Source organism: Lolium perenne, chromosome 6 (genome assembly GCF_019359855.2).
Source record: "Lolium perenne isolate Kyuss_39 chromosome 6, Kyuss_2.0, whole genome shotgun sequence".
Taxonomy (NCBI): domain Eukaryota; kingdom Viridiplantae; phylum Streptophyta; class Magnoliopsida; order Poales; family Poaceae; genus Lolium; species Lolium perenne.
Window position 1 is genome coordinate 116,523,996 of NC_067249.2, and position 72,089 is coordinate 116,596,084.

At 44.2% G+C, this 72,089-nt stretch overlaps 1 pseudogene; it reads left to right on the forward strand.

The window, feature by feature from the left end:
• The first annotated feature begins 3,334 nt into the window (after positions 1–3,334).
• Positions 3,335–20,169, forward strand: LOC139832480 (uncharacterized; annotated as a pseudogene).
• The last annotated feature ends 51,920 nt before the right edge of the window (positions 20,170–72,089 follow it).

The window sequence follows — 72,089 nt, forward strand, 5'->3', positions numbered from 1 at the left end:
TTCATTCCTTGTCTTTGCAATACATAGCTCATGGGAAAGTAGCCTAAAAACTATTGTGGTGATGAATATGTCGCTTATGTATATTAGTTCTTATAAGTTGCTTGTTGAGCGGTAACCATGTTTCTGGGGACGCCATCAACTGTTACACTTTTGTTGAATATCATGTGAGTTGCTATGCATGTTCGTCTTGTCTGAAGTAAGGGTGATTTTCCATGAGTTGTATGGTTTGAGTATGCATATTGTTAGAGAAGAACATTGGGCCGCCAACCAAAGCCATGTATCATGGTGGAAGTTTCAGCTTGGACATTAATCCTCAATCTCTTATGAGAATATTATGTGTTGTTGAATGCTTAAGCATTAAAGAGGAGTCCATTATCTGTTTTCTATGTTGTCCCGGTATGGATGTCCTCAAGTTGAGATCTATCAAAATCGAGAAATCAAATGTGATTTATCTCCTTGGACCTTTGTACAGGTGGCATAGAGGTACCCCTTTGTGACACTTGGTTGAAACATATGTAATGCAATGATAATCCATGGAAATCAGAGCTAATTAGGACAAGGTGCGAGCACTATTGGCATTCAATGCATGAGGCTTGCAACTTATAGGATGTTTTATGCATAACACATAGGAATTATTACTACCGTTGACAAAATTGTTTCCATGTTTTCAAAATAAAAGCTCTAGCACATGAGTAATCCTTGCTTCCCGCTGCGAAGGGCCTTTCTTTTACTTTATGTTGAGTCAGTTTACCTACTTCTATCTATCTTAGAAGCAAACACTTGTGTCAACTATGTGCATTGATTGTTACATACTTGCTTATTTGCATTCATCATATTACTTTGTGTTGACAATTATCCATGAGATATACATGTTGAAGCTGAAAGCAACTGCTAAAACTTATATCTTCCTTTGTGTTGCTTCAAAACCTTCTATTAAGAATTTATTGCTTTATGAGTTAACTCTTATGCAAGACTTATTGATGCTTGTCTTGAAAGTACTATTCATGAAAAGTCTTTGCTAGATGGTTCAGTTGTTTAGTCATTGTCTTTACCATTGCTTTGAATCACTTCATTCATCTCATATGCTTTACAATAGTATTGATCAAGATTATGATAGTAGCATGTCACTTCAGAAATTATCCTTGTTATCGTTTACCTACTCGAGGGCGAGTAGGAACTAAGCTTGGGGATGCTTGATACGTCTCAAATGTATCTATAATTTCTTATGTTCCATGCTAGTTTTATGACAATATCTACATGTTTTATCCATACTTTATATCATTTTGATGCATTTTCCGGCACTAACCTATTAACAAGATGCCGAAGCGCCAGTTCCTGTTTTCTGCTGTTTTTGTTTTCAGAAATCCTACACAGGAAATTTTCTCGGAATTGGACGAAACAAAAGCCCACGGTCTTATTTTCCACGGAGCCTTCCAGAACACCGAAGAGGAGATGAAGAGGAGCCACGAGGCAGCCACACCCTAGGGGGGCGCGTCCCCACCCCTGGCCGCGCCGCCCTATGGGGTGGGCCCCTCGGGACTCCTCCGACTCTGCCCTTTCGCCTATATATTTTGTCCGTCACGAAAACCCTACCACATTCGACGATATTCCACGAAGAGTTCCGTAGCCGCCGCCATCGCGAAGACAAGTTTCAAGGGACAGAATCTCTGTTCCAGCACGCCACCAGGACGGGGAATTGCCCTCGGAGTCATCTCCATCGACACCACCGCCATCTTCATCGCCGTTGATGTCTCCCATGATGAGGAGGGAGTAGTTCTCCCCCGAGGCTGAGGGCTCTACCGATAGCTATGTGGTTCATCTCTCTCTCCCATGGTGTGATCTTTATGTGATCATGAGCTTTGTATCACTATTAATCTATGTGATACTCTAGTGATGTTATTAAAGTAGTCTATTCCTCCTCCATGATGTAAAGTTGACAGTGTGTGCATCATGTAGTACTTGGCATAGGTTATGATTGTAATATCTTGTAGATTATGAAGTTAACTATTACTATGATAGTATTGATGTGATCTATTCCCCCTTTCATAGCTATTGGTGACAGTGTGTATGCTATCTTAGTACTCGGTCTAAATTGCAACGGTCTATTATGCACTCTAGAGGTTACTTTAATATGAACTCCCGAAGTTGTGGAGCTTGTTTACTCTGGCTTGAGGTGTGCTTTTGTAGCCCTACACAATGAATGGTGTTTGTTATCCAACAAGAGAGTGTTTGAGAGTACTATTTATTTATTCAGTTATGTGATCATTCTTGAGAGTGTCCACTAGTGAAAGTATGATCCCTAGGCCTTGTTTCTAAGCATTGAAACACTGTTTCCAACAAGTTCTGCTACATGTTCGCTTGCTGCCATTTTTTATTTCAGATTCCAATTACTACTTACAATCATCCATATTACTTGTATTTCACTATCTCTTCGCCGAACTAGTGCACCTATACATCTGACAATTGTATTAGGTGTGTTGGGGACACAAGAGACTTCTTGTATCTTAATTGCAGGGTTGCTTGAGTGGGATATCTTTGACCTCTACATCCCTGAGTTTGATAAACCTTGGGTGATCCACTTAAGGGAAACTTGCTGCTATTCTACAAACCTCTGCTCTTGGAGGCCCAACACTATCTACAGGAATAGAAGCGTGCGTAGACATCATAACCCAGAACCTTGTCGGCTTCCTCAGCCAGCGCGTACTTGTCTGCGATGGCCATCGGGACCGCCATGGTCTTGGGGTCGCTGCGGCGCAGCTTGTGCCACAACATCATGTTGGGCTGGCAGCCGGCCATGAAGAAGCTGATGGCCTGGATCTCGTGCACGCCCTCACAGGAGTTGCGCATTTCGCACCAGCGCGTCGGGTACGCGCGATCCGTCTCGTCCGGGCCCTGCTTGCACATCTCCAGCTTCTGGGGGCAACCCAGACGGCAATAGGTTGATGCTGCCATGAAGTCCAGCCAGCCGTTGATGCTGCCGGCTGGCAGGTTGTTGAGGCAGGTGCGGGCGAAGCCGACCAGCATCAGGGGGGAGTAGCGAACAGCCCAGCGCTTGTTGCCCTTGGCAATGCCGACTGCTGTGGAGTAGTCCAGCAGCCAGTCCTCCGGCTTGGCTGATGTAGCCCCGCTCACCGACGACGCTACACCAAGACCAACAAGTCCCCCAAGTGGACCAATGACGCGAGCCCAAGTCAAAGCGCTACATGATAAGGTGAACTCACTCCTCACTACCCTTGATCTCGATACCCCATTGGATGGGCTGCTACCTCAGGCCGATATGCTTTGTGTTATCAGATATGAACCTCGAGAGAAGGACATCGCAGCAGACCCGAAGATGGACAAGGAAGAAGGAGACGAAGAGTGCCCGCTGCAGGACACCCCTCAGGGCCGGCACTGCCGGCTTCAGTGCACATCGCTGCCACACACCAAGATCGCCGGCCTCCAGCCACCGGCACGCTGCCTGCTCACCCCAAGATGCCGCTCCCAGGTTCCCGCAGATCGCCGGGACCCACCAGCCGAAGACGTGAAGAAGGCCAAGACCGGCACCGCTGCGGCCAGGTCCGGCGGCATCGCTGCCACCCCGGCACTGCCGGCCAAACATCACCGGCACTGCCGGCCCCACCCCTGTTGACTTCATCTCAACCGTTGATTTCGCATCTATGGACCAGGATAAGTTATGTAATGCCGATTTTACCCCTGTACGAATCTGGACCTAAAAGTACCTCACCCCTTCCTCCAGATTAGGGTTAGACTTGTTTTGAACTCAAACCTACCTTTGAGCTTAGTCTCCCTTGGGTATCATCCCTCTGTAATCAAGGCACCTTGGTTGTTGATTTGGATCTTGTTGAGTGAGATTCTAGTACAAGTTACTCTCTCTCTCTCATCAAGCTCTTCTTCTCCAACCCCAATCTCTCTCCGGGAATTCTGCCGCGTGCCTCTTCCTCGGAGATTCTATTGGCGTGGTCCATCGAGCCACGGAGGTAAACATCGGGTGTATCGGGTTGGTGTGCGTGCGTGAGTCTCAGAGTTCCTCGTGTTCGTCGTGTTCTTCGTGTTCTTCGCGCTGTCCCACCTCTTTCCTTGGATTTCGGGGTCAAGCTGCGAGATCGGGCCACTCCCGGGGTCTTAGACCTCATCATATGGTATCAGCAGCTCTTGGTTACCGCGGATTTGACCCTCCACCCACCCGATTTCGTTTCTAGAAAAATTTCCAAAAAATAGCCCCAAATTGCCTCTTGACCGATCTGTGATTTGGTTGCGTTTTTAGTGGTTTTGATCCATGGATTTCGTGCCCCTCTGGTTGATCTACGTTTTCCCCACTTTCTAGACCTCAATTCCATCGATTTTTGACGCTTTGGTCGGATTTGGCCCGCTTTTCGCGAAGAACAGCTCGAGCTGTTCGTCAGGGACCGGCACTGCCGCCCCTATCGAGCCGACATCTTGCACAAAGGCCGGCAAGATCGCCGCCGAACCAGGCCGGCATCGCCGCTGTGGACAAGCCAAGCTCGCCCAGCCAGATTTCGACCACGTCTTCACCTTTGTGTTTGCTTGTTCTGGTTTGAGTGCCTTTTGTGTAAAACTAACCCGCAGCTACGACGCAAGCGACGACACTCTCGGCACCCCGACTTGCAAACGTACTCTTGATCCTTCCACCATATTGCAAGTTGCGTGATCATTACCGCCTACGACACATCTAGGTATAACTTGCAACTCCTCGTTCCTTTTGCGATCCAACCCTCCCGAGCATTGCTTGTTTAGTGTTGCGAGACATTGCACGTGGCCCCGCATTGTGAGGTGTGTGTATCGTGTTGAGTAAAGCATCCAAGCAAACACTCGTGTGGCAAGATAGCAAAAGCGAGGCTAACGCTAACATAGTGTGTGAAAAAGCCCCAAAAACACAAAAAGAGTGCAAGTCGCACCATACATCCATACATACAAAAGTGTGCAAGTGCCACCATATACAAAAGAGAAAAAGCTTTTAAGCAAAAGAGAGATACGAGAAGAGAGGCCGCGTGTAAATCTTGGTGTCTCCTCGTTGCAACCAAAGCTTTGGCTCTCCTTGTGTTAGTGTGACACCGGGCACCACCTTGTTGGTTGGTTTTTGTGCTTTTCCGCCCATTCCTTGGTTGCACTAACCCTGTTTATCTCGTGTGTGCGTTCCACCTCTTTCGTGTTTTCGTGATCACCATTTGGACACTTAATTTTTGGACCTCACCCACTTTTAACAACATACTCGATCTTGGATTTGTCTTTTGGCTTTCCACAACACTCGCCTAACACCATATTTGCTAGCTTTTGCGTGTGGTTTTGCGTGTGTCCCCGATACACTTGATCTTGCTTTTGGCTTGGTTGATTGCCTCAATACTATCTTACCTTGGTAAGAGTGCGAGGTAGTCTCCTTCCACTAACATACACAACATAGTTCTTGTCTTGCCATCATGGATAGGAACGGAGATACCACAAGGGATGAAGAAGTCCTCCGCAACACCGAGAGGTTGGTTACTCAACACAACCTATGGATGCATCGACAAGAGTTCAAGGAGCAACTCGCTCTCTTCGAGACGCGCATCGATGAGCAATACGATGAAGTGGCTCACAACTTCTCCGCCGTGAACCAAGACTTGGCTCTTCTTCGTGAAGCTACGGACAACTTGAATGGCCAAATGGCGGCCAATGATGCGAACATGGAGCGGCGCATGGATAGCCTCGAGCGCGCCATCACCAACTTGGGTCGTCATCGCCGACACCGCTCTACTTCATCATCATCAAGCTCGCCACAAGATTACTACTCTCATGGTGGCCTTTCGTCCTCAAGATCTTCCTCAAGGCATGAAGACCATCATCGACCTCATCGCCCACAAGCTCATCATGAACATTCTCGCTCCAACTCTAGGCACGGAGAAATCCATCGCCATGCTCGTCCTCATGAGAGTCCTCCACAAGACCAAGTCCTACAACAAGATCATCACCAAGCGGATCGCCATGCCCACCATGGGCGTGACGACCAACCTCAAGACCAAGGTCCTCAAGTCCCACCTCGGCGAGATCTCCGTCGCCACCCTCGCCATGACCAACGTGGCCGAGGAGAGCCACACCATGATCAAGATGAGAGACCCAACGTTGAGCATCATCAACACCCGCGACAAGATCTTCAACCACATCCTCACCGTGAACCAAGTGAAGCAAGTGTTCATCTTCAACGCCAACCCAATGCTTTGGTTGGTGATGGCGTGTATTTCACACGTTCGTTGGGCAACCCCAAGAGGAAGGTATGATGCGCACAGCAGCAAGTTTTCCCTCAGAAAGAAACCAAGGTTTATCGAACCAGGAGGAGCCAAGAAGCACGTTGAAGGTTGATGGCGGCGGGATGTAGTGCGGCGCAACACCAGGGATTCCGGCGCCAACGTGGAACCTGCACAACACAACCAAAGTACTTTGCCCCAACGAAACAGTGAGGTTGTCAATCTCACCGGCTTGCTGTAACAAAGAGTTAACCGTATTGTGTGGAAGATGATTGTTTGCAGAAAACAGTAGAACAAGTATTGCAGTAGATTGTATTTCAGTAAAGAGAATTGGACCGGGGTCCACAGTTCACTAGAGGTGTCTCTCCCATAAGACGAACAGCATGTTGGGTGAACAAATTATAGTTGGGCAATTGACAAATAAAGAGAGCATGACCATGCACATACATATCATGATGAGTATAGTGAGATTTAATTGGGCATTACGACAAAATACATAGACCGTCATCCAACTGCATCTATGCCTAAAAAGTCCACCTTCAGGTTATCATCCGAACCCCTTCCAGTATTAAGTTGCTAACAACAGACAATTGCATTAAGTATGGTGCGTAATGTAACTAGTGACTACATCCTTGAACATAGCACTAATGTTTTATCCCTAGTGGCAACAGCACAACACAACCTTAGAACTTTCTCACATCCTTGTCCCGGTGTCAATGCGTGCATGAACCCACTATCGAGCATAAGTACTCCCTCTTGGAGTTACAAGCATCTACTTGGCCAGAGCATCTACTAATAACGGAGAGCATGCAAGATCATAAACAACACATAGCATAACTTTGATAATCAACATAACAAGTATTCTCTATTCATCGGATCCCAACAAACGCAACATATAGAATTACAGATAGACGATCTTGATCATGTTAGGCAGCTCACAAGATCCGACAATGATAGCACAATGGGGAGAAGACAACCATCTAGCTACTGCTATGGACCCATAGTCCAGGGGTAGACTACTCACACATCACACCGGAGGCGACCATGGCGGCGTAGAGTCCTCCGGGAGATGATTCCCCTCTCCGGCAAGGTGCCGGAGGCGATCTCTGGATCCCCGAGATGGGATCAGCGGCGGCGGCGTCTCGGAAGGTTTTCCGTATCGTGGCTCTCGGTACCGGGGGTTTCGTCACGGAGACTTTTTATAGGCGGAAGGGCAGGTCAAGAGGCGGCACGGGGCCCCACACCACAGCCGGCGCGGCCAAGGGGGCCGCGCCGCCCTATGGTGTGGCCCCTCCGTGGCCCCTCTTCGTCTCTCCTTCGGACTTCTGGAAGCTTCGTGAGAAAATAGGCCCCTGGGCTTTGATTTCGTCCAATTCCGAGAATATTTCCTTACTAGGATTTCTGAAACCAAAAACAGCGTAAACAAAGAATCGGCACTTCGGCATCTTGTTAATAGGTTAGTTCCAGAAAATGCACGAATATGACATAAAGTGTGCATAAAACATGTAGATAACATCAATAATGTGGCATGGAACATAAGAAATTATCGATACGTCGGAGACGTATCAGCATCCCCAAGCTTAGTTCTGCTCGTCCCGAGCGGTAAAACGATAACACGTATAATTTCTGGAGTGACATGCCATCATAATCTTGATCATACTATTTGTAAAGCATATGTAGTGAATGCAGCGATCAAAACAATGTATATGACATGAGTAAACAAGTGAATCATAAAGCAAAGACTTTTCATGAATAGCACTTCAAGACAAGCATCAATAAGTCTTGCATAAGAGTTAACTCATAAAGCAATAATTCAAAGTAAAGGCATTGAAGCAACACAAAAGAAGATTAAGTTTCAGCGGTTGCTTTCAACTTGTAACATGTATATCTCATGGATATTGTCAACATAGAGTAATATAATAAGTGCAATAAGCAAGTATGTAGGAATCAATGCACAGTTCACACAAGTGTTTGCTTCTTGAGGTGGAGAGAAATAGGTGAACTGACTCAACATTGAAAGTAAAAGAATGGTCCTCCATAGAGGAAAAGCATCGATTGCTATATTTGTGCTAGAGCTTTGATTTTGAAAACATGAAACAATTTTGTCAACGGTAGTAATAAAGCATATGCATCATGTAAATTATATCTTATAAGTTGCAAGCCTCATGCATAGTGTACTAATAGTGCCCGCACCTTGTCCTAATTAGCTTGGACTACCGGATCATCACAATGCATTGTTTTTACCAAGTGTCACAAAGGGGTACCTCTATGCCGTCACTGTACAAAGGTCTAAGGAGAAAGCTCGCATTGGATTTCTCGCTATTGATTATTCTTCAACTTAGACATCCATACCGGGACAACATAGACAACAGATAATGGAATCCTCTTTTATGCATAAGCATATAACAACAATTAATAATTTTCTCATTTGAGATTTGAGGATTGTTGTCCAAAACTGAAACTTCCACCATGGAGCATGGCTTTAGTTAGCGGCCCAATGTTCTTCTCTAACATATGCATGCTTAACCCTATGGTGGTAGATCTCTCTTACTTCAGACAAGACGAACATGCATAGCAACTCACATGAAATTCAACAATGAAAAGTTGATGGCGTCCCCAGTGAACATGGTTATCACACAACAAGCAACTTAATAAGAGATAAAGTGCATAATTACATATTCAATACCACAATAGTTTTTAAGCTATTTGTCCCATGAGCTATATATTGCAAAGGTGAATGATGGAAATTTAAAGGTAGCACTCAAGCAATTTACTTTGGAATGGCGGGAAAATACCATGTAGTATAGGTAGGTATGGTGGACACAAATGGCATAGTGGTTGGCTCAAGTATTTTGGATGCATGAGAAGTATTCCCTCTCGATACAAGGTTTAGGCTAGCAAGGCTTATTTGAAACAAACACAAGGATGAACCGGTGCAGCAAAACTCACATAAAAGACATATTGAAAACATTATAAGACTCTACACCGTCTTCCTTGTTGTTCAAACTCAATACTAGAAATTATCTAGACCTTAGAGAAACCAAATATGCAAACCAAATTTTAGCATGCTCTATGTATTTCTTCATTAATGGGTGCAAAGCATATGATGCAAGAGCTTAAACATGAGCACAACAATTGCCAAGTATCACATTACCCAAAACATTAATAGCAATTACTACATGTATCATTTTCCAATTCCAACCATATAACAATTTAACGAAGGAGAAACTTCGCCATGAATACTATGAGTAGAAACCAAGGACATACTTGTCCATATGCTACAGCGGAGCGTGTCTCTCTCCCATAAAGTGAATGCTAGGATCCATTTTATTCAAACAAAACAAAAACAAAAACAAACTGACGCTCCAAGAAAAAGCACATAAGATGTGATGGAATAAAAATATAGTTTCAGGGGAGGAACCTGATAATGTTGTCGATGAAGAAGAGGATGCCTTGGGCATCCCCAAGCTTAGACGCTTGAGTCTTCTTGATATATGCAGGGGTGAACCACCGGGTGCATCCCCAAGCTTAGAGCTTTCACTCTCCTTGATCATGTTGCATCATACTCCTCTCTTGATCCTTCAAAACTTCCTCCACACCAAACTCGAAACAACTCATTAGAGGGTTAGTGCACAATATAAATTGACATATTCAGAGGTGACACAATCATTCTTAACACTTCTGGACATTGCATAATGCTACTGGACATTAGTGGATCAAAGAAATTCATCCAACATAGCGAAAGAGGCAATGCGAAATAAAAGGCAGAATCTGTCAAAACAGAACAGTTCGTATTGAAGAATTTTAAAATGGCACCAGACTTGCTCAAATGAAAATGCTCAAATTGAATGAAAGTTGCGTACATATCTGAGCATCATGCACGTAAATTGGCTTAATTTTCTGAGCTACCTACAGGGAGGTGGACCCAGATTCGTGACAGCAAAGAAATCTGGAACTGTGCAGTAATCCAAATCTAGTACTTACTTTTCTATCAACGGCTTAACTTGGCACAACAAAACACAAAACTAAGATAAGGAGAGGTTGCTACAGTAGTAAACAACTTCCAAGACACAAAATAAAAACAAAGTACTGTAGGTAAAAACATGGGTTGTCTCCCATAAGCGCTTTTCTTTAACGCCTTTCAGCTAGGCGCAGAAAGTGTGTATCAAGTATTATCAAGAGACGAAGTGTCAACATCATAATTTGTTCTCATAATAGAATCAAAAGGTACCTTCATTCTCTTTCTAGGGAAGTGTTCCATACCTTTCTTGAGAGGAAATTGATATTTTATATTACCTTCCTTCATATCAATGATAGCACCAACAGTTCGAAGAAAAGGTCTTCCCAATATAATGGGACAAGATGCATTGCATTCAATATCCAAGACAACAAAATCAACGGGGACAAGGTTATTGTTAACGGTAATGCGAACATTATCAACTTTACCCAAAGGTTTCTTTGTAGAATGATCAGCAAGATTAACATCCAAATAACAATTTTTCAGTGGTGGCAAGTCAAGCATATTATAAATTTTCTTAGGCATAACAGAAATACTTGCACCAAGATCACATAAAGCATTACAATCAAAATCTTTAATCTTCATCTTAATGATGGGCTCCCAACCATCCTCTAGCTTTTTAGGAATAGAAGCTTCGCGCTCTAATTTCTCTTCTCTAGCTTTTATGAGAGCATTTGTAATATGATGCGTGAAAGCCAAATTTATAGCACTAGCATTAGGACTTTTAGCAAGTTTTTGCAAGAACTTTATAACTTCAGAGATGTGGCAATCATCAAAATTCAAACCATTATAATCTAAAGCAATGGGATCATCATCCCCGATGTTGGAAAAAATTTCAGCAGCTTTATCACAGGCAGTTTCAGCAGTTTTAGATTTGTGCAGTTTTTCGCGCTTTGCATTAGAAGTGGAAACATTGCTAACACCAATTCTTTTATTAGTATTTGTAGGAGGTGCAGCAACATGTGTAGCATTAGCATTACTAGTGGTGGTAATAGTCCAAACTTTAGCTATATTCTTCTCTTTAGCTAGTTTTTCATTTTCTTCTCTATCCCACCTAGCACGCAGTTCAGCCATTAATCTTATATTCTCATTAATTCTAACTTGAATGGCATTTGCTGTAGTAATAATTTTATTATGATGATTCTCATTAGGCAAAACTTTTGATTTTAAAAGATCAACATCAGCAGCAAGACTATCGACTTTAGAAGCAAGTATATCAATTTTCCCAAGCTTTTCTTCAACAGATTTGTTAAAAGCAGTTTGTGTACTAATAAATTCTTTAAGCATGGCTTCAAGTCCAGGGGGTGAACTCCTATTATTGTTGTAAGAATTCCCATAAGAATTAACATAGCCGTTGCCATTATTATAAGGATATGGCCTATAGTTGTTACTAGAGTTGTTCCGGTAAGCATTGTTGTTGAAATTATTATTTTTAATGAAGTTTACATCAACATGTTCTTCTTGTGCAACCAATGAAGCTAACGGAACATTATTAGGATCAATATTAGTCCTATCATTCACAAGCATAGACATAATAGCATCGATCTTATCACTCAAGGAAGAGGTTTCTTCGACAGAATTTACCTTCTTACCTTGTGGAGCTCTTTCCGTGTGCCATTCAGAGTAGTTGATCATCATATTATCAAGAAGCTTTGTTGCTTCACCAAGAGTGATGGACATAAAGGTACCTCCAGCAGGTGAATCCAATAAATTCCGTGAAGAAAATTTTAGTCCTGCATAGAAGGTTTGGATGATCATCCAAGTAGTCAGTCCATGGGTTGGGCAATTTTTAACCAGAGATTTCATTCTTTCCCAAGCTTGAGCAACATGTTCAGTATCTAATTGTTTAAAATTCATTATGCTACTCCTCAAAGATATAATTTTAGCAGGGGGATAATATCTACCAATAAAAGCATCCTTGCATTTAGTCCATGAATCAATACTATTCTTAGGCAGAGATAGCAACCAATCTTTAGCTCTTCCTCTTAATGAGAAAGGGAACAATTTTAGTTTAATAATATCACCATCTACATCTTTATATTTTTGCATTTCACATAATTCAACAAAATTATTAAGATGGGCAGCAGCATCATCAGAACTAACACCAGAAAATTGCTCTCGCATAACAAGATTCAGTAAAGCAGGTTTAATTTCAAAGAATTCTGCTGTAGTAGCAGGTGGAGCAATAGGTGTGCATAAGAAATCATTATTATTTGTGGTTGTGAAGTCACACAACTTAGTGTTTTCAGCGTTGGCCATTTTAGCAACAGTAAATAAAGCAAACTAGATAAAGTAAATGCAAGTAAACTAATTTTTTTGTGTTTTTGATATAGCAAACAAGATAGCAAGTAAAGTAAAACTAGCAACTAATTTTTTGGTATTTTGATTTAGTGCAGCAAACAAAATAGTAAATAAAACTAAGCAAGACAAAAACAAAGTAAAGAGATTGAGAAGTGGAGACTCCCCTTGCAGCGTGTCTTGATCTCCCCGGCAACGGCGCCAGAAAAAGAGCTGTTGCCGTGGGAGGCAATTCTCTGTGGTGTAGCTTTTCTTCAGTTCCCCGGCAACGGCGCCAGAAAAAGAGCTTGATGGCGTGTATTTCACACGTTCGTTGGGCAACCCCAAGAGGAAGGTATGATGCGCACAGCAGCAAGTTTTCCCTCAGAAAGAAACCAAGGTTTATCGAACCAGGAGGAGCCAAGAAGCACGTTGAAGGTTGATGGCGGCGGGATGTAGTGCGGCGCAACACCAGGGATTCCGGCGCCAACGTGGAACCTGCACAACACAACCAAAGTACTTTGCCCCAACGAAACAGTGAGGTTGTCAATCTCACCGGCTTGCTGTAACAAAGAGTTAACCGTATTGTGTGGAAGATGATTGTTTGCAGAAAACAGTAGAACAAGTATTGCAGTAGATTGTATTTCAGTAAAGAGAATTGGACCGGGGTCCACAGTTCACTAGAGGTGTCTCTCCCATAAGACGAACAGCATGTTGGGTGAACAAATTACAGTTGGGCAATTGACAAATAAAGAGAGCATGACCATGCACATACATATCATGATGAGTATAGTGAGATTTAATTGGGCATTACAACAAAATACATAGACCGTCATCCAACTGCATCTATGCCTAAAAAGTCCACCTTCAGGTTATCATCCGAACCCCTTCCAGTATTAAGTTGCTAACAACAGACAATTGCATTAAGTATGGTGCGTAATGTAACTAGTGACTACATCCTTGAACATAGCACTAATGTTTTATCCCTAGTGGCAATAGCACAACACAACCTTAGAACTTTCTGTCATCGTCCTGTGTGTCAATGCAGGCATGAACCCACTATCGAGCATAAGTACTCCCTCTTGGAGTTACAAGCATCTACTTGGCCAGAGCATCTACTAATAACGGAGAGCATGCAAGATCATAAACAACACATAGCATAACTTTGATAATCAACATAACAAGTATTCTCTATTCATCGGATCCCAACAAACGCAACATATAGAATTACAGATAGACGATCTTGATCATGTTAGGCAGCTCACAAGATCCGACAATGATAGCACAATGGGGAGAAGACAACCATCTAGCTACTGCTATGGACCCATAGTCCAGGGGTAGACTACTCACACATCACACCGGAGGCGACCATGGCGGCGTAGAGTCCTCCGGGAGATGATTCCCCTCTCCGGCAAGGTGCCGGAGGCGATCTCCTGGATCCCCCGAGATGGGATCGGCGGCGGCGGCGTCTCTGGAAGGTTTTCCGTATCGTGGCTCTCGGTACTGGGGGTTTCGTCACGGAGACTTTTTATAGGCGGAAGGGCAGGTCAAGAGGCGGCACGGGGGCCCCACACCACAGGCCTGCGCGGCCAAGGGGGGGGGCCGCGCCGCCCTATGGTGTGGCCCCTCCGTGGCCCCTCTTCGTCTCTCCTTCGGACTTCTGGAAGCTTCGTGAGAAAATAGGCCCCTGGGCTTTGATTTCGTCCAATTCCGAGAATATTTCCTTACTAGGATTTCTGAAACCAAAAACAGCAGAAAACAGCAACTGGCACTTCGGCATCTTGTTAATAGGTTAGTTCCAGAAAATGCACGAATATGACATAAAGTGTGCATAAAACATGTAGATAACATCAATAATGTGGCATGGAACATAAGAAATTATCGATACGTCGGAGACGTATCAGTTGGCCGTAGAAGACCTCCTATTCCTCCTCTAGCCGCAAGAGATGAAGGCGCCCCTCCTCGTAGAAGAAACTTGGAGGATGAAGAAAACATGTTTGGAAGGCTCAAATTCACCATGCCAAAGTTCAAGGGTGAAGAAGATGCCGAGGCATATCTCTCATGGGCACTCAAGGTTGACAAGATATTCCGCATCCACAACTACTCCGGTGCCAAGAAAGTGGCTATGGCATCGCTTGAGTTTGAAGATTACGCCAACACTTGGTGGGAGCAAGTCCTCACTCTTAGGGAAGAAAGGGGTGAACCCCCTATTGACACTTGGGAAGAGATGAAGAAAGAGATGCATGCTTGCTTTGTACCAACTCACTACATGACCGACCTCTTCAACAAGCTCCAAAAGTTGAAGCAAGGCACCAAGACCGTTGAGGAGTTCTTCAAGGAGATGGAGCTCACTATGATGCGAGCCAACATCCAAGAGTCTGAGGAACAAACCATTGCTCGTTTCTTCAATGGCCTCAATTACCCCATCAAGCGAATTGTGGAGTTCCAACCATACTCCAACATGGTCGAGTTGGTCCACCAAGCATCGAAGGCCGAGCGCCAAGTGATTGAGGACATCAAGTACTCCAAGTCCAAGACTTACTTCGCCTCCAAGCTTGCTACATCAACTCCTCCTAATACAAGTGTCAAGCCCGCCGAGTCCTCTACACCATCCAAGAAACCGACTATCCAAAGTCGCATGAAGCAAACGGTCTCCTCCACCGCCTCCTCTAAGGCATCCACGGGACCCTCTAGTGTCACTTGCTTCAAGTGTGGCACCCAAGGTCACAAATCGTTTGAGTGCAAGAACACCAAGGTTATGATCACTATGGAGAATGGTGACATCGAGACGCTTGATGAGGATGAATATGAAGCCCTTGTGCAAGCCGCCGTGGAAAGTGAAGAAGCTTATGAGCAAGAAAGTGGAGAAGATCCTCTCTTATGTGAGCATGACCCAAGTCCCTCACTTGTGGTCACAAGGGTGCTAACAACTCAACCGCAAGCTATGGAAGACCAACGGTGGAACATATTCCAAACCCGTGCCGGAATTGGTGGCAAATCGATCAAGGTCATCATCGACGGTGGAAGTTGCCATAACCTTGCAAGCACCGAGTTGTGTGAGAAGCTCAACCTCACTCTCCGCAAGCATCCTCACCCTTACCATATCCAATGGTTGAGTGACAAGGGCAACGTCAAGATACAACATACCGTCACCGTCACTTTCAAGATTGGACCTTATGAGGATACTATTGAGTGTGACGTGGTACCCATGACGGTGTGCCACATGTTTCTTGGCCGCCCTTGGCAATATGACAAGAAGGCTATACATGATGGACTCTCCAACACATACACCTTCAAGGTCAACGACAAGAAGTTCGAGTTGCGCCCGATGACTCCTAGCCAAATCATCGCGGATAATGCGAAGGCTTTAGCGAGGGCACAACTCCGCACCCACCATAGTGAGATGAGAGGTGAGGGAGCGACCCACCACAAAGATAGTGAGCACCACAAGCCATATATGAGTGAGTCCAAGAGTGTCCTTCTAGCCACCAAGAGTGAGTGGAGAGAACTCCAAGAGAACCCATCCACCATATTGCACTATGTGCTCATATGCAAGGGACCATCATCGGCGACTAACGACTTAACCAACATTCCTTCGTCTTTGTTGTCTCTTTTGCAGGAGTTTCAAGACGTCTTCCCCGATGAGCTCCCTCATGGACTACCACCACTTCGAGGCATAGAACACCGCATCGACCTCATACCCGGCGCTCCGCTTCCAAACCGTGCCGCCTACCGCACCAACCCCGAGGATACAAAGGAGATCCAACGCCAAATTCAAGATCTCCTCTCCAAAGGGTATATCCGCGAAAGCCTTAGCCCTTGTGCGGTTCCCGTGATTCTTGTGCCTAAACCGGATGAGACGCAACAGATGTGTATGGATTGTCGCCCCATCAATGCCATTACCGTCCGTTACCGCCATCCCATTCCGCGTTTAGATGACATGCTTGACGAGTTAAGTGGTGCCACGATTTTCTCTAAAGTCGATTTGCGTAGTGGCTACCATCAAATCCGCATGGCCATTGGTGATGAATGGAAAACGGCATTCAAGACCAAACTCGGTCTCTATGAATGGCTCGTTATGCCTTTCGGTCTTTCCAATGCTCCATCTACTTTCATGCGCCTCATGAATCACATCTTGCGTCCTCTCATTGGCAAGAGTGTGGTTGTCTATTTCGATGATATTCTCATTTATAGCAAAAACCTCGAGGACCATGTGCAACATGTGAGAGAGGTCTTGTGCATCTTGCGTCATGAAAAGCTTTATGCTAACCTCCCCAAGTGCACCTTTGCTCAAAACAAATTGGTTTTCCTTGGCTTTGTGGTTTCCGCTAATGGGATTGAAGTTGATTCTTCCAAGGTGGAGGCCATCCACAATTGGCCTACTCCTACAAATGTTGGTCAAGTCCGAAGTTTTCATGGACTTGCCGGGTTTTACCGCCGCTTTGTGAAAGATTTTAGCACCATTGCTTGCCCTTTGAATGAGCTTACCAAGAAGAATGTTCCGTTTGTTTGGGGCAAGGCCCAACAAAATGCTTTTGATGAGTTGAAGAAACGCCTTACCGAAGCTCCCCTTCTTGTGCTTCCAAATTTTGCAAAAACTTTTGAGATTGAGTGTGATGCAAGTGGGCTTGGTATTGGTGGTGTTCTTATGCAAGAGGGCAAACCCGTGGCATACTATAGTGAGAAGTTAGATGGCGCACGCCTCAACTATCCTATATATGACAAGGAGCTCTACGCTTTGGTTCGTGTTCTTGAAGTTTGGCAACACTATCTTTGGCCTAAAGAGTTTATCATTCATTCTGATCATGAGTCCTTGAAGTATTTGAAAAGCCAACACAACTTGAACAAACGACATGCAAAATGGGTCGAGTTCATTGAGTCCTTTCCATATGTGATCAAATACAAGAAGGGCAAGGACAACGTTGTGGCGGATGCTCTTTCCCGCAAAAACACCCTTTTGCTAACTCGTTTGGATTTTCATGTTTTGGGACTCGAAGAGATCAAAGAACTCTATCCTTCCGATTCTTTCTTTGCTCCCATATTTGAGAAGTGCTCCGTTGACCGAGGAGTGGATGATTTCTATTTGCATGATGGCTACTTGTTTAAAGCTAACAAGATTTGCATTCCCGAGTCTTCGCTTCGAAAATTGCTTTTGCAAGAGTCACATGAGGTGGTCTTATGGGTCACTTTGGACGTGACAAGACACTCGCGATGCTATCCACTCACTACTATTGGCCAAAGATGAAGCGAGATGTGGAGCGCCTTTGCCGCCGGTGCACAACATGCTTACAAGCTAAGTCCACTTCCAACCCTTATGGCCTTTACACCCCATTGCCTATTCCTTATGCACCATGGACCGATATTAGCATGGATTTCATTCTAGGCTTGCCTCGCACTAAGCATGGTCATGATTCCATATTTGTGGTAGTGGATAGATTCTCTAAGATGGCTCATTTCATACCTTGCCATAAGAGCGACGATGCTTCACACATTGCTTCATTGTTTTTCAGGGAAATTGTCCGCCTACATGGAGTACCGCAAAGCATTGTGTCGGATCGAGACGTCAAGTTCATGAGTTATCTTTGGAAGTCGCTCATGGCAAAGTTTGGAGTGAAGCTCTTGTTCTCATCATCATCGCACCCGCAAACGGACGGCCAAACGGAAGTGGTCAATCGAAGCCTCTCCACCCTCCTACGCATCCTCGTGAAGAAGAACTTGAAGTCATGGGAGGAGTGCCTTCCCCACGCGGAGTTCGCCTACAACCGCGCCAAGCACAAGACTACATCAAGGAGCCCCTTCATGGTCGTCTATGGCTTCGAACCGTACACGGCACTCGACATACTTCCGCTACCCCTCCACGAGCGCATCAACATGGACTTCGACAAGCGCACCGCCGCCGTCAAGAAACTACATGAAGAAACAAGAGCGACCATACAAGAACATGTGCTTCGTCAAGCAAACCGCATCAACGCCAAGAAGAAGGCAAGAATATTCCAAGAAGGAGACCTCGTTTGGATCCACCTCCGGAAGGAAAGGTTCCCTCATGAGCGCAACTCCAAGCTCAAGCCAAGAGGAGATGGCCCCTTCAAGGTCCTCAAACGCATCAACAACAACGCTTACGTCATCGACATACCGACATCCAAGTACTTGGTGAGCAACACGTTCAACGTCTCGGACTTGTCACCCTATCATGGAGATGAGGAGGTGCAAGAGTCGAGGACGACTCTTTCCCAAGGGGGGGAGATGATGTAGCCCCACTCACCGACGACGCTACACCAAGACCAACAAGTCCCCCAAGTGGACCAATGACGCGAGCCCGAGTCAAAGCGCTACATGATAAGGTGAACTCACTCCTCACTACCCTTGATCTCGATACCCCATTGGATGGGCTGCTACCTCAGGCCGATATGCTTTGTGTTATCAGATATGAACCTCGAGAGAAGGACGTCGCAACAGACCCGAAGATGGACAAGGAAGAAGGAGACGAAGAGTGCCCGCTGCAGGACACCCCTCAGGGCCGGCACTGCCGGCCTCCAGGCACCGGCACTGCCGGCCTGCACACCCCGGCACTGCCGGCCTCCAGCCACCGGCACTGCCGGCCTGCTCACCCCGGCACTGCCGCTCCCCAGACCCCGGCACTGCCGGACCCACCAGCTGAAGACGTGAAGAAGGCCAAGACCGGCACTGCCGGCCCAGGTCCAGCGGCACTGCCGGCCACCCCGACACTGCCGGCCAAACATCAACGGCACTGCCGGCCCCACCCCTGTTGACTTCATCTCAACCATTGATTTCGCATCTATGGACCAGGATAAGTTATGTAATGCCGATTTTACCCCTGTACGAATCTGGACCTATAAGTACCTCACCCCTTCCTCCAGATTAGGGTTAGACTTGTTTTGAACTCAAACCTACCTTTGAGCTTAGTCTCCCTTGGGTATCATCCCTCTGTAATCAAGGCACCTTGGTTGTTGATTTGGATCTTGTTGAGTGAGATTCTAGTACAAGTTACTCTCTCTCTCTCTCTCATCAAGCTCTTCTTCTCCAACCCCAATCTCTCTCCGGGAATTCTGCCGCGCGCCTCTTCCTCGGAGATTCTATTGGCGTGGTCCATCGAGCCACGGAGGTAAACATCGGGTGTATCGGGTTGGTGTGCGTGCGTGAGTCTCGGAGTTCCTCGTGTTCGTCGTGTTCTTCGTGTTCTTCGCGCTCTCCCACCTCTTCCCTTGGATTTCGGGGTCAAGCTGCGAGATCGGGCCACTCCCGGGGTCTTAGACCTCATCATTGGCGGTGCCGTCATACTTGGGGGTGTCGCGGGGGAGCTGGAAGCCGTCGACCATGGGCTCGCCCAGGACCCGTGGCCCGAAGCACTTGGGGCCGGCTGGGCCTTCTTCTTCCGCAATGCGGGATTCCACGAGCCGGTCGAGGCGGTCAAGGGCGTCAACCGGCTTGACGCGTGGGCCTAGCCGAAAGTGGGCCAGCTGGCGAGCGTCGCTCGCCTCGAGAGTCGGCCGGCGCTGGCGCCTATCTTCCGACTGCTCGTAGTCGTCGTGTCTACTTGGCAGTGGGCGGCTTCAGCCGCTTCCGCCGCTCCTCTGCCGGCTCTGCCGGCTTGGGCTGTCGTGCATGGCCTGAGAGTCCCGGTGCCGGCTTGGCTTGCCGGCTTGGCCTGAGAGCCTCGGGTGTTGCCGGCTGCACCAGGGGCAGGAGAAGCACTAGGGGCATTACCAGCATACCTGGGGTTCTTGCCGGCTGCGTCCTGCTGCGCGTTGGCTATGTTGAGCAACTCGGTCACCCGCCTGGTTTGGCGGCGCAACTCCTCGCCCTCCAGGTGCCGTAGCTCCTCTGCGGCCGCCTGGGCTGCGAGAATTTCTTCTCAGGAGTGTTGTAGACGGGCAGCTCCGTGGATGGAGTCGGCGATTCCGCGCCATCACGCTCGATCTCCGCGCCCAGGGCGCCTCCCCTGGGGCGGATCATGTCGGCTCTGCTGGGGTCGTTGCCGGTTGGCGTGTAGCCGTGGGCACTGTTGAACTCGCGCTGGGTGATCTCCAGTCGGTGCTTGGCAGCAGCTACCTCCTCTGCTTGCTTCAGCAGGAGTTGGCGGTGCGCCTCGAGGTCAGCCTCGATGGTGGTGGGATCTGCGCCGGCTGTGAGCGGGGTGCTGAGCTTGGCGCGGACTTCCTCCAGCCGGGAGGGTGGTGGTGGTGCTTTGGGGTCGGAGCCGGAGGCGTCGCCGTTGATGTTGCGCTCCAGGTTCGAGCCACGGACGCGTGTGGTCTTGGGGGCGTGCTCGTCGCCGGTTGCCATAACCTCCTGCACGACGCAGGGGCTAGCGAGGGTGTTGCTGGCGCCGGCTCCTGGGGGAGGGCTTGCACAGCGCAGCACCTGCCGCGGGTAGCGCGGAAGTGCGACGGTTGCGACATAGACGTCGTGTCCGCCGAAGGAGATGATGTTGCCGCCGGCAGGGAAAGGCCGGTTGGCGAAGCAGCCAGCGTTGTCGCTGACGCAGTCGAGGGAGCCGAATCTCCAGATCAAGCCTGAAGCGACTCGCTCGCCGGTGGTGGTGGTGAGGCCCGTCCGGAAGGAGACACCGGCTGCAGATGCTGAAGGCCCCACGGTGGGCGCCAAATGTCATGGTATCGTCACGACATATGCCATAGGGTGGCTAAAGAGAGTGGTTCCTAATATGGTCTACGGTGGTATCCGGATGCGGGTATGGGCACGAGCGACACAACGACGTACCCAGGTTTGAGGCCCTCCTGTGGAGGTAACACCTCTACTCCTGCTATGAGTGTATAAGCAATATTGCAGTACAGTGGTGCTCCTTGAGCTGTATCCGGCTGCTCGGGGAGGCTAAAGGTAGACGAAGGTCTCTCTCCCAGAGTAGCTCTAAGACTAGAATGGCCAAAGGATCGATCGTCCCCCGCACGAGAGGGTAGCACAACTTATATAGGCGTTGGCAGTTTACAAAGAAGTCCCTATGACCTAGTGGCCGCCTCCGTCGGCTCCGGCTTTCCCGCTCCTTCCCGAGGCGCTGTCGTCAGCAGCCGTTGAGGCGTTGAGGCTTGTCCAGTCCTGCTGCCGAAGTCAGCGGTGACAGAACGTGCCAAGCGTTGTGGGAGAGGTGTCTCTGTCGCCACCGGTAGCTTGTAGCAGTACGGTGCAGCGTGAGCCATGATGGCCTGTCTGACGGGGGCACTATTGCTCCACACTGCCCCTTACTTTACGGGAGATGATATCAGCGTCGACTTTCGCACCCGGATCGCCCTTCCAGTTCCTTCTCCTGCAAGGCTCGCCAGCCTCGAGCCGGTCAGGGGAGAGACAAACCAAGCCGGATATGGCACATAGAAGCCGGCCCAGCCACGGCGCAGACGGCCATGGCCAGACCAGCGTAGACTTTGAGCCAGCCGGCTCCCAAGGCAGCCGGCCACGGCTCCAGCAGGTTGCTCCTCAGCCGGCCTTAGCCGCAGTCCAGCCGGCCTTGAGCCAGCTGCTCCCAGTCTTTTGCCCTACCCGGGGTCTTCCCCACGACAGCCGCGGTGGCATTGTGCCTTCGTTTGAGCTTGGTTAGGTAATTGGGACATGTGGTGGCAAGGATGGATCCATACAATCTAAATATTCCCTCTGGTTAGCCCTTCCCGGGAGTTCCATCCTATACGTCCACAACATGCCTAATTGTCGTCAGCGTATGTGCGTGTAGCCGTACGCACCCGGCAGTGCAAAATTGGATTAAAAAATACCCCAAAATGCTAGTGTACACACCATTGTGACACACACAATTTTTTGGATCATTCCCACCCTCCGAGGCTCGCTTTCCAGGGAAACCGTAAACTGTTGACCGCGCGGTCTACAACATTTACTACATCCCAGCGGCTGTGCCGCGGTGGCATTGTGCCTTCGTTTGAGTTTGTTAGGTCATTCGGACATGTGGTGTCAAGGATGGATCCATACTATCTCAATATTCCCTCCTGTTAGCCCTTCCCGGGAGTTCCACCCAATACGTCCAGAACATGCCTAAGTTTCGTTGGCGCATGTGCGTATAGCTGGACGCACCCGTGGGTTTAATATTGGATCAAACAACACCCCACCATTCTAGTGTAACACCATGTGAACAAAAACAATTTTTTAAGTCATTCTCACCATCTGAGGCTCGCTTTCCAAGGAAACCCTAATCCGTTGACTATGTTATCTACAACATTGACTACATCCCAGCGGTTGTACCGCGGTGGCATTATGCCTTCGTTGGAGCTTGGTTAGGTAATTGGGACATATGGTGGCAAGGATGGATCCATACAACCTCAATATTCCCTCCGGTTAGCCCTTCCCGAGAGTTCCACCCTATACGTCCACAACATGCCTAATTGTCGTCAGCACATGTGCGTGTAGCCGGACGCACCCGGGGGTGCAAAATTGGATCAAACAACACCCCGCCGTGCTAGTGTACACATCATTGTGACACACACACAATTTTTTGGATCACTCCCACCCTCCGAGGCTGGCTTTCTAGGGAAACCCTAAACCGTTGACCGCGCGGTCTACAACATTAACTACATCCCAGCGGCTATGCAGCGGCGGCATTGTGCCTTCTTTTAAGCTTTGTTAGGTCATTGGGACATGTGGTGTCAAGGACGGATCCATACTATCTCAATATTCCCTCCACTGAGCCCTTCCCGGGAGTTCCACCCTATACGTCCAGAACATGCCTAAGTGTTATTAGCGCATGTGCATGTACCCGAACGCATCCGGGGGTTTAATATTGGATCAAACAACACCCCGCCATGCTAGCCGCTGGGATGTAGTAAATGTTGTAGACCGTGCGGTCAACGGTTTAGGGTTTTCCTGGAAAGCGAGCCTCGGAGGGTGGGAATGATCCAAAAAATTGTGTGTGTCACAATGGTGTGTACACTAGCATGGTGGGGTGTTGTTTGATCAAGTTTGCACCCCCGGGTGCGTCCGGCTACACGCACATGCGCTGACGACAATTTGGCATGTTGTGGACGTATAGGGTGGAACTCCCGGGAAGGGCTAACCGGAGGGAATATTGAGATTGTATGGATCCATCCTTCCCACCATATGTCCCAATGACCTAACCAATCTCAAACGAAGGCACAATGCCACCGCGACACAACCGCTCGGGTGTACTCAATGTTGTAAACAACACAGTCAACTGATTTGGGTTTCCCTGGAAAGCGAGCCTTGGAGGGTGAGAATGACTTAAAAATTGTTTTTGTTCACATGGTGTGTACACTAGCATGGTGGGGTGTTGTTTGATCCAATATTAAACCCCTGGGTGCGTCCGGCTACACGCACATGTGCTAACGACACTTAGGCATGTTCTGGACGTATTGGGTGGAACTCCCGGAAGGGCTAACCGGAGGAAATATTGAGATAGTATGGATCCATCCTTAACACCGCATGTCCCAATGACCTAACCAATCTCAAACGAAGGCACAATGCCACTTCGGCACAACCGCTGGGATGTAGTAATGTTGTAGACCGTGCGGTCCACGGTTTAGGGTTTCCCTGGAAAGCGAGCCTCGGAGGGCGGGAATGATCCAAAATATTGTGTGTGTCACAATGGTGTGTACACTAGCATGGTGTGGTGTTGTTTCATCCAATTTTCACCCCCGGGTGCGTCTGGCTACACGCACATGCACTGGCGACAATAAGGCATGTTGTGGACATATAGGGTGGAACTCCCGGGTAGGGCTAACCGGAGGGAATATTGAGATTGTATGGATCCAACCTTGCCACCACATGTCCCAATGACCTAACCAAGCACAAAAGAAGGCACAATGCCACCGTGGCACAACCGCTGGGGTGTAGTCAATGTTGTAGACAGCGTATTCAACGGGTTAGGGTTCCCCTGGAAAGCGAGCCTCGGACGGTGAGAATGACTTAAAAAATTGTGTTTGTACACATAGTGTGTACACTAGCATGGTGGGGTGTTGTTTGATCCAATATTAGACCCCCGGCTGTGTCCGGCTACACGCACATGCGCTAACGACACTTAGGCATGTTCTGGACTTATTGGGTGGAACTCCCGGGAAGGGCTAACTGGAGGGAATATTGAGATAGTATGGATCCATCCTTGACACCACATGTCCCAATGACCTAACCAAGCTCAAACGAAGGCACAATGACACCATGGCACAGCCGCTAGGATGTGGTAAATGTTGTAGACCGTATGGTCAACAATTTAGGGTTTCCCTGGAAAGCGAGCCTCGGAGGGTGGGAATGATCCAAAAAATTGTGTGTGTCACAATGGTGTGTATAGTAGCATGGTGGGGGTGTTTTTTGATCCAATTTTGCACCTCGGGTGCGTCCGGCTATACGCACATGCGCTGACGACAATTAGGCATGTTGTGGACGTATAAGGTGGAAATCCCGGGAAGGGCTAACCGGAGGGAATATTGAGATTGTATGGATACATCCTTGCCACCACATGTCCCAATGACCTAACCAAGCTCAAACGAAGGTGCAATTCCACCGCGGCACAACCGTTGGGGTGTAGTCCATGTTGTAGACAACGCAGTCGATGGATTAGTGTTTCCCTGGAAAGCTAGCCTCGGAGGGTGAGAATGACTTAAAAATTGTGTTTGTTCACATGGTGTGTACACTAGCATGGTGTGGTGTTGTTTGATCCAATATTAAACCCACGGGTGCGTCCGGCTACATGCACATGCGCTAACAACACTTAGGCATGTTCTGCACGTCTTGGGTGGAACTCCCGGGAAGGGCTAACCGGAGGGAATATTGAGATAGTATGGATCCATATTTGACACCACATTACCCAATGACCTAACCAAGCTCAAACGAAGGCACAATGCCAACGCGGAATAGCCACTGGGATGTAGTAAATGTTGTATACCGCACGGACAATGGTTTAGGGTTTCCCTGGAAAGCGAGACTCAGAGGGTGGGAATGATCCAAAAAATTGTGTGTGTCACAATGGTGTTTACACTAGCATGGTGGGGAGTTGTTTGATCCAATTTTGCACCCTCGGGTGCGTCCAGCTACATGCAAATGCGGTGACGACAATTAGGCATGTTGTGGACGTATAGGGTGGAACTCCCGGGAAGGGCTAACCGGAGGGAATATTGAGATTGTATGGATCCACCCTTGCCACCACATGTCCCAATGACCTAACCAATATCAAACGAAGGCACAATGCCACCGCAGCACAACCGCTGGGGTGTACTCAATGTTGTAGACAACACAGCGAATGGATTAGGTTTCCCTAGAAAGCGAGCCTCGGAGGGTGAGAATGAGTTAAAAAATTGTGTTTGTTCACATGGTGTGTACACTAGCATGGTGGGGTGTTGTTTGATCCAATATTAAACCCCCGGTTGTGTCCGGCTACACGCACATGCGCTAATGACACTTAGGCATGTTCTGGATGTATTGGGTGGAACTCGCGGGAAGGGCTAACCGGAGGGAATATTGAGATAGTATGGATCCATCCTTTACACCACATGTCCCAATGACCTAACCAAGCTCAAACGAAGGCACAATGCCACCATGACACAGCCGCTGGGATGTAGTAAATGTTGTAAACCGCACGGTGAACGGTTTAGGGTTTCCCTAGAAAGCGAGCCTCGGAGGGTGGGAATGATCCAAAAAGTTGTGTGTGTCACAATGGTGTGTACACTAGCATGGTGGGGTGTTGTTTGATCCAATTTTTCACCCTCGGGTGTGTCCGGCTACACGCACATGCGCTGACGACAATTAGGCATGTTGGGGACGTATAGGGTGGAACTCCCGAGAAGGGCTAACCGGAGGAAATGTTGAGATTGTATGGATCCATCCTTGCCACCACATGTCCCAATGACCTACCCAAGTGATAGGGCAAAGGGGGCTGATCTTTCGATGAGACGTGGATAATTCGATTTGTTGGTAGAGTTCGTGCTTGACGATCCGACTACACGTGCAAAGATCGTGCGCTAATGCAATTGCTAGGACAATCTCCGGGAGTTACTGATCTTGCGAAAGCACAATCAGCCTGACCAGCGAGGGTCTTAATTCCTACCTGAAATCGAGAACAAGTAAGAACTAATGATTCAATCAGAATATTGCAGATATAGATGAAAGCTTTATTGAAAAGGTGGGATTCCGAATAGACGGTCTTGTTCTGGGTTTGACCTCAAAAGAAGTACACGGGAGTTGCAGCAATGGCTAACTTTTAGTCTAATCAAAATCCGATCCTAAACGTGATGGCTATGGGGGTATTTAAAGGAAGAAAAGGTGGGGTTTCGGCCAGCCATACGTATGGTGGCCGAACCAAACCCTAGAAGGCCTTTCCCCCTTCAATACAGACTCTAAAAGGTGGTTGACTTAATTCCTGGGAAAATGACATGGGCCTAGCCCAAAATTAAAGGTGACGCAACACCATATTATGCTATGGACAAAATTATGAAGTGGAAAACTCTATATTTCGTCCATGTCTTCATCTCTTCTTATGGTGCATTTAAAGTTCTGAAGTCTCCACTTGCGGCGTCCTCTTCAATCCTCAAATGCTTGCTGCCATCTCCTCCATGTGTGATCATGCTCCAATGCTTGTCCTCCTCATCCATGCTAGGTCCATCATTTCTAAGAGTAACAAACATATCTGATTTAGGCAACATCATATTCTCATTTATGTGAGGAATAGTTCCAAGAAACGAAAGTACCTGATAGGTAAGTTGTTTGGCACGACCTCGAGTGATTGGTCCTTGTATTTGTGTGGATGTAGGTACAATGGTTGTATCAATAGATGGGATGTCCTCATCATGCCCCCCTTCTAGAATTGAAGTCGTCCTCGACGAAACCTCCTCTTCTTCACCAAAGTAAGGCTTCACATCTGCAATGTTAAATGTAGGACTAACCGGACCCAATTCTGCAGGAAGCTCAAGTTTATATGCATTATCATTTATTTTCTCTAACACCTTAAAAGGACCAGCAACGTGTGGAATTAGTTTAGATTTGCACAATTCAGGAAAACGATCTTTGCGCAAATGCAACCAATAAAGATCACCAACATCAAACACAACATGCTTTCTTCCTCTATCCCTAGCAATTTTATACTTAACATTCATGCGTTCTATGTTGTCTTTAGTAGTCTCATGTAATTGTAATATCAATTCAGCATGTTGTGTAGCATCCAAATTATTTTGCACCGAAAATGGTAAAGGCAATAAATCAATAGGTGCACGTGGAACAAAACCACACACAATCTCAAATGGGCACATCTTAGTGGTAGAATGCAGCGAACAATTGTAAGAAAATTCAACATGAGGTAAACATTCTTCCCAAAATTTTAAGTTCTTCTTCAAAACCGCCCGCAACATAGTAGACAATCTTCTATTTACTACTTCAGTTTGTCCATCAGTTTGGGGATGACATGTAGTACTAAACAGAAATTTAGTCCCCAACTTAGCCCATAAACATCTTCAAAAGTGGTTAAGAAACTTAGTATCACGGTCGGAAACAATAGTATTTGGCACACCATGTAAACGAACAATTTCGCGAAAGAACAAATCAGCAACATGTGCAGCATCATCAGTCTTGTGACATGGAATAAAGTGTGCCATCTTAGAAAACTGATCCACAACAACAAAGATACTATCCCTCCCGTTCTGTGTACGAGGCAAACCCAAAACGAAATCCATAGAAATATCCTCCCAAGGTACACTAGGAACAGGAAGAGGCATATATAAACCATTTGGATTAAGTAGAGACTTAGCTTTTTGACATGTAGTGCAGCGTGCCACAAATATCTCAACATCTCGACGCATACGTGGCCAAAAGAAGTGTGCAGCAAGTACATCCTCCGTCTTCTTGACACCAAAGTGACCCATCAATCCTCCTCCATGCGCCTCCTGCAACAACAAAAGACGAACGGAACTATATGGGATGCATAGCTTGTTAGCACGGAATAGAAATCCATCATTGAGCACGAATTTGTTCTATGTTCTACCATCTATACAATTCAGCAACACATCTTTAAAATCAGCATCATGGTTTAAAATCAGCATCTTTATGGTTTCTAATCCAAAAATCTTGAATTCAAGTTGAGATAGCATAGTATAACGGCGCGACAAAGCATCAGTAATAACATTATCTCTACCCTTTTTGTGTTTGATAACATAAGGAAAAGATTCAATAAAATCGATCCACTTTGCATGTCGGCGATTCAACTTAGCTTGACTACGAATATGATTGAAAGATTCATGATCAGAATGCATAACAAATTCTTTACACCATAAATAATGTTGCCAAGTTTCTAATGTCCGAACCAACGCATATAATTCTTTATCATAAGTAGAATAGTTCAGACTAGGCCCACTCAATTTCTCACTAAAATATGCAATAGGTTTGCCCTCTTGTAATAACACACCGCCCAAACCAATTCCACTAGCATCACATTCAAGCTCAAAAGTCTTATTGAAATTAGGAAGTTGGAGTAATGGAGCATGTGTTAACTTATATTTCAGAATCATGAAGGCTTCTTGTTGTGCATCGCCCCACACAAAGGGCACATCCTTCTTGGTAAGCTCATTCAGCGGCGCAGCAATGGATCCAAAATCTTTCACAAAGCGCCTATAAAAACCAGCGAGGCCAAGAAAACTCCTCACTTGTGTGACCGTCTTAGGCTGCGGCCAACTCTCAGTTGCCTCAATCTTGGCTGGATCAACTTCAATTCCCCGCGCAGTAACAACATAGCCAAGAAACGCAATTCGATTGGTGCAAAAGGTGCACTTCTCAAGATTACCATACAAACGTGCATCACGTAAAAGCATTGAAAATAGCACGTAAATGATCCAAATGATCCTCCAAAGATTTGCTATAAATCAGAATATCATCAAAGTATACCACCACAAAACGTCCAATAAAAGCACGTAAAACTTCGCTCATCAGTCTCATGAAAGTACTAGGTAAATTAGTTAAACCAAAAGGCATTACTAACCACTCATATAAACCGAACTTAGTTTTAAACGTTGTTTTCCATTCATCTCCTAATTGCATACGAATCTGGTAGTAATCACTACGCAAATCAACTTTAGAGAACATAATAGAACCACTCAATTCATCAAACATATCATCTAAACGAGGTATTGGATGACGGTATCGAATGGTAATATTATTAATAGCTCTACAATCAGTACACATGCATGAAGAACCATATTTCTTAGGTACCAAGATAATAGGAACAACAAATGGGCTAAGAGACTCACGAATGTAACCTTTATCTTGGAGAACCTGAATTTTCGCTGAATCTCTTTGGTCTCTTCAGGAATGGTACGATATGTTGCACGGTTGGGCAGCGAAGCTCCTGGAATCAAATCAATCTGGTGTTCTATGCCACGAATAGGTGGTAGTCCAGGGGGGAACATCTTGTGGGAACACATCAATGAATTCCTGCAAAAGGTTAGCAACCGCAGGTGGCAAGGAAGGAGGCATATCCTCAAATGAAAACAGAACTTCTTTGCAAATAATAGCATGAGTAGTGTTCACATCAAGTTCAGCAATATCAGATTTGCTAGCAAGCAAACAAGGATTTTTCAAACGAATTTCAGTAGCATGGTTCGAATCAGATTTGGTATTAGTCTTATGTGGCACAAAATCTGCAGCAACAATCTGATTTTCACTCTTATGTTTCTCCTTGTTTTTTACTCTACTAGATTTAGCAAGATCATCTTTTAATCTTTGTTCAGGAGTCATAGGTTTGAGACCAATTTTCTTTCCATCATGCATAAGAGAATACTGATTAGTTTTACCATTATGAACAGATTCTCTATCAAATTGCCAAGGTCTCCCAAGTAACAAAGAATAAGCTTGCATAGGTACAACATCACAATCAACAAAATCAGAATATGTACCAATAGTAAAATGCACACGTGTAGTTCTTGTTACCTTGAGCTTCCGAGAGCTCTCAAACCATTGAATGTAATATGGATGTGTGCGCTGTCTTGTAGGGAGAGAAAGCTTCTCCACCATGTCAACACTAGCCAGATTATTACAGCTCCCTCCATCAATGATGATCCTTATAGCTCGCTCTTTTACAACGCCTCTTATTTGAAACAGATTGTCACGTTGATCATGCTCATATTTGCTCAATTGCACGCTCAACACACGTTGTGCAACTAAGCTCCTGTACTGATCAGCAGTGTCGGCTTCCATTACCTCCATCTCTCTCTCTCAGAATCAGAATTGGCGCCATCACGTGCAACAATAAGGGCTGATGTATCTTCATCAAAGTCACCTGCAGAATCATATTCTCCATCTTCATGCACCAACATCACACGCTTGGTTCTGCATCCTCTCTTTATGTGTCCAAATTCCAAGCATTTGCGACATTGAATGTCATGCGTCTTCCCCGTGGAGGCCATTGCTGAGCGCGGAGTTGATGAAGGAGAATTTATGCGCAACGTTGAGTGGAACCCCAAGAGGAAGGTATGATGAGCATAGCAGGAAGTTTTCCCTCAGTAAGAAACCAAGGTTTATCGACCAGTAGGAGAAAAACGTTCTCTCTCGAGGTGTTGCGAACCAACTTGTGGCAGGGCGCACTACCAGCGTCAGCAGCACCGTGGAGACCTGCACACAAACAACCAAGTACTTTGTCCCCAACTTTCAGCAAGGTTGTCAAGCTCACTGGTTTTGCTGAAAACAAAGGATTAAACGAACCGTGTGGAAGAAGAATTGTTTGCAGAGAACAAAACAGAAAAATGTTGTAGAAGATTGCAATTAAAAGAAGAAGGACCGGGGTCCACAGTTCACTAGAGGCACCTCCCCAATAAAATAAATATGATGGGTAAACAAATTATAGATGGGAAATTGATAAACAGAGATTCTGCGCTAATGGTTGGTGCAGAATACATGCTATGAAAGTATGCGGGCATTACAACAATATACATAGACCATAATCCAACTGCATCTATGACTAATAATCCACCTTCAGGATTGCATCCGCGACACCCTCCAGTATTAAGTTGCAAGCAACAAACTATCGCTTTAAGCAATGTGTGTAAAGTAAGTGATGAAACTACCCTTGAATAGAACACCGATGTTTTCTCCCTAGTAGCAACAACACATCTACAACCATAGAGAACAAGGTCACTTCCCATGGTTAAATAGAGGCATGAACCCACTATCAAGCATAAATACTCCCTCTTGGAGTCGCTAGCATCTACTTGGCCAGAGCATCTACTAGAAACGGAGAGCATGCAAGATCATAATAACATAATAAATAATCTCAACCAAAGCAAACTCTCTATAAATCAGATCCACATCAAACCAACATGTAGCAATTACAAATAGATGATCTTGATCATGTTAGGCAACTCACAAGATCTATACATGAAGCACAAGAAGGAGAGGACAGCCATCTAGCTACTGCTATGGAACCATGGTCCCGTGGAGGACTACTCATGCATCACCTCGGATGAAGACATGGCGATGTAGAGGCCTCCGGTGGTGATTTCCCTCTCCGGCATGGTGCCGGGATGGACTGCAGAACCCTCCCGAACTAGGGTTTCGGTTGACAGCGGCGTAGGAACTTTTCGTGGATGGAGGCTTGAGTCCCTGGGGTTTTCCCGATAAGAGGAATAAATAGGCGGAAGGGCGGAGCAAACGAGGCGTCAGTACATGGGCCAGGCGCGGCCAAGGGTGGCGTCATGCCTGTCCTATGTACTGCCACGTGGCAGCTCTCCTACGTGTGTCCTTCTGGCTCCGTCTTCATCCCGGAAAAATAAGACTCTGGGCTTTTGTTTCGTCCAATTCCGAGAAACTTTCATGTACAACTTTTCTGAAACACAAAAACAGCAGAAAACAGGAACTGGCACTGCGTTAATAGGTTAGTCCCAGAAAATGCTAAAAAGTGTGGAAAAGTACACATAGAATATATAAGAATTGTAACAAAACAAGCATGGAGCATCAAAAATTATAGATACGTTTGGGACATATCAACATCCCCAAACTTAACTCCTGCTCATCCTCGAGTAGGTAAATGATAACAAACAAATAATTTTTGAGCTGACATGATGTCACACTACTTTGATCAATCTAAGTGTAAAAGAAAACATAGCTGGAATCATAGAATCCTAACATAAGCATGATAGATATAATCAATCAATGAAACTTAATAACCATGCTAAAATATGAATAGTAATCAAACAAAATAAAATTTATAACGTGCATGGAAAGCAAAGTGATTGTCAAGAGCATAGCATAGATACATAATAAAGTGGTACTCAGCTTGTCCCATAAGTGGAAGCAAAACATAAATGCTTGGACACCTTTAAAAGATTATAAGGATGACCAGAAACAAAAAGTTTGAACAAGCAATACCATAATTATGAATCAATCAATAAAATTTTGGGACCATGCACATAAAACTAAGAATGACAACTATGCTCTCATAAGTGGTGCATAAACTAGAAGGTGGAGACTCAACATAAAAGTAAAAGAAGGTCTCTCTTTGAGAGGAAGTAAGATCACTCATGTGCTAGAGCTTTTTATTGAAACAACAAGAGTATAAAATGCACTTTTGAGAGGTGGTTGTTCATGTCAACGAGTAGTAAAAAGAGCTATTGTCATCTTCCATACTAAGCAAGTTTGAGAGCGGTTCCGAAGTATTTGGGCGAAGCCTCTTTTCATTTATACTACTTATAAATTGTGACACTCCTCCCAACCTTTGCTTACAGATACCATGCCTAAACAAATCCTCAGGTGCCAAGCAAGCAATCACAAACCATGGAGGAGTGCCCTTATCTTATAATTTTCCTATTTTCTTCCCCTATTGGAAGTTGTGGTCAAACCAGCTCTTTTTATATACACTTTTTTTATGTGACAAGCAAGATGAACCTCGCGAGTCTTTGAGTTACTTAACTAGTATGGAAGACAACAACCACAATTTAAATTTACTTCCTCATGAGCTAAAAACAATGCCACAAAATGAGGAACTGTTTGAATGTTTTAAAGGTAGCACACAAGCAAACTACTATGGAATGGCAATGAAATACCACATATAGGTAAATATGGTGGACACTTTGGCATATTTGGTTTTTGGTGGTTGGATGCATGAATAAAATGCTCATACAAATGGAGGCCATAAAAATACCGGGTACCACCAACTAAGAGAGCATAATGGCCATAATCATGCACATCGACAAAATATATTAATCAAAGCATAAAGTGATACACAAGTTGAAAACTAAATGATCATAGAGGCAAGAATTGAATGGAAGGTAGTCATAACATTTTGCAAAACATGTGCCAAATCGACCCAAATAAAAACATTCGCATGAGAATATATACCACAATATTATGCTTTTCTATTGTATGCTAAAAACAATGCATGAAACCTTTAATGGCACACTAAACACTCTCATTATTTGAGACTAATCATAATGAAAACATAATTAACAAGCTCATCATGAGAATAACATCTAGCAAGATATGCAAAAATAACTATGCCACAGTCTAAAAATGCTTCCATTTGCATCACATACACATAAAACTTTTTTCATGCTTCCAACGCCAACCAAATGAAACCAAACAACTCTCATAATGAAAAACAAGTAAATTTCAAGAGAGCTATTGAAACTCAAATAAATTTAAAAGTGGAGCGTGTCTCTCTCCAACACAAAATGCATAACAGTGGAGCGTGTCACACTCCAAAATAAACATGCAAAACAGCGGAGCGTGTCTCACTCCAAAGTAAATATGCAAAACGGTGGAGCATGTCTCACTCCAAAGTAGACATGAATGATGGGATCCAAATTTATTGCAAGTAAAAACACAGCAAAAATTAAAGACGCTCCAAGGATAACACATATCACATGAAGGAATAAAAATATAGCGTGTTGAAAAATGACCTAGTGCTTGTTGTTGATGAAGAGGGGATGCCTTGGGCATCCCCAAGATTTGATGCTTGTATTTCTTGGATATTTATTGGAGGGTCCAGGGGACATACCCAAGCTTGAGCTCTTGTCCATGCTTCATCTTATTGCATCATTCTTCTCTCCCTACACTTGAAAACTTCCTTCACACAAAACTCAGCACAATTGATTAGCAACATTAGTGCAAACAAAAATATATCAAACCAGCAAGGCTTCAGTAATGGCACATATCAAACACTCATTTTAACATATGCTACTGTAGCTACTTCGTCCCAAAGCTCTTTTTCACAAAAGAACTCAAAAAACGAAGCATAAGACGCAAATGCAAAACATGGCAGAAATCTGTCAAAACAGACCAACAGGCAGAGATTGAAATTAAATAAATAGTTCTGTTGCTCAAATCGAAATATTCTAAACTAACGAAAGTTAGCTAACATACTGGGTCATAAGCACAAAACATTTCAGCTTAAAATAGCGTTCTGGCAATTTTTAAGATTTTTTTTCGTGACCAGCACAGAATCTGTTTACCCCAAACACTACTTTCTTTCTATTAGAGGCTACCCTTGGCACAAAAATGAGACAAAAACAATAAGGAGAGGTCATTACAGTATAAATAACTTCCAAGACTCAACAAAGCAAAAAATAACAGAAATAAAACATGGGTTGTCTCCCATAAGCGCTTTTCTTTAACGCCTTTGAGCTAGGCGCAGAAAGGGTGTAAATCAAGTATTGTCAAGAGGTGGCTCATCAAAAGCATACGCGCGAGCATTAAGTTTACCTCTCTTGCTCCTACCCCTTTTCTTCCTAGGGAACCAATAAGATCCTCCAGGCGGAGTGCTAAAAGTTATACTTCCTTTTCCCATATTTATCTTTGCTCCCAAGCATTCTAGCAAGGACCTTCCTAGTGTGATTTGTCCTTTTCCTGCACATTCAATGACAAAATAATAAGTAGATCAATGATGTCTACGCACACTTCTATTCCTGTAGACAGTGTTGGACCTCCAAGAGCAGAGGTTTGTAGAACAGCAGCAAGTTTCCCTTAAGTGAATCACCCAAGGTTTATCGAACTCGGGGAGGTAGAGGTCAAAGATATCCCTCTCAAGCAACCCTGCAATTAAGGTACAAGAAGTCTCTTGTGTCCCCAACACACCTAATACACTTGTCAGATGTATAGGTGCACTAGTTCGGCGAAGAGATAGTGAAATACAAGTAATATGGATGATTGTAAGTAGTAATTGCAATCTGAAATAAAAATGGCAGCAAGCGAACATGTAACAGAACTTGTTGGAAACGGTGTTTCAATGCTTAGAAACAAGGCCTAGGGATCATACTTTCACTAGTGGACACTCTCAACAATGATCACATAATAAAACTACTCTACACTCTCTTGTTGGATAACAAACACCATTCATTGTGTAGGGCTCTAAAAGCACACCTCAAGCCAGAGTAAACAAGCTTCACAACATCCGGAGTTCATATTTAAATAACTTCTAGAGTGCATAATAGACCGTTGCAATTTAGACTGAGTACTAACATAGCATACACACTGTCACCAATAGATATGAAAGGGGGAATAGATCACATCAATACTATCATAGTAATAGTTAACTTCATAATCTACAAGAGATTACAATCATAACCTACGCCAAGTACTATGTGATGCACACACTGTCAACATTACATCATGGAGGAGGAATAGACCACTTTAATAACATCACTAGAGTAGCTCATAGATTAATAGTGATACAAAGCTCATGATCACATAAAGATCACACCATGGGAGAGAGAGATGAACCACATAGCTACCGGTAGAGCCCTCAGCCTCGGGGGAGAACTACTCCCTCCTCATCATGGGAGACAGCAACGGCGATGAAGATGGCGGTGGTGTCGATGGAGATGACTCCGGGGGCAATTCCCCATCCCGGCAGGGTGCCGGAACAGAGACTTCTGTCCCCTGAAACGGAGTTTCGTGATGGCGGTGGCGTCCCTGGAGTCTTTCTGGAGTTTCGTCAATTGGTGTCGAGTTTTTAGGTCACGAGAGGTTATATAGGAGAAGAGGCGGAGTCGGAGGGGCCAGGGGGCTCCCTCCTCATAGGCTGGTGCGCCCCCCTCCAGGCCGCGTCGCCCTATGGTCTGGGGGCCCTGGGCCTCTGATACGTCTCCGACGTATCGATAATTTCTTATGTTCCATGCCACATTATTGATGATATCTACATGTTTTATGCACACTTTATGTCATATTTGTGCATTTTCTGGAACTAACCTATTGACGAGATGCCGAAGGGCCAGTTCCTGTTTTCTGCTGTTTTTGGTTTCAGAAATCCTAGTAAGGAAATATTCTCGGAATCGGACGAAATCAACGCCCAGCATCTTAGAAATACACGAAGCTTCCAGAACACCCGGGAAGGACCAGAGGTGGGCCACAGGGGCCCCAGGAAGGTGGCTGGCGCGGCCCAGGCCATGGCCGCACCACCATACCCCCTCACCGCCTCGTCGCCCCTCCAACTCCGCCTCTTCGCCTATATAAAGGTCCCAGACCTAAAACCTCGAGACGAAAAAAGCCACGGTACGAGAAACCATCCAGAGCCGCCGCCATCGCGAAGCCAAGATCTGGGGGACAGGACTCTCTGTTCCGGCACGCCGCCGGGACGGGAAAGTGCCCCCGGAAGGCTTCTCCATCGACACCACCGCCATCTTCATCAACGCTGCTGTCTCCCATGAGGAGGGAGTAGTTCTCCATTGAGGCTTGGGGTTGTACCGGTAGCTATGTGGTTAATCTCTCTCCTATGTACTTCAATACAATGATCTCATGAGCTGCTTTACATGATTGAGATTCATATGAGTTTTGTATCACAATTCATCTATGTGCTACTCTAGTAATGTTATTAAAGTATTCTATTCCTCCTGCATGATGTAAAGTGGACAGTGTGTGCATCATGTAGTACTTGGCGTAGTTTATGATTGTGATCTCTCGTAGATTATGAAGTTAACTATTACTATGATGGTATTGATGTGATCTATTTGGTTATGTTGATCTATCTTGCACTCTGAGGTTATTTAAATATGAACATTGAATATTGTGGAGCTTGTTAACTCCGGCATTGAGGGTTCGTGTAATCCTACACAATTAGTGGTGTTCATCATCCAACAAGAGAGTGTAGAGTCTAGCATTTATCTATTATGTTATGTGATCAATGTTGAGAGTGTCCACTAGTGAAAGTATGATCCCTAGGCCTTGTTCCTAAATACTGCTATCGCTGCTTGTTTACTGTTCTACTGTATGTGTACTGCCTGCAATATTACCACCATCCATCATACGCCAGTCCTGGATAGCAAAGCACTTTTCTGGCGCTGTTGCTACTGCTCATACTTATTTATACCACCTGTATTTCACTATCTCTTCGCCGAACTAGTGCACCTATTAGGTGTGTTGGGGACACAAGAGACTTCTTGCTTTGTGGTTGCAGGGTTGCATGAGAGGGATATCTTTGACCTCTTCCTCCCTGAGATCGATAAACCTTGGGTGATCCACTTAAGGGAAACTTGCTGCTGTTCTACAAACCTCTGCTCTTGGAGGCCCAACACTGTCTACAAGAATAGAAGCACCCGTAGACATCAGCCTCCTCTCCGGCTCCCCTTCGGCGTTCTGGTCCGTCTCGGTGAATTAAGATGTTTGGCTTTTGTTTCGTCGAATTCCGAGAATATTGCCCGAACAGCCTTTCTGGAACCAAAAACAGCAGAAAACAGAAACTGGCACTTCGGCATCTTGTTAATAGGTTAGTTCCGGAAAATGCATGAAATCATTATAAAGTGTGAGCAAAACATGTAGGTATTGTCACAAAACTAGCATGGAACATCAGAAATAATAGATACGTTGGAGACGTATCAAGCATCCCCAAGCTTAGTTCCTACTCGCCCTCGAGTAGGTAAACGATAAAAAGGATAATTTCTGAAGTGACATGCTACTATCATAACCTTGATCAATACTATTGTAAAGCATATGAGATGACTGAAGTGATTCGAAGCTATGGTAAAGATAATGACTAAACAACTGAATCATATAGCAAAGACTTTTCATGAATAGTACTTTCAAGGCAAGCATCAATAAGACTTGCATAGGAGCTAACTCATTGATGACCCACAAGTATAGGGGGTGTATCGTAGTATTTTCGATAAGTAAGAATGTCGATCCCAACGAGGAGCAGAAGGTGTTGACAAGCAGTTTCGATGAAGGATTCACTGTAAATGCTCACAGACAAGTATTCAGGGGGTTTTGATGTAGCAGATGAATAAAGTACGAGTAAGTAAAGTGCGAGAGTAATAATTGCAGCGAGTGGCCCAATCCTTTTTAGCACAAAGGACAAGCCAGTTTGTTTACTTATAATGACCAAACGTTCTCGAGGGCACACGGGATTTTAGTCTAGTGCTTTCGCTACATATGGCTAATTAATCTTCATTGTTTTGATAAGTGTTGTGTGGGTGAACCTATGCTAATGTACCGCCCTTCCTAGGACTAATACATACTTGTGATTATACCCCTTGCAAGCATCCGCAACTACAAGAAAGTAATTAAGATAAATCTAACCACAGCCTTAAACTCTGAGATCCTGCTATCCCTCCTGCATCGATATACCAACGGGGGTTCAGGTTTCTGTCACTCCGGCAACCCCTCAATTGGCAAACGAGTACAAGATGCATTCCCCTAGGCCCATAAAGGTGAAGTGTCATGTAGTCGACGTTCACATGACACCACTAGAAGAATAACACCACAACTTAAATATCATAACATTGAATATTACTCAACCATAATTCACTACTAACATTTAGACTTCACCCATGTCCTCAAGAACTAAACGAACTACTCACGAGACATCATATGGAACATGATCAGAGGTGATATGATGATGAATAACAATCTGAACATAAACCTTGGTTCAATGGTTTCACTCAATAGCATCAATAACAAGTAGAAATCAACACCGGGAGAGTTTCCCCTATCAAACAATCAAGATCCAACCCGAATTGTTACAGCGGTGACGATGTGAAGCGGTGGAGACGGCGGTGATGATGATGTAGATGATGACGATGGTGATGGAGATGATGTCCAGCTCGATGGCGGTGACGATGGAGTCGATTTCCCCCTCCGGGAGGGAATTTCCCCGGCGGATCTCAGCCTACCGGAGAGCTCTTTTCTCTCTGGTGTTCTCCGCCCCGCAGAGGCGGCTGTGACTCTTCGCGACTATCCCCCTGGAGCTTAGGTTTTCAGGACGAAGAAATACGCGAAGGAGAGGAGGCCAGAGGGGGCTATGGGCCCCCTCCTCACAGGGCGGCGCGGCCAGGGCAGGGCCCGCGCCGGCCTATGAGGGGGGCCCATGGTGGCCCTCCTCGGCTCCTCCTTATGGCTCTCGTCATCCTCTAGAAAAATAGGATTTTTCATATAAATTCCGTCAATTGTTGATCTTCCGAAATATTGCATTCTGACGGCGCTTTTTCCAGCAGAATCCTGACTCCGGTGCGCGATCCTCCAATAATCATGAAACATGCAAAATAGATGAAATAACATAAGTATCATTTCCAAATATGAAATATATCGATGAATAACAGCAAATTATGATATAAAATAGTGATGCAAAATGGATGTATCAACTCCCCCAAGCTTAGACTTCGCTTGTCCCCAAGCGAAACTGAACTCGGTAAACAGGACCACATGTTTATGGAGTGAAGAGTCGATAAATAAAATACGGACAAGAAGCATCATATTCATTCACACAAGACATTCTAGTAGACAACTTCCTCATATAATTCAACTTGAAACAAGTAGAAGGTAATCACAAATAAAGGTGCATAAGAAATCATAATTGGTGATGGCAAACTTCGTTCTTGGTCAGAGAACAATTAACAGGTTATACTTATCTATCGAGCAGCGCTCTTATGTTAAAGTTTATATGGCACAACTTTCATACTCAATCATAATAATCTCCTCATAACCATTGATAACCTTCAAAGCTATATTCATTCGGATAAAACTTGTACTAAGAAAGGAAGAGTAAGAGACATGATGAAATAAATCACAATATAGATGGTTTGATCACAACAACTCAAATGCTTGCTTAAGATGGAGAGAAATAGGTTTACTGACGCAACATAAAGTAAAAGACAAGCCCTTCCCTCAAGGGAAGCAGGGATTAAATCATGTGCCAGAGCTTTTTCAGTTTCGAAATCATATAGAGAATAAAAGTAACATTTTGAGAGGTGTTTGTTGTTGTCAACGAATGGTAGCGGGTACTCTAACCCCCTTGCCAGACAAACTCTCGAAGAGCGGCTCCCATAAAGTTTTATTTTAGGTTGGCACTCCTTCCAACCTTTGCTTTCACAAACCAGGCTAACCGAATCCTCGGGTGCCTGCCAACAATCTCATACCATGAAGGAGTGCCTTTTATTTTAGTTTTATTTAGATGACACTCCTCCCCTCCTTTGCTTTCTCAAGCCATGGCTAACCGAATCCTCGGGTGCCTTCCAACAATCACATACCATGGAGGAGTGTCTATTTGTAAAATTACGAAAGTTAATTAATTTGGGACTGGGAACCCCATTGCCAGCTCTTTTTGCAAAGTTATTGGATAAGTGGATGAAGCCACTAGTCCATTGGTGAAAGTTGCCCAACAAGATTGAAAGATAAAACACCACATACTTCCTCATGAGCTATAAAACATTGACACAAATAAGAGATAGTAAATTTTGAATTGTTTAAAGGTAGCACACGAAGTATTTACTTGGAATGGCAGGAAATACCATGTAGTAGGTAGTTATGGTGGACACAAATGGCATAGGTTCGGGTTAAGGTTTGGATGCACGAGAAGCATTCCCTCTCAGTACAGGTTTTTGGCTAGCAAGGTTAATTAGCAAGCACGAGAGTTGAGGGAAACAAACAAATATACATGTGATAGAAACAATCATGCATCTTCATTGTAAGCACAAACAATTTTAACTTCAGAATAATAAGCTATGAGCTAACAATAAAAGAAGACAATGAAACAACTACATGTATTTCTCTTTTCTACTTAAACCTCAAAGTGTTGTTGCTATTTGACCAATGCTAAGTTTGCCAAAACCAAATAGATTAACTCAATTCTCCCAAAGTGATACCAATACTAATAACAAGATCAATCATATAATAGAGATTGCAAACTAAAATAAGATGTGCAAGATGTAAATGATAAGACTTCTCATTAATATTTCATAACGATAACTCACACCAAGGGATACATAGACAACCAACTAAAGGAGAGATACTTCCACACTGCAACCCATCTTATATGATAACTTCCCTACTCATGATATGACACTACTTGATAGTAAAAAGTAAAAGATAGTGATGATGTGATACCGCGGCACTCCCCCAAGCTTGGAACAAACCAAGGGGATGCCAATACCGATGATGAATTACTCCTTCGGCGGTGGTGGTGATGAATTCCCATCATCAGACTTCCAAGGAAGAGGCTCTCCATCAACAAACGACATCTTGGTCTCGGGAATCCTGAAACTAGCAGCATAGCTTATGTGTTTAAACCTGTTTTCATACTCACAGTTCTAATTCTGAACGTCATAGAGTTGAGCTTGGAGTTTGTTCGTGGTGTCGTGAAGCGAGAGGATGTCGTCCCATAGCTTTGCAGTCTCCTTCTCGTGTGCATCAATAAGTTCAGACACAATCTTGTGGAAGATGTCCACCTCACGCTCAGCCGTCTTCTTGTAGTTGAAGACCTCTTGTTCTAGCTTCTCCATCCTGTCTTCCAAGCTTCCTTCTCCTTTAGGACCCTGGACATCTTTGACCTGCAGCTCTCCATCAACGAGCAGCAACTCCTTGGGGTGCATCTTCAGCTCGTTCATGTACAAGTTGACAACGTCCTCGCAGAAGCTATCCTTCGGAGTTTCCGACGAAGACATGATGGCTCTAGATCCGAAGCAAATCCTGGCAGAAACAGCTCGAAACAAAACACGTCGAGAAAACGATATACGGACCTCCAAGGGTCTGGGGGATTATATAGCATGAATTTTTACGGCATAAGGAAAGTACCAGGTCGAACCAGAGTCGGAGAGAGGCGACGAGGTGGCCACCTCATAGGGCGGCGTGGCTAGGCTGGGGCCCACGCCGGCCTATGGGGGCACGCCCTCGTGCGTCTCCTCCACTCCGTTTCGATCTCGTAATTTTTCATATTTTCCAAAAACAGCAAAAACATTGTTCGGAAAGTAAATCGTGAACTTTTTATTACCAGCACTGTTACCTATTCAAAGTCGAGTTCTGGCGGACTGTCAATTTGACCTTTGATGAAAGCCTCCAGTGTTTCCACTCGAATAACAACATCTTCATTATAAGAATCACCTGAGATATAATGCTTGAGTCTTTGACCATTCACCACTTGTGTGGCATTGCCTTGGAGAGAGCTAATTTTAATTGCTCCTGAACGATACACCTCCTCAACGACATATGGTCCTTCCCATTTCGAGAGTAATTTCCCTGCAAAGAGTCTGAGACGAGACCGATACAATAGGACTTTATCCCCAATATTAAATTCTCTTTTGATAATTCTTCTATCATGCCATTTCTTAACTTTCTCTTTAAAGAGTTTAGCATTTTCATAAGCTTCACTTCTCCATTCATCTAGAGAACTCAATTGTAGCAACCTCTTCTTACCGGCAAGTTTAGGATCTTTATTTAGTTCTCTTACAGCCCAATAAGCTTTGTGCTCTAGTTCTAAAGGTAAATGACAAGCTTTTCCATAAACCATTTTATAAGGTGACATACCCATGGGATTTTTATAAGCAGTTTTGTAAGCCCATAGTGCTTCCTTCAATTTACTAGCCCAGTTCTTCCTAGTTTTATTAACAGTCTTTTCCAAGATAGATTTAATCTCTCTATTTGATAGTTCTACTTGCCCACTAGTTTGAGGATGATAAGCGGAAGCAATTTTATGATTAATACCATATTTAGCATGAGTTTTTCTAAAACCACCATGAATAAAATGAGAACCTCCATCAGTCATAATATATCTAGGAACTCCAAATCTAGGAAAAATAATATCTAAAAGCATTCTTAAAGAGGTCTCACCATCAGCACTTTTTGTAGGTATGGCTTCCACCCATTTAGTAACATAATCAACAGCAACAAGTATATGAGTGTTACCTTCTGAAGAGGGAAAAGGTCCCATGAAGTCAAATCCCCAACAATCGAACGGTTCAATAACAAGAGTATAATTCATAGGCATTTCATTGCGTTTGGAGATATTACCAACCCTTTGACATTCATCACAAGATAAAATAAACTTCCTTGCATCTTTGAAGAGAGTCGGCCAATAAAAACCTGATTGTAGAACCTTTTGCGCAGTTCTATCTCCGGCGTGATGTCCTCCATAAGCACTACCATGACATTTACTCAATATCTCTTGTTGTTCATATTCGGGAACACATCTTCGCAGAATACCATCCACTCCTTCTTTATATAAGTGTGGGTCATCCCAAAAATAATGCCTCAAGTCATAAAAGAATTTCCTCCTTTGCTGAGCTGAAAAGGTTGGAGGCAAGTACTTGGAAACAATAAAGTTAGCATAATCAGCATACCGAGGGCTATCTCGCGAGCTCACCTTTATTACAGCCAATTGTTCATTTGGAAAACTATCATTAACAGGAACAGGATCATAAGCAATATTTTCCAATCTAGACAAATTATCAGCAACAGGATTATCAGCACCTTTCCTATCTACAATATGCAAATCAAATTCTTGCAACAGAAGTATCCATCTAATAAGCCTCGGCTTAGCATCTTTCTTTTGCATAAGGTATCTAATTGCAACATGATCAGTATGAATTGTAACCTTTGAATCAACAATATAGGATCTAAACTTATCACAAGCAAAGACTACGGCTAACAATTCTTTCTCAGTAGTAGCATAATTTCTTTGAGCAGCATCAAGAGTTTTACTAGCATAATGAATAACATTCAATTTTTTATCTACTCGCTGTCCGAGAACAGCGCCTACAGCAAAATCACTAGCATCACACATAATTTCAAAAGGTAAGTTCCAATCAGGAGGTTCAACTATAGGAGCAGTTGTTAAGGCTTTCTTTAGAGTTTCAAAAGCTTCCTTACAATCATCATCAAAAACAAAAGGTACATCTTTTTGAAGAAGATTAGTAAGAGGCTTTGAAATCTTGGAAAAGTCTTTAATAAACCTCCTATAAAACCCAGCATGACCAAGAACACTACGAATACCTTTAACATCCCTAGGATAGGGCATCTTCTCAATTTCTTCAACTTTAGCTCTATCAACTTCAATACCTCTCTCAGAAATTTTATGTCCCAATACAATTCCTTCATTAACCATAAAGTGGCATTTCTCCCAATTAAGAACAAGGTTAGTTTCTTCACATCTCTGCAAAACTTTATCAAGCTTCCGCAAGCAATTATCAAAAGAATTCCCATAGACGGAAAAATCGTCCATGAATACCTCTACAATACTCTCGCAAAAGCCATGAAAAATAGCAGACATGCATCTTTGAAAAGTAGCAGGAGCATTACATAAACCAAAAGGCATGCATCTATAAGCATAGGTTCCATAGTGACAAGTGAAAGTGGTTTTCTCTTGATCCTTAGTTTTAACAGCAATTTGTGAAAACCCAGAATAACCATCAAGAAAGCAAAAATGAGTATTTTTGGACAACCTTTCTAACATTTGATCAATAAAAGGTAAAGGGTAATGATCTTTCCTAGTAACCTTATTAACTTTTCGATAATCAATGCACATTCTATACCCTACAACTACTCTTTGAGGTATGAGCTCATCATTATCATTAGGCACAACAGTCATTCCTCCTTTCTTAGGAACACAATGCACAGGACTAACCCATTTACTATCAGCAATAGGATATATAATACCAGCTTCAAGAAGTCTTAATACCTCATTTCTTACCACATCCTTCATCTTAGGAATTAGACGACGCTGATGTTCAACAAAAGGCTTTGCATCATCTTCCATATTAATGGCATGTTGGCAAATAGAGGGAGAAATCCCCTTCAAGTCATCAAGAGTATAGCCAATAGCTCCTCGGTGCTTCTTCGGTACTTCCAATAACCTTTCTTCTTCAAACTCTGAAAGCTTAGAACTAATAATAACAGGATATATTTTCTTATCATCAATATGAGCATATTTAAGATTATCAGGCAATGGTTTTAAATCAAAGACAGGATCTTCCTTTGGTGGTGGTGTTGTACCCAGATCTTCTACCGGTAAATCATGCTTAAGAATAGGTTGACGAAGGAAAATTTCATCAAGCTCATTTCTTTCTTCCCTAAAAACTTCACTCTCACTATTCTCCAAATGTTTTGCAAAGGATTATTAGGAGCAAGAGCAATAGATGCACACTGTTCAACTCTAAAATCATTATTAGGCGAATCAGCTTTATAAGGAGTTTTGGCAAATTTAGAGAAATTAAACTCATAAGATTCACCAGCAAATTTATTCAAAATTTTCTCTTTCTTGCAATCTATAACAGCTCCACAAGTATTTAGAAAAGGTCTACCAAAAATGATAGGACAATACTTAGTAGCAGCAGAACCAAGTACCAAAAAGTCAGCAGGATATTTAATCTTACCACATAGAACTTCCACATCTCGAACAATACCAATTGGAGAGATAGTTTCTCTATTAGCCAGCCGAATAACCACATCAATATCTTCAAGTTCACAAGAACCAATTTCGTGCATAATCTCCGTGTAAAGCTCATAAGGAATAGCACTAATACTTGCACCAATATCACATAAACCGTAATAACAATGATCTCCAATTCTAGCAGATAGCATAGGAACACTAGCTTTCCTAGACTTATTAGGATGTGAAACAATATTAGAAGCATCTTCACAGAAAATAATATGACCATCTTCCACATTTTCGGTCACAAGATCTTTAACTATTGCAACAGCAGGTTCAACCTTTATTTGTTCTTCAGGTTCTATAGGTTTCTTTTCACTTTTATGAACCGCACTATTTATAACAGAGTACTCCTTCATTTTAGCAGGGAAAGGAGTTTTTCAATATAAGCTTCAGGAATAACATGATCAACAGTTTGAACTACAACACATTTATTTATAGATGAATCAATTTTATCTTTATACGGTTCATGATACTTATCAAAGTTCTTCTTAGGCAATTCATAATGAGAGGCAAAAGCTTTATAAAGATTTGCAGCAACTTGAGAATCAAGACCATAAGTAGCACTCATATTACGAAATTTATCAGTATCCATAAAAGCTTCAATGCATTTATAATCATAATTTATACCTGATTCTCTATCCTTGTCGTTCTCCCATCCTTCAGTATTTTCCTGGATCCGATTAAGAAGGTCCCTTTTAAACTCTTCTTTGTTGCGTGTAAATGATCCAGAACAAGAAGTATCCAGCAAGGTCTTGTCTTGAAAAGAAAGTCTTGCATAGAAATTATCAATAATAATATTACCAGGAAGCTCATGAATGGGGCATTTGAGCATTAAGGACTTCAATCTCCCCCACGCTTGGGCAATACTCTCTCCATCATGAGGCCAAAAGTTATATATGCGGTTTCGATCTTTGTGAATTTCACTTGGAGGATAGAACTTAGAATAAAACGGGGCACAATATCATTCCATTCAAGAGAATCCCCATTATCCAGTAATTTATACCAATGCGCCGCTTTACCAGACAGCGATATAGAGAATAGTTTCTTCCTCACTTCATCCATAGCAATACCTGCACACTTGAATAAACCGCATAATTCATGCAAGAACAGTAAATGATCTCCGAGATGGACAGTTCCATCCCCTGTATAACGGTTATCCACAACACGTTCAACAATTTTCATAGGTATTTTGTATGGTATTTCTTCCTCACCTGGCGCCTCATCCACTACCTTTGCAGTAGTAGTAGATTTTCCAAATAAAAATTCAAGAGAAGATCTCTCCATAATGAATTATAGCAGCAGGCAGAAATAAAATCAGCACAAACAGTAAAAGTTTCCCTTACCAATTCCACTTACCAATAGCGCTTCACACCCCGGCAACGGCGCCAGAAAATAGTCTTGATGACCCACAAGTATAGGGGGTGTATCGTAGTATTTTTGATAAGTAAGAATGTCGATCCCAGCGAGGAGCAGAAGGTGTTGACAAGCAGTTTCGATGAAGGATTCACTGTAAATGCTCACAGACAAGTATTCAGGGGGTTTTGATGTAGCAGATGCATAAAGTACGAGTAAGTAAAGTGCGAGAGTAATAATTGCAGCGAGTGGCCCAATCCTTTTTAGCACAAAGGACAAGCCGGTTTGTTTACTTATAATGACCAAACGTTCTCGAGGACACACGGGATTTTAGTCTAGTGCTTTCGCTACATATGGCTAATTAATCTTCATTGTTTTGATAAGTGTTGTGTGGGTGAACCTATGCTAATGTACCGCCCTTCCTAGGACTAATACATACTTGTGATTATACCCCTTGCAAGCATCCGCAACTACAAGAAAGTAATTAAGATAAATCTAACCACAGCCTTAAACTCTGAGATCCTGCTATCCCTCCTGCATCGATATACCAACGGGGGTTCAGGTTTCTATCACTCCGGCAACCCCGCAATTGGCAAACGAGTACAAGATGCATTCCCCTAGGCCCATAAAGGTGAAGTGTCATGTAGTCGACGTTCACATGACACCACTAGAAGAATAACACCACAACTTAAATATCCTAACATTGAATATTACTCAACCATAATTCACTACTAACATTTAGACTTCACCCATGTCCTCAAGAACTAAACGAACTACTCACGAGACATCATATGGAACATGATCAGAGGTGATATGATGATGAATAACAATCTGAACATAAACCTTGGTTCAATGGTTTCACTCAATAGCATCAATAACAAGTAGAAATCAACACCGGGAGAGTTTCCCCTATCAAACAATCAAGATCAAACCCGAATTGTTACAGCGGTGACGATGTGCAGCGGTGGAGACGGCGGTGATGATGATGTAGATGATGACGATGGTGATGGAGATGATGTCCAGCTCGATGGCGGTGACGATGGCGTCGATTTCCCCCTCCGGGAGGGAATTTCCCCGGCGGATCTCAGCCTGCCGGAGAGCTCTTTTCTCTCTGGTGTTCTCCGCCCCGCAGAGGCGGCTGTGACTCTTCGCGACTATCCCCCTGGAGCTTAGGTTTTTGGGATGAAGAAATACGCGAAGGAGAGGAGGCCAGAGGGGGTTGTGGGCCCCCTCCTCACAGGGCGGCGCGGCCAGGGCAGGGCCCACGCCGGCCTATGAGGGAGGCCCATGGTGGCCCTCCTCGGCTCCTCCTTCTTGCTCTCGTCATCCTCTGAAAAATTAGGATTTTTCATATAAATTCCATCAATTGTTGATCTTCCGAAATATTGCATTCTGACGGCGCTTTTTCCAGCAGAATCCTGACTCCAGTGCGCGATCCTCCAATAATCATGAAACATGCAAAATAGATGAAATAACATAAGTATCATCTCCAAATATGAAATATATCGTTGAATAACAGCAAATTATGATATAAAATAGTGATGCAAAATGGACGTATCACTCATAAAGCAATAAATTCTTAGTAGAAGGTTTTGAAGCAATACAAAGGAAGATATAAGTTTCAGCAGTTGCTTTCAACTTCAACATGTATATCTCATGGATAATTGTCAACACAAACTAATATGATGAATGCAAATAAGCAAGTATGTAGGAATCAATGCACACAGTTGAGACAAGTGTTTGCTTCTAAGATAGAAAGAAGTTGGTAAACTGACTCAACATAAAGTAAAAGAAGGGCCCTTCGTAGAGGGAAGCATGGATTACTATTTTTGTGCCAGAGCTTTTATTTTGAAAACGTAGAAACAATTTTGTCAACGGTAGTAATAATTCATATGTGTTATGCATAAGATATCCTATAAGTTGCAAGCCTCATGCATAGAATACCAATAGTGCTCGCACCTTGTCCTAATTAGCTTGGATTTACATGGATTATCATTGCATAAGAGGTACCTCTATGCCGCCTGTACAAAGGTCCAAGGAGATAGATCGCATTTGATTTCTCGTTTTTGATAGATCTCAACTTAGGACATCCATACCTGGACAACATAGAAAACAGATAATGGACTCCTCTTTAATGCATAAGCATTCAACAACAGATAATATTCTCATAAGAGATTGAGGATTAATATCCAAACTGGAACTTCCACCATGGTACATGGCTTTAGTTAGCGGCCCAATGTTCTTCTCTAACAATATGCATACTCAAACCATTTGATCATGATAAATCACCCTTACTTCAGACAAGACGAACATGCATAGCAACTCACATGATATTCAACAAAGTTGTAATAGTTGATGGCGTCCCCAGAAACATGGTTACCGCTCAACAAGCAACTTATAAGAAATAAGATACATAAGCTACATATTCTTTACCACAATAGTTTTTAAGGCTATTTTCCCATGAGCTATATATTGCAAAGACAAAGAATGGAATTTTAAAGGTAGCACTCAAGTAATTTACTTTGGAATGGCAGAGAAATACCACATAGTAGGTAGGTATGGTGGACACAAATGGCATAAGTTTTGGCTCAAGGATTTGGATGCACGAGAAGAATTCCCTCTCAGTACAAGGCTTTGGCTAGCAAGGTTGTTTGAAGCAAACACAAGTATGAACCGGTACAGCAAAACTTACATAAGAACATATTGCAAGCATTACAAGACTCTACATTGTCTTCCTTGTTGTTCAAACACCTCACCAGAAAATATCTAGACTTTAGAGAGACCAATCATGCAAACCAAATTTCAACAAGCTCTATGGTAGTTCTTCATTAATAGGTGCAAAGTACATGATGCAAGAGCTTAAACATGATCGATTTGAGCACAAAAATTGCCAAGTATCAAATTATTCAAGACATTATACCAATTACCACATGAAGCATTTTCTGTTTCCAACCATATAACAATGAACGAAGCAGTTTCAACCTTTGCCATGAACATTGAAAGCAAAGCTAAGAACACTTGTGTTCATATGCAACAGCGGAGCGTGTCTCTCTCCCACACAATGAATGCTAGGATCCGATTTTATTCAAACAAAAACAAAAACAAAAACATACAGACGCTCCAAGTAAAGCACATAAGATGTGACGGAATAAAAATATAGTTTCACTAGAGGTGACCTGATAAGTTGTCGATGAAGAAGGGGATGCCTTGGGCATCCCCAAGCTTAGATGCTTGAGTCTTCTTGAAATATGCAGGGATGAACCACGGGGGCATCCCCAAGCTTAGGCTTTTCACTCTTCTTGATCATATTGTATCATCCTCCTCTCTTGATCCTTGAAAACTTCCTCCACACCAAACTCAAAACAAACTCATTAGAGTGTTAGTGCATAATCAAAAATTCACATATTCAGAGGTGATATAATCATTCTTAACACTTCTCGACATTGCACAAAGCTACTGAAAGTTAATGGAACAAAGAAATCCATCCAACATAGCAAAACAGGCAATGCGAAATAAAAGGCAGAATCTGTCAAAACAGAACAGTCCGTAAAGACGAATTTTTTAGAGGCACTTAACATGCTCAGATGAAAAAGTTCAAATTGAATAAAAGTTGCGCACATATCTGAGGATCACGCACGTAAATTGGCAGATTTTTCTGAGTTACCTACAGAGGGGGCTACTCAAATTCGTGACAGCAAGAAATCTGTTTCTGCGCAGTAATCCAAATCTAGTATCAACCTTACTATCAAAGATTTTACTTGGCACAAAAATGCAATAAATTAAAGATAAGGAGAGGTTGCTACAGTAGTAACAACTTCCAAGACACAACAAAACAGTAGCAAAATAAAAACATGGGTTATCTCCCAAGAAGTGCTTTCTTTATAGTCATTAAGATGGGCTCAGTAATTTTAATGATGCTCACATAAGGATGAGAGTTGAAGCAAAGAGAGCATCAAAAAGCAACTATGAAACAAATTTAAGCCTAACTGACTTCCTATGAAAAGGAATCTTGTAAATAAATAAGTCATGTAAGCATAACGCAACAAGCATAGAAAGGCAACACAAGCGCGACTTCAAGATTCTCAACATAAAGAGGGGAAACTTAATATTATTAAGATGCATATAACCATGTTTCCCTCTCTCATAATAACTTTCAGTAGCATCATGAACAAACTCAACAATATAACCATCACTTAAAACATTCTTATCATGAGTCTCATGCATAAAATAATTACTACTCCCAACATAAGCATAGTCATTCTTATTAATTGTAGTGGGAGCAAATTCAACAAAGTAGCTATCATTATTATTCTCATCACCATAGTCATCAAATATAGGAGGCATAGTATAATCGTAATAAACTTTATCCTCCATAGTAGGTGGCACCAAAATACCACTATCATTATAATCATCATAAATGGGAGGCAAAGTATCATCAAAGTAAATTTTCTCCTCCATGCTTGGGGGACTAAAAATATCATGCTCATCAAAACCAGCTTCCCCAAGCTTAAATTCTTCCATAGCATTAGCAATAATAGTGTTCAAAGAGTTCATGCTAATAACATTGCTACTACTATTTTGCAAACAAAGTTCCATGGGTTTTTTAATTCTCTCTTCAAACACATCATGTCCTAATTCAATATAAAGTTCATAAAGATCTCTAATTTTTTTGTTGTTTTCCATTAAGCCTAACTAGTAAAAATAAAAACAAGAAACAAAAAGATGCAATTGCAGGATCTAAAGGAAATAGCTTCGAGCACTCACACACCGGCAACAGTGCTAGGAAGTAGCTTAGTAGTCGGAGGATGTGAATACCTTTTACCTTACCTCCCGGCAATGGCGCCAGAAAATAGCTTGATGTCTACGCACGCTTCTATTCCTGTAGACAGTGTTGGGCCTCCAAGAGCAGAGGTTTGTAGAACAGCAGCAAGTTTCCCTTAAGTGAATCACCCAAGGTTTATCGAACTCAAGGAGGTAGAGGTCAAAGATATCCCTCTCAAGCAACCATGCAATTAAGATACAAGAAGTCTCTTGTGTCCCCAACACACCTAATACACTTGTCAGATGTATAGGTGCACTAGTTCGGCGAAGAGATAGTGAAATACAAGTAATATGGATGATTGTAAATAGTAATTGCAATCTGAAATAAAAATGGCAGCAAGCGAACATGTAACAGAACTTGTTGGAAATGGTGTTTCAATGCTTAGAAACAAGGCCTAGGGATCATACTTTCACTAGTGGACACTCTCAACAATGATCACATAATAAAACTACTCTACACTCTCTTGTTGGATAACAAACACCATTCATTGCGTAGGGCTCTAAAAGCACACCTCAAGCCGGAGTAAACAAGCTCCACAACATCCGGAGTTCATATTTAAATAACCTCTAGAGTGCATAATAGACCGTTGCAATTTAGACCGAGTACTAACATAGCATACACACTGTCACCAATAGCTATGAAAGGGGGAATAGATCACATCAATACTATCATAGTAATAGTTAACTTCATAATCTACAAGAGATTACAATCATAACCTACGCCAAGTACTACATGATGCACACACTGTCAACATTACATCATGGAGGAGGAATGGACCACTTTAATAACATCACTAGAGTAGCTCATAGATTAATAGTGATACAAAGCTCATGATCACATAAAGATCACACCATGGGAGAGAGAGATGAACCACATAGCTACCGGTAGAGCCCTCAGCCTCGGGGGAGAAGTACTCCCTCCTCATCATGGGAGACAGCAACGGCGATGAAGATGGCGGTGGTGTCGATGGAGATGACTCCTGGGGCAATTCCCCGTCCCGGCAGGGTGCCGAAACAGAGACTTCTGTCCCCTGAAACGGAGTTTCGCGATGGTGGCGGCGTCCCTGGAGTCTTTCTGGAGTTTCGTCAATTGGTGTCGAGTTTTTAGGTCACGAGGGGTTATATAGGCGAAGAGGCGGAGTTGGAGCGGCCAGGGGCTCCCTCCTCATAGGCTGGCGCGCCCCCCTGCAGGCCGCGCCGCCCTATGGTCTGGGGGCCCTGGGCCTCCTCTCCGGCTCCCCTTCGGTGTTCTGGTCCGTCTCGGTGAATTAAGATGTTTGGCTTTTGTTTCGTCGAATTCCGAGAATATTGCCCGAACAGCCTTTCTGGAACCAAAAACAGCAGAAAACAGGAACTGGCACTTCGGCATCTTGTTAATAGGTTAGTTCCGGAAAATGCATGAAATCATTATAAAGTGTGAGCAAAACATGTAGGTATTGTCATAAAACTAGCATGGAACATCAGAAATTATAGATACGTTGGAGACGTATCAATCAACTCTTCCCAAGACACTTGTATAGTTGTATGTACTCCTTCAGCTTTTCTAAGAGGTAATAAAATAGTATTATCAGCTAAAATAACTTCTTTTACCCCTTAAGAATATTCCCAAAGATTCAGGGACTCATAAATATCTTTTGGCATAAGGAAAAACTCAGACATAATATCACAACGAGCTTGGAGAGTTTTATTATTTATAGCAACATTCATTGTAGGAAACCAGCTTGATGGCTTAGAATTTGTTGACAAACTTTCACTAAGCATAACACAACATTCCATCAAACTAGTTGTGCTTGTTTCGAGGGTATTTAACCTAGCACAAATACTTATAAGAGACGAATCATAATCACTAGGTGAGATATATGTTGCAATTAATTTCTTAACACCATTAAAAGCTTGGTCTCCATCACAATTGAGAAAATCTCCTCCAACTACAGTGACCAAAGCATACCTATAACGAAGAATAAGTTTAAAATAAAAGCTACTAAGAAGCAAACTTAAGGTCATTTTAGGCTCAGTATTATCATAATAGTTATTAATTATACCCCAAGCTTCCTTAAAACTTTCATCACTCCCTTGCTTGAAAGTGAAAATCATGCCCGCATACGATATAGTAATGGACTATCCATTGAACAAAAATAATGCAAGCAATAGAAATAAAAGCTATACTAATCTTTTTTGGATTTTCTATATAAAATGCAAACAAGATAAATATAAAATATGCAAGCAAAACAAAAACAAAGTAAAAGAGTTGAGAGTGAGAGACTCCCTCGCAGAAGAGATGCTTTTCTCCCCGGAAACGACGCCATAAAAAGTCTTTGCTGAGCGCGGAGTTGATGAAGGAGAATTTATGCACAACGTTGAGTGGAACCCCAAGAGGAAGGTATGATGAGTGCTTGTGACGGTAAAGCACATGTCCGTTGGGAACCCCAAGAGGAAGGTATGATGAGTACAACAGCGAGTTTTCCCTCAGTAAGAAACCAAGGTTATCGAACCAGTAGGAGATGAAGATCACGTGAAGGTTGTTGGTGAAGAAGTGTAGTGCGGCGCAACACCAGGGATTCCGGTGCCAATGTGGAACCTGCACAACACAATCAAACTACTTTGCCCCAACTTAACAGTGAGGTTGTCAATCTCACCGGCTTGCTGAAAACAAAGGATTAAACGTATGGTGTGGAAAATGATGTTTGCTTGCAGAAAACAAAAGAGAACAATGATTGCAGTAGGTTGTATTTCAGATGTAAAAGAATGGACCGGGGTCCATAGTTCACTAGTGGTGTCTCTCCAATAAGATAAATAACATGTTGGGTAAACATATTACAGTTGGGCAATTGACGAATAGAGAGGGCATAACAATGCACATACATATCATGATGACTACTATGAGATTTACTTAGAGCATCTCCACTCGTTGGCGCTCCCCACGGCGAAATCCGGACGAAACAACCGCCGGATTGGACGAAATAAAGTCGTGGGGAGTTCCATATTTCGAATCGTCCACCCGGAGTTCGGCGGACATAGTTTAAATTCAAACAAAGCGTCGTCCCGCGCTACAAGTACGGCCAGTTGACCGGCAAAAGGAGCAAAAGGATCAGCCATAGATCGGCGATCGGAGGGAAATTAGACGGAAACAGGCTCATCGGCAGTCCCGGCCGGCACGGCGGTGTCCGACGGACCAGTTTCCTCACATGCCGTGGCCGAAGCGGCTGCGGCAGTTGACGATGAAGCAGCGGCAGTGGACGTCGAAGCAGCGGCAGTCGACGAGGTAGACGGTGAGGAAGCCGAGGTAGGAGCCGGCGGAGATGACGAAGGACTGGCCGGAGTGGCTCGGAGGATGTCGCTGCGGTGGCCCTGGTACCAATTCCTCGTCTCCTCATCCATCAGTTCCATGTTGCCGCCGCCCATCAGGAACGCCAAGTCTGTGTTCCTCTTCTTCGCCGCCGCCGTCATCTTCAGCAGGGCGATCCGGACGCCTTGGTTGGCGAGCATCTCCCGCCACCTGCCGTCGAACTTGTCGTTCCTCCCGTTGGCGTGCGACCTCAAATCGGCCCAGCACTTGTCGATCGACGCCTGCATCCTGTCGGCGGATTGCCCGTCTTTTTGAGCTCTTTGAGCTTCTTCTGGCCGAGTTCAGGGCGCCCTTCTGCCGCGCCAGCCGCCGGAGCGTCGGGGTTGTACTGCTCGGTCTTGCTCTTCGAGAGGGTCATGCGGACTTCCTTCCACTTCTCGCAGTTCTCGAGGCGGGCGTAGACGTTCAGGAACTTGAACTGCATGCCGGTGTCGTCCGTGTACATGTCCAAAGCACGGCGCAGCTGGGGAAAAAGAGCACGGCGGTACGGGTCAGCTCACGACGATGTACACAGTGCACAACTAACCTCGGTGATGCAGGGTCGACGGAGCATACCTTTTGCTCCAAGTCGTGGCCGCTGATCGGCCGTTCTTCGACCTCCTCCTGTATGCCGTGCCATTTGCTGCACGCCGTCTGCATGAGCCCCCAATGGGTGGCCATTGCCTTGTCTACCCGGTACACGTTCATGTTCGTCTTGTTGAAGTAGGGATCGACGAGTTTGCGTTCGTCGTACGCCTGCTTCACTCGAAGCCAATATGTGTCGAACGACTGATTGGCCCCGTTTATGCCGTTCATGGACACGGCCATCCAAGCTTCGGCGAGGCACTCCTCTTCCTTCGGCGTCCATTTGATACGCGGTTCGGCAGGCGGCGAGTCTTTCTTCCTCTTCTTCTTCCCCTTCAACAGGTTGGCGGCGGCTTGAGTTGGCTGTTCTTCTTCTTCGTCTTCTTCTTCGACGGCTTGGCTTCCGTCGGCCACATCCTCCACATACTCATTGCGCGCCGCGACAGCTGCCGTCGCCCTCGCCTCCTCTTGCGTGAAGAACCTCGGGCTCGCAGCGGCGGCGGCCATGAAGAACCCCGGGCTCGCAGCGGCGGCCATGGTGCCGGAGGTGATCATCTCGTGGATCTCCTCTTCGTTCGGCGCCGCCATCGCACCGAACGGGAGTGGCCCTCGTCGCAGGGCCGGCGAGGTGCCATCGAACTGGCCGCCGCTGCCGACGTCAAGCTCGGGCGGCGACGGCGTGAACCTGGACGGTTGGACGTAGGCGCCCTCTTGAAACATGGCAGGCGGCGACGGCGAGTACATCGAAGGGGAGAAGGACGATGGGGAACTGGTTGTACCTTGCATCGGCCATTGGCCGGGGAACATGGAGCCGCCGCCGCCGCTCATGGCCATGCTGATCTTCCTCGCTTGTTTGTCCTGGGCCGCCGCCGCCCTCTTGGCGGCGGTTTTTTCACCCTCTCCGCCCTGCCGCTTGTTTCCACCTCGCGCCGTTTCTCGTCCGCCGCCCACTCGGCGTTCGTCATGCCCGGCGGCCGCTCTTTCTTCGCCCGCGGCTTCCTCGTCGTCGCCTTCGGTGGCATTGTGGTGGACGAGAAGACGAGGAGGAGAGCGGTGGTGGACGAGAAGACAACGCCGGGAACTGGAACTGGAAGATGAGGAGGAGAATGGACAAATTGGAGGGAATGGGGATATGCAAGCAAATTGGAGGGAATGGGGATATGCAAGCAAATTGGAGGGAAAATCGACAGGATTTGGTTTTCCTGTCGCCGACTACGCGGGTCCACATGACGTTTCGCGCCAAAATCTTTCGTCCGGAGTCCCCGAGCGCGCCCCGGGGGACCGGGGTTGGCGTGGGCTCGCCGGATGGATGAAGGGCCAAATCCGGACGAAAACGAGGAACCGGGGCGCGACTGGGCCGATTTACGCCGTCCGGATGGAAAAAACGTCGCTCGAGGGCCTCGTCGGGGGGACGAGTGGAGATGCTCTTAGGGCATTACGACAAAGAACATAGACCGCCATCCAGCATGCATCTATGCCTAAAAAGTCCACCTTCGGGTTAGCATCCGCACCCCTTCCAGTATTAAGTTGCAAGCAACAGACAATTGCATTAAGTATTGTGCGTAATGTAAACAATACAAATATCCTTAGACAAAGCATTGATGTTTTATCCCTAGTGGCAACAGCACATCCACAACCTTAAAACTTTCATCCTTGTCCGTCCTGCATTCAATGGAGGCATGAACCCACTATCTAGCATAAATACCCCCTCTTGGAGTTACAAGTATCAACTTGGCCAGAGCCTCTACTAGCAACGGAGAGCATGCAAGATCATAAACAACACATATAAGATAGATCTATAATCAACTTGACATAGTATTCCATATTCATCGGATCCCAACAAACACAACATGTAGCATTACAAATAGATGATCTTGATCGTGATAGGCAGCTCACAAGATCTAAACATGATGGCACAATAGGAGAAGACAACCATCTAGCTACTGCTATGGACCTGTAGTCCAAGGATGAACTACTCACGCATCAGTCCGGAGGCGGGCATGGTGATGTAGAGCCCTCCGGTGATGATTCCCCTCTCCGGCAGGGTGCCGGAGGAGATCTTCTGAACCCCCGAGTTAGGGTTGATGGCGGTGGCGTCTCTGGAACTGTTCTGGTATTTTGGCTCCCGGTACTACAGTTTTCGGGGACAAAGGAATAAATAGGCAAAGGGGCAGCGTCGGGGGAGCCAGGGGGCTCCCTCCCCACGTCACGGCGCGGCAGTGGGCCCCCGCGCCGCCATATGGGGAGGGCCCCCTGCTGGCCTTCCTCGACTCCTCTTCGGTCTTCTGGAACACTCCGTGGAAAATAGGTCCGTGGGCTTTTGTTTCGTCCTATTCCGAGAATATTTGTAAAACAACTTTTCTGAAATCAAACACAGCAGAAAACAGGAACTGGCACTGTGGCATCTTGTTAATAGGTTAGTCCCAGAAAATGCATAAAAACATTATAAAGTGTGAATAAAACATGTAGGTATTGTCATAAAACTAGCATGGAACATAAGAAATTATAGATACGTTGGAGACGTATCAATGAGCACAGCAGGAAGTTTTCTATAATCTTCCAGGTTTAGAGACAATCGAGGGGTAGATTTTAGAAAGGGATGTGCATTGCATCGTAAATTCTGGGGAAATTTTGCACTTTTAAAAGAAAACTGCATCGAAGGGGGACAAGTTTCTCTCTCGACACCTTACAGGGTTAGGGTTTCGAGGGTGCGATAAACTTGCATCACAATTAGTTCAATTAGGGTTTCTTGAGAAGAGAGGGGAATAGTGCATCACAAATCTTAAGGTGCATGATTGAATTCAACTTAGTATGTTTGAATTCCAAATTCAAACATCACATGAATATTCATAATTCAAATTGAGGTAATTCATTAAACAAAGATCAATAAACAAGTATATTAAATAGTACAACATATAATTAAATCTCATTAGAGAAACCTTGAGCTTTATTGATATTCACACAAAATACAATGTCAATTACAATATCTAGAATTGAAATATGAATTTACAACACATTACAAGAATTTAAGAAATAGAAAAAGAAAAAGGAAAATTACAAGTTAATGAAATGTCCTAAACTACACAAGATAATCTTCTTGAAAGGCTTGATCCAGATGATCTTGATCCTCATCTTGATCAACTCTTGATCCCTGCAAACACACACAAACCAAACACAAGGTTATGCCAAGTGGCATTGCCACTTTGCAGGTTAGTAAAAATGGAAAATGAAGAGGATATGACCCTGGATCAGCCGAGCTGATCCACTCCCAGGACCAAGTCCCAACCAGTAACCACACAGGCAGCTCACAGGGCTGTGTGCATGCCCACCAACACACACAGCCAGGGGGAGTCACCAAAATGGTGCCAGGCTCAGCTATCGACCAAGAGAGCAAAGAGAGGATGATATAAAACTTTTTTCCATCCAAACCCTAGCCATTCCATCGACAGAAGCCTCACCAGGCCAAGAACACCAAGAACAGCAAGAACAGGTGAACAACCAGAGCTGTCCCACCTATTCCATTAATCAACTGAAGCAAACCAAACATCACAAGCTTGCAAGGAGGAGCAGGGCAAGCAAACCAAGCATCCAGAGGAAATCCACTACATCAACACATAATCTAGGAGCTGGAGTGAGGTATACAAAAAGAATCATGGGCAAACATCTTTTTTGCTCATAAATAAGCATGTGCATCAAACACACACAAGCCATAGGGTGTGAGTACCCTCTTTATGTCATCATCTGGCTACCAAGTCAGTTGGTGCAAGTAAAAATGGGTGAAGCCAATAAGAAATCACCAAGGGAACACTGGTTAGACCAAAACAGTGGCATAACCAAGGAAATCCATCAAGGAAATGATCCTATCTATTCAACCAAAGTCACCTAAAACCTAGCACACCATCAGACAGATAGACAATATGTGTCTATTCTTGTTTGTCAACATCAAAGATCACTGGAAATCCAACAAGGAATTAACCAGTAATGCATTCACTAAGCCACAGCAAACCAACAAAGGTGGGAGCTACCTAAACAGCAATTAATTGTTGTCAAGGTCACCTCAACCACTGAACTAGTCCAAACAAATAAGCCATGCATAGTTATCATCACCCAGAAGGGTTCAAAAGAGGGCTAGGGTACCCAACCAAGTGTTGGCATCCATCTAGCCCTGCCAAATTTAATGAAATGATCATTACTGCAAAGCAGTTCACATCACTTATCTATTTAGTAAAGCAATGTAATACAGATAAATGAATTATACAAGTAATTGATGCACCAGAACCTTGCAGATGATCCAGTGGATCATTGCAAGCATCAGCAACTGCTTGAGCAAGCAAAAGCCTGCACCAGCACAAGGCATGGTGATACACAGTCACCAGGATAAGCACCGGACAGGCACAGGCAGTCAGTAAAGCAAGCAATCAACAAGTATCTGATGATCATTTGATCACCAGAGCTTGCTAGAGCATGTCAAAGCATGCTAAGGCCTGCTAGAACCAAGCCTAGCACCAACACAGTAACAACATGAATTAAATAGCCACATAACCTAAACAAGTGCATCACAGATAATTAAATAGAAGCATTACAATTGTATCCAGAAGCACTCCATCAAGGGATGGTGTTGTCCAGCCAACAAACATGCTCAATGGAGCATTTCCATGAATTATAGCACAAGGGATAGCACACCAGGAGCACTGGCTCTTGCAATATTGCAAGGATTACACACAGTAATCAAGCCAGGACAAGTAATTGAATACACTTGATGATCTAGCAGAAGTAGCATCAAGAACAGAGTCACATGGATAGTTTCAAGCAAGAAATGCAAGCATAAGCAAGCACATAGCTTATACAAATTGCACAGAACCATGGCAGTAGCAAGGCAAGGCTAGTCACACATCAGCAGCAGCCATAGCAAAGGAGTAGGACATGGCAAGTAGAGTAGCAACAACTAGAATCCATGGTAGCAGCAGAGAGCATAGCAGCATACGCGCATCAACAGCAGGCACAGCAACACGGCCAGTAGGGCAGCAGCAGCAGCAAGGCATGGCCTTCACATGAGGAGGATCAGCCACAGCTCAGCAAGGAGGCAGAGAAGAGGAAGAAGGAGGAGGGAGAACTTACAGGTGAAGCGGAGAGAAGCACGGCCATGGCGATACGGCGGCACACGCCGGCGAACGGCCCCGCCAGGCCAAGCCGAGCCAGGCACCACCTCGCTGCAACGCCTGCAACACCACGGCGATGCCACGGTGCCAGGATCGTCGGTGGGCGACGAATCGCCACGGATCACCACGGCCTGGCGAGTAGATGAGTTGGGGACGAGAAGAGGAGGCGACGAGGACCAGATCGACGCGGTGGATCTGGTGCGCCGTCGAGAGGCGGTTCAGATGCGCCCCATCTCACCGTCGGCGATGGCCGGAGGCGGCCGGAGAAATTCGGCGAAGGCGACGGCGACGCGAGTCGCCAGAGCTCGGGAGGAGTTAGGGTTAGCGCGAGCGAGCGAGGAAGGGGATGAGTGCATCCGACTGAGCCGGACAGGCGGCTCGGGTTCGACCTAACCCGCTGGATAACCCTGACAGGTGGGTCCAGGGGCATTTTAGTCATTTCACAAATCCATTTAAACCAGAAACTTTGAAATTAAATAGAAAATGGATAAAAGCTCTAAAAAAATAATTAAAAATATGAAAACTGCTCAGCATAAAATTCTCTATCAGAATAAAATATAAAAAGGAATTTTTGAAGACAACTAAGATTAAGTCCTAATTTGATGATTATAATAATCATTTAAATCACACTTTATATTTTCAATAATGAAAATAAGTCCATAAATTCTTTTGGACTTTAAAAACACCTTGACAACATTTCAAGGTAGTATTTTACCCTAAACAGAGTATCCCTAAATTGTTCTTAGTATTTAAGTCTCACATAAAATGATAAGACACCGGAAGGGGGGAACAAACCCTAAAAATGGAAAGCATGCATAATTGCTTCTTTAACCATTGCCCTTATCGGACAATGATGCTATTTTTCAGCAACAGAGGACAAGGGTCAGTCCACACCATCCAACTACAACACTTTGCAGTGTTCCGACAAGTTCATCGCTTGCTCATATCATTTGAGTATTTTTACCAAATTACTTGCAAAGTACTATGTTTATCACTATTGCATAAAAAGCAAAACCACTATTTTCATAACTATGAATATGACTATGTGGTGGGCAATGGAACCATGGATTGTGTTGATATGGTGGAGGTTCCATTGCAAGGGTTTATATCCATCTAGGATTAAACAACAAATGTCGTCCAGTGATTCTTGTGCCGTAACACCCGTGTTAACCATAAGATCTGGAGTGGGACAGAGTAGTTAAAAGTGTTTCCACCTCTCGTTCATCAACGGACGCGCATTACCATAGACACTTGATCTCGAGAGACAAGCGGTAAGGTGGGGGTCCTGTTGAAGTCCCCACAGTAATGCGGCCTATGATGGGTTGCACCTACCGGCGAAGGAATTTATGGTAGAGCCCTGAATTGACGTCGTGGTCGGGGGCTGTCCTTAATTGGTATAAGAGCACCGGCGAGGACCCAGGGTCGGGGAGTGCAACAAAGGGTGGGTGTTCGAGGTAGTGGAGGAACATGATTGGCTAGACCTTATATCGGGCCTCACACCATAGGAAGTGTGGACGGGAAAGCTGCCCGGTTGGCACCAAGGATAAGATCTCTTATGCGTAAAGCAACACACCTCTGCAGAGTGTAATGAATCGTGACCTGTCACTCCCTGTTCCGGGATTTGGAACTGTGAACGCTGCCAGAAAGGAACTCCATGAAGTTCTAGTAAACCGGTGAAGGCTGACGGACATAGTTCTTCTGAATAAAAGCAACCTCTTGAAGAAATGATTATCAAAACCTGCATTGGTATTAGACTTTCTGGTCTGATATCGTAGCTAGTGCATTAAACACCTCTTTTCTATAATGAACTTGTTGAGTACGCTCGTACTCATACCACTCTTAAATCCCCTGTTTAGATTGTCTGAATCGACTTGAGGAGGACAACGACGACCCTGAAGGAGCAGAGGACATCTGCTATGAAGAACCAGACCTCTCCGGAGGTATAGAAGGAGTTGACTACCTCATCGTCTACGGAACCGGGGAGGGTTCCGGAGGAGAACAAGTGTAGACCTATCCGATAGTAGTAGTATCCGAGTAGTGCGAACTCTTAGTACTTAGCTGCTCGTTGAGAATAAATGTATAACCTAGTAAGACTCTTATATTGTAAGTTGAGTCGGGTTCGCCTCGAACCCAGGAGTATTCCTCTTAGGACCCAAGAGGAACTCCAAGATGATATGTACATGTTGCTTGTAATAATAAATGAATGAGATATGGACCTGCTATGTTCTGTTGTACTACTCTGAGGGATGTAATATTTGCGGATTGGTACTTCGTGAATGTTATATCAACGATTGGCATACTACAATATGCAGTGGTATGCAGGGTCACCACAGTTGGTATCAGAGCAAAAGCTTTGACCTTAGGTTGGAACCTAGTAAATGGTACAGAACGTTAGGAGTCAAATAGGATTAGTAAAGAATTCTCTAAAAATATGGTGTATATTCACTTGAGAATAAAACAATCATATCTTTTAGTGCGATAATTCTTTATTATCACTATTATGATGCATTATTACTAATATTATATTCTTTCTTATCTACAGCCAACTATGGCAAGTTCACGTTCAGGACGTAACGTGAAAGTGAAGGAATCAACCTTGAGTGACTATGACGGAGGACTCGCGGACATTCTTCGTGCTATGTTACTTGAATTTGGGTGCGATCCCCAAATCCAAGTAATGAAATACATGTACTACGACGGTACAGTATTGGCGAAGTGTAGGGTAGGATTAAGACTTCCAGAATCCCTAGGAATGAGAGGCTAGAACCATAAGAACAACCTACCACATAGCCATAATGAAAGCCATCACTGATATTCGGGAACATAAGACCAAGGAGCTTATTGGTTCCGAATTCGCACATATTCCTCATATGGAGGAGGAAGATGACCCTATGCTTAACCACTTCAAGCTTGCAAAGCGAAAACCAGCAGAAGCCGCTAAGTACATGGATAACAGCCGCAACCTACTGACATTGTTCTTTCAGTTGAACCGACATCTGTCGGGAGCAATTTACACAATGTTGGAAGAATTCACTGAGCCCAAGGAGGAGACGAAGGGAAAGGAACCAATGGAGGGTGAGGTTCACACACCAGTTTATTCAGCTGGTGACTTCATTAGTATTGACCATCCAGAACAACAAACCACACCTATAACACCTAGGTACTTTCCTAGTAGTTCCCATGGAGGATATGAGGGTGGAGAGGAATCCGGAAACCATCAGCGTTCCGAGACTCCTATAGATAACTCCACAGGTTGGCGTTGGGGATCATATATGGGAACCTATAGCAATCCAGTCAGGTGTAATCCTGAGATGGATGAGGACGCCACAACCCAGTTTCAGAACCATCAGTATAGTAGAGGAGACTATGAGGAGTATCCGATACTGATTGAGTCGGATACAGATGGTGGGAATGCCTATGGCGGAGTCACAGGGGAGTACACCCCAGGGGTGGATAATGCTGCATTGAATAATCATTTCATGAACACAGATTTCTCCCTGGGATCATCCTCTGGTTCTGACTACCAGCCGACTGGAAGACCCTATGTTCCAGATTCTATCAGGAGGACTACACGTTCGACCGGATGGAAGCCTGGGATGTACCGGGAGTAAAGCACGACTAGAGACCACCATGGGAGGCGAGACTGCAATACAAATGTACCACATGTATTGTAGTATGTAATATTTGTAGAAATTTGTAAATATACTTCGATAAGTGAGTTTTCATACTCACACTACTACTGAGTATTGTAATAAACCACTTAAGTATGTATATACATGGTATATGTTTTGTATGATTTGGATTTGCTTCTTGATTTCCATTGCGTGACTAGTTCTGTGCACAAAGATGAGCTCAGAAAACTTGCGCATGGAGTAACTATGAGTACCACTTTGTGTTGCAGAACTAGGGGGAAATGTTAGGAGTGACGGATGAGGAGAGTGAAGCATAGCGCCTCGAGCGCGAGGCAAGGAAGAAGGAAGAGGCAGATGAAGCCGCCAGAAACCAGTTTCCACCACCACCACCTATGACGCATCAGAACTTCCTCCAATACATGCAAATGTTGGAGGAAAGGCAACGAGTGACCATGGAGCAGCAAAACAAGTTCTTTCAGGAGCTGCTGCAGCAGAACAAGGTGGAAAGGCCAGATAATCAGGGAGTCACCTTGTCGGACTTCCAGAATACTAAGCCAATATCCTTCGTATACACGCCCGAACCCATGGACGCGGAGGATTGGTTGATGGATACTGAGCGTAAGCTCAACACTGTTGGATGCAACGACCTGGAGAAGGTCAGGTACGCAACACACTTGTTGTGTGGACCCGCCGCATCTTGGTGGGATAACATAGTAGCCGTTTATCCGGCTGAGAAGGTGTTCACGTGGGAGGAGTTCAAGAGGAAGTTCAGGGAATCCAATGTCCCTGAGAGTATTGTGGAGTTGAAGCGTAGAGAGTTTCAGAGTCTCGAGCAGAAAGATAAGGTCATCCTGACTTATGTTAGGGAGTTTTCCAAATTGTCCCGGTATGCAGTTGAGGAGGTCAACACCGAGGACAAGAAGAAGAGGTTCATGCGGGGATTAAATCCCCAGTTCAAGGTACAGCTCCGGATGTTGGGAGCTACCGAGTTACAGGAGTTGGTGGATGCACCCATCACTCTTGAAGATGACTTCAAACAGCTGCAAGAGGAGAAGAGAAAGAAGGCCAAATTTGAGCCTAAGATATTTGTCAGCAATAAGCCTAACACTGGCTTGAGTTTTAAACAAAGGTACAACAACAACAACAACAACAACAACAACAACAACAACAACAACAACAGAAGGGGATCAAACAACCAGTTCATGGCTCAAATTGTTTGCCGTAGCTGTGGAGGCAAAGGACATTTTTCCAAGGATTGCAAGAAGCCAAGGATAATATGCTTTGGTTGTTGTGAGGAGGGGCACATGCTTCGGGATTTCCCTAAGAAGAAGAATGGAGGAGGAAACCGAGGCGGGAATACCGGAGGGAATTGGAAGAACAAGAAACCCTTCGGCAAGTTGAACTGCACCAGCTTGGAGGAGGTGGTGAACTCCGATCAGGCAATGATAGGTACGCTTCAGATACTTACTCATCCTGGCAAAGTAATTTTTGATACTGGTGCAACTACATCATTCATTTCTCAGCAATTCATCATCAAACATGGGAATAGTTGCACTAAGTTAGATACACCTATTACCATACTTTCTGCGGGGGGGACGATAGTAGTAACCCACACCAAACAAGGACATGTCATTATGATCAATAAGTGTGCGTTTGATGCAGACCTGTTTATTCTACCGATGAAGGACATTGATGTCATTCTTGGTATGAATTGGTTAGAGGCAAATGGAGCCTTGATAGATTGTGTAAACAAAACAGTGTCTCTGAAAAGCCCGATGGAAGTAGAATGATCTACCAAGGAGATAAGCATACCCAGATAGAAGTAGAATTATAGTTAAACAGCATGAAGGAAGTAAACCTGGAGGATATACCCGTAGTTAACGAGTTCCAGGAAGTTTTTCCTAAGGAATTACCTGGAATGCCACCAGATAGGGAGATAGAGTTTACTATCGACCTAATTCCAGGAACCGCTCCGATTGCTAAGGCACCATACAAGATGGGGCCTAAGGAGTTGAAAGAACTCAAGGAGCAATTGGATGACCTAGAACAGAAAGGATTCATTCAGGAGAGTATCTCACCATGGGGATTGTAACATCCCAAAAATTTCAAAACAAATACAAATGAATTTCCCTATTTCCAAATTTTGGAACTAACAAAAACTTTTATTCAATTAAGTTTGATACATAGTGATCTTGCTTAATTCTTGTGCTATTTCCATGATTGCTTGTTAGAGTATTTTAAAATGATCTTAAACCCTAAACCTCACCCCTCTTTTCATCACCCAAGTTAAAATAAAATAAAAGGGAATTAAATAAGAAAAAGGTATATGTGCCTAGGGCTATTTTTATAAATCTTTACCCTAGACCTTTATACTTTGTTTAGAGGTTTGGAAAACCTTCATACACCTTACCTAGTACTTATCAAACCAAATCCAAGTGAAACAAAAGAAAATAAAAAGAAACTAAAAATGCCATAGAGGCATATGAGAACAAATGCAAATTTGTGAATTTGAGGATCTTGACCCTAAGACATGTTGTGAATGGTTGGATCACTCCTCTATACCATTTCAACACTCAACAACACCAATTGGGTCAAGCCAAGTCAAATTAAAAATCAAATGCAACATATGCATAGAGGCATATGTGACACATAGCCATAATACCCAATCCTTGTTCTATGCCTTTAAACCTTACCAAAATGATGTGAAACCATCTCTAAACCTAATCTAACACTAAATTGACCCTAACTCATGCCCAAGTAAAGCAAGGGGAACAATTTACAAGATTAAGAAAAATTAACACATCACCTCTTATGTGTTATGGCCATTTTTGCAAATCTTTGAGCTAGATCTTTTGGAATGTGTTCAATGGTTGGGAAATGTTCCTAAACTAATAAGAATCACATTAGAGTCAAGAAAAATCAAATCAAATAGAGAGAAATCAAATAGTGAGAAAATCCCATTTTCACTCACATACACACTTAGCCAATTTTGCAAATCTTCAATCAAGGCCACCTTAGCTTGTGCCTTTGCTTGTGAAACACTTAGATATCAATAACAAACACTTTTGCATCCAAGAAACACAAATCAAATCAAAGTAAAAAATCAAAATTCAATTACATGTGATCATGGTCACTTTTGACCTTTTTAATATCTTACCCACTTTGAGCTCTTATATTAAGAGATTCTTAAACCAAACCCTAACAACTCTTTGCACCTCATCCAAGACCTCATCAAGATGAACATTTTTCGTGTTGACCACTTTGACCAAAGCTTTGACCATTGCTCTAATTATTCAAGCCAAGATGCCACCTTGAAACAAATTCTAGATTCCCTCCACTATTTGAATTTTCACAAAACCTCTCCAAATTTCAAACCAATGCCACACATAGTTGTCCAACATCATTCAGAACATATCCATGCAGAATTTTGATCAAAAGTAAGTGCAAGAGAGATCAATGCATTAAAGGGAAGAAGTACACATAGAATCAAATGGAGGTACAACCACTTTACTCATCACTTTCTCACCTTTTTCTCTCTCTCTCCCTTGTACTCCTTGTTAGTACACCATGGTACTTTGAAAAGCACATCATGATATGACACCACCTTGGCCATGATCACCATGCTCATGATTTCCACTCATTGCATGTACCACATACACTTTTTTGAATAAATCTAATGTGCACACATCTAGCCTCTCCTACCTTGTGCACCATGTCAAATAGATGCATCTCACCCCTCTCAAACTTGCAGCACCTTTGTTACACAAGAATCATGCACACAAGATCATGCCAAGCCCATGCCATTGATTTGGACACCACCATGCCAACCCTATCTATCCTACCCCTCTGGTCACCATAACCTTGTCCATTGGACTCACCTCACCCCACTGACCACCACCATGCAAAGGTTGATCCCAGGAGAAGCCCTGCACAGCCTTGTCACACCTGCCAGCCATCATGCTCACCACCACGCCCAACCCTGCCCCTGGACCTCTCCTCCCCCTATGACCATGTCACATAGCTTCACTTTTACCTGCTGATAATGCTAGACACGACCCTTGGTGGAGGAAAGCAAGAATTGACCCGAAACCACTCATGCCATGTCACATGATCACCACCTGTGGCCACCACCGTCTCCCCCGCGTGCACCCTGCAACCTAGCACCTCCCCCTGCGCCACCAGTACCTCCTCACCCCCACCCACACGCCAGACATGACCGTTCGGCCCAGAACGCCCTGTAGCCATGCGCCCGGCGACATGGCCACCATGCCGGCCATGCCGCGCCTTGATACGTCTCCGACGTATCGATAATTTCTTATGTTCCATGCCACATTATTGATGTTATCTACATGTTTTATGCACACTTTATGTCATATTCGTGCATTTTCTGGAACTAACCTATTAACAAGATGCCGAAGTGCCAGTTGCTGTTTTCTGCTGTTTTTGGTTTCAGAAATCCTAGTAAGGAAATATTCTCGGAATTGGACGAAATCAAAGCCCAGGGGCCTATTTTCTCACGAAGCTTCCAGAAGTCCGAAGGAGAGACGAAGAGGGGCCACGGAGGGGCCACACCCTAGGGCGGCGCGGCCCCCCTGGCCGCGCGGCCCTGTGGTGTGGGGCCCCCGTGCCGCCTCTTGACCTGCCCTTCCGCCTATAAAAAGTCTCCGTGACGAAACCCCCAGTACCGAGAACCACGATACGGAAAACCTTCCAGAGACGCCGCCGCCGCCGATCCCATCTCGGGGGATCCAGGAGATCGCCTCCGGCACCCTGCCGGAGAGGGGAATCATCTCCCGGAGGACTCTACGCCGCCATGGTCGCCTCCGGTGTGATGTGTGAGTAGTCTACCCCTGGACTATGGGTCCATAGCAGTAGCTAGATGGTTGTCTTCTCCCCATTGTGCTATCATTGTCGGATCTTGTGAGCTGCCTAACATGATCAAGATCATCTATCTGTAATTCTATATGTTGCGTTTGTTGGGATCCGATGAATAGAGAATACTTGTTATGTTGATTATCAAAGTTATGCTTATGTGTTGTTTATGATCTTGCATGCTCTCCGTTACTAGTAGATGCTCTGGCCAAGTAGATGCTTGTAACTCCAAGAGGGAGTACTTATGCTCGATAGTGGGTTCATGCTCGCATTGACACCGGGACGATGACAGAAAGTTCTAAGGTTGTGTTGTGCTGTTGCCACTAGGGATAAAACATTAGTGCTATGTTCAAGGATGTAGTCACTAGTTACATTACGCACCATACTTAATGCAATTGTCTATTGTTTGCAACTTAATACTGGAGGGGGTTCGGATGATAACCTGAAGGTGGACTTTTTAGGCATAGATGCAGTTGGATGACGGTCTATGTACTTTGTCGTAATGCCCAATTAAATCTCACAATACTCATCATAATATGTATGTGCATGGTCATGCCCTCTTTATTTGTCAATTGCCCAACTGTAATTTGTTCACCCAACATGCTGTTCGTCTTATGGGAGAGACACCTCTAGTGAACTGTGGACCCCGGTCCAATTCTCTTTACTGAAATACAATCTACTGCAATACTTGTTCTACTGTTTTCTGCAAACAATCATCTTCCACACAATACGGTTAACTCTTTGTTACAGCAAGCCGGTGAGATTGACAACCTCACTGTTTCGTTGGGGCAAAGTACTTTGGTTGTGTTGTGCAGGTTCCACGTTGGCGCCGGAATCCCTGGTGTTGCGCCGCACTACATCCCGCCGCCATCAACCTTCAACGTGCTTCTTGGCTCCTCCTGGTTCGATAAACCTTGGTTTCTTTCTGAGGGAAAACTTGCTGCTGTGCGCATCATACCTTCCTCTTGGGGTTGCCCAACGAACGTGTGAAATACACGCCATCAAGCATAGATTTCTGGCGCCGTTGCCGGGGAGATCAAGACACGCTGCAAGGGGAGTCTCCACTTCTCAATCTCTTTACTTTGTTTTTGTCTTGCTTAGTTTTATTTACTACTTTGTTTGCTGCACTAAATCAAAATACAAAAAAATTAGTTGCTAGTTTTACTTTATTTGCTATCTTGTTTGCTATATCTAAAACACAAAAAAATTAGTTTACTTGCATTTACTTTATCTAGTTTGCTTTATTTACTGTTGCTAAAATGGCCAACCCTGAAAATACTAAGTTGTGTGACTTCACAACCACAAATAATAATGATTTCTTATGCACACCTATTGCTCCACCTGCTACTACAGCAGAATTCTTTGAAATTAAACCTGCTTTACTGAATCTTGTTATGCGAGAGCAATTTTCTGGTGTTAGTTCTGATGATGCTGCTGCCCATCTTAATAATTTTGTTCAATTATGTGAAATGCAAAAATATAAAGATGTAGATGGTGATATTATTAAACTAAAATTGTTCCCTTTCTCATTAAGAGGAAGAGCTAAAGATTGGTTGCTATCTCTGCCTAAGAATAGTATTGATTCATGGACTAAATGCAAGGATGCTTTTATTGGTAGATATTATCCCCCTGCTAAAATTATATCTTTGAGGAGTAGCATAATGAATTTTAAACAATTAGATACTGAACATGTTGCTCAAGCTTGGGAAAGAATGAAATCTCTGGTTAAAAATTGCCCAACCCATGGACTGACTACTTGGATGATCATCCAAACCTTCTATGCAGGACTAAATTTTTCTTCACGGAATTTATTGGATTCAGCTGCTGGAGGTACCTTTATGTCCATCACTCTTGGTGAAGCAACAAATCTTCTTGATAATATGATGATCAACTACTCTGAATGGCACACGGAAAGGGCTCCACAAGGTAAGAAGGTAAATTCTGTCGAAGAAACCTCTTCCTTGAGTGATAAGATTGATGCTATTATGTCTATGCTTGTGAATGATAGGACTAATATTGATCCTAATAATGTTCCGTTAGCTTCATTGGTTGCACAAGAAGAACATGTTGATGTAAACTTCATTAAAAATAATAATTTCAACAACAATGCTTACCGGAACAATTCTAGTAACAACTATAGACCATATCCTTATAATAATGGCAACGGCTATGGTAATTCTTATGGGAATTCTTACAACAATAATAGGAATTCACCCCCTGGACTT